This window comes from Thamnophis elegans, chromosome Z, assembly GCF_009769535.1.
Source record: "Thamnophis elegans isolate rThaEle1 chromosome Z, rThaEle1.pri, whole genome shotgun sequence".
Lineage (NCBI taxonomy): Eukaryota > Metazoa > Chordata > Lepidosauria > Squamata > Colubridae > Thamnophis > Thamnophis elegans.
The window spans coordinates 103,102,202-103,174,290 of record NC_045558.1 but is presented as its reverse complement, the minus strand read 5'-3'; the positions used below and the strand labels follow the sequence as shown (position 1 = coordinate 103,174,290).

The window sequence follows — 72,089 nt, the reverse complement described above, 5'->3', positions numbered from 1 at the left end:
TGGCCACAAAAAACACAAACTGGAGATTATTACTTTTCCATGTACAATAATGGTAGTGAATGAAATGAGTTGTAGTTCTATGTATCCAGTGAGTATCTGATTGGTAAAATATCTGGAAATAATACAAAAGGAACATTGAACATTGCACTGCTCTAAAGTATCTGGGAGGAACTCTGGATTGTACATTTACCTTTAAGAACCATTGTTTTAATAGCAGACAGAAAATACATGCTAGGAACAGAATTTTGAGGAAATAATGGGTATAAGTTGCATTGCCCAACCAAACACATTAAGAATACTCGCATTAGCCCTATATTAGTCTTAGATTAAAACATGCAAAACAAGTGGATGTGGCCCTAAATGAAGCAGCAAGACTGGTCACTGGTTGCCTAACACCAACCCCAATATAAAATGTGAATTATCTATCTGCCCAAAAAATATTTTGCTGAGAAAGTGCTCCGCAGAATGTGTGGGTTAGAGCAACATCCCCATAAACACACCTATATGACCATCAATCCTCAAAGGTCAAGGCTGAAAACAAGGAACAGTTTTCTCAAAACTTTTGTCCCTCCTAACAACCAGCCACCACAGATCATCCTAAAACTATGGCAGGTGAGTAAGGCACTACAGGGCAACTGTCTGCCCGGTATGGCTATACAACTGTCTGCCACCTGATCAAAAACGGTTCCACCACAAAACCGCGGTAGACGAAAGCGCGCTTGACGAAAGCGCGTACGTGACGTCATCACAGCGCGACGAAAACAGCACGCTGTGAGCGGTAAACTTAAAATTAACGCGTAAATCTAAACCTAACCCCCCTAAGCCTAACCCTTAACCTAACCCTAAACCTAACGCTAACCCTTAACCTAACTCTAACGCTTAACCTAACCCTAACCCTAACCCTAATCCTTACCTTTATGTGAATCGGCTTGCTTTAAAAGCGCTTTTTAAAGCGCCCTTTTTTCTCCGCGGTCGTATTTGTCGTGCTGCTGATGACGTCAGGTATGCGCTTTAATCGGGCGCGGTTTAGTGGACCGCGGTTTTGACGGGTCACGTCAAAAACAACGTTGGCCAATATGGAAATGACTAAATAGACTGCCCAGAGTAGGAAGATCAAAGAATCATCTAAGAAAATGGGGCTTCCCTGTAGAACACAGGTGTCAAACTCATGTCACGTGACATATCATGACGGTTTCCCCCTTCACAGAAATGGGGTGGGCGTGGCCTGTGGTGACGCCAGTTTGACACCTGCAGTAGAAGATACTCTCAGTGAGTATCAACTTCACACATGCTATGGTGCATACAATGTCCTTCAACATCTGGAAGATGTCATGCTGGCAAGAGAAAACACTTGTCAATGTGGTTGGATACCTAGCAAATGTCATTTAGTTTTAATCCTATTTATTTTATATGTTTTTATACGTGGTATTTCTATGACCTATTTTATTGGCTCACAGTTGAATGTTGTAAGTCTGTAATTTGTTGATGCTTCTGGCACAAATAAAGAATACAAAAAATATTCCATTTTTCCTGCTTTTCTTGCTTTCAAAGGATATTGTTTGAATTTTTCCCCCTATTTGCAGTGGATGCAGGTCACCGGGCTGTCATATTTGATCGATTCCAAGGTGTTCAAGACATAGTGGTGGGAGAAGGAACCCATTTTCTCATTCCTTGGGTTCAAAAGCCAATACTCTTTGACTGCCGTTCCCGCCCTCGCAATGTGCCTGTAATTACTGGGAGCAAAGGTAAGCTGTGAGACAAATCCTATTTTTATTAATGGAATGGAGAGCTGGAGCTAGGTGATTGAACATGTAAAGCATATAACGGCATCTGACAGATCTTCATCTCAAGCTAAGACAAATTGCACTTGATTAATACTTGAATGACAGATCAAACAGAAGTCTCAAGAAGATCAAGTAGACATCAGTGGCAAGCCACTTTTGTATCCCTGCCATGTATATTACATGGACTCAAAACTATCTTTTAATGAAAACTCATCACCAAACCATCCTGTTATATTTCTGTTATGGAAATAAGAGTTAAAAACACATCAGCTTGTTATCCTTCTTTCCCCTTCCACCTACATTTTGGGGGAGCAGGGAGGGGCAGGGATTTACAGATCATCTTATCTGGTTTTGGGATGTTTTTTCTTTCCCTCCCTGGATCTACATTCCCTAGTGAACAGGAAAATAAAAACCAGCAAAGGTGACTAGATAGGATTGGCATTGGGGGGGGGAGGAGACTATTGTGATCGCCATCTTTATCCTTACTAAAGCTTACCTAGAACTATTTAGAAGAGAAAATTGGGTTAGATTATTTGGCAGCAGATCACTCTTTATTTTGGCAATTCTATGTGCAAGGCTTATCTAAGTATATGAGTATACTGATGGAATTCTGGGAATTGTAGTCCCAATACTCCTAAAAAAACTAGGTGTGGGAAGTTTGGTATAGGCTCAGAACATGTAACTGCTACAATCTGCTTCCTATCTTCTGGGTAGATCTACAGAATGTGAATATCACACTCCGAATCTTGTTCAGGCCAGTGATGACACAACTCCCCCGGATTTTCACCACTATTGGCGAAGATTATGATGAACGAGTATTGCCCTCCATCACAACTGAGATCCTCAAATCTGTGGTGGTAAGAGAGAGTAGGATAAGACTCTCCTCTTATGATCCTAGGCATTATTTTCACAATTCTATTTGCTTCATTTAGTGGAATGCTGCAAAGGGCAGGGCCTAATTCATTTTATTCTGTGGAGCCAATTATTCCTTCTGTCTGACAAAAGACTTTCTAATTCCGTTTCCTTCCGTTTCTGTGTTTGTGGACATATTCTTGTGCAATCCATGAAAGCTCCCGGTGAATCTGTCTCCTGTCAGTTTCACATGCAAGCACTGCATTTTTCTTTCTTGGAAGGGGGAAAAGGGAAGATGCCAGTACATAGACAAAGGAGGAAGGCATCTTAGAAGGAATATTCAGGAATTATATGAATCCACTACACTCCAGAGCAAACAGTTTGCAGAAAGTGAACAATAAGTCAGAGGAAAACCAGGCATCACGTTAAAAAAATAATAACTTGGAGAGCTAGAGACATGAACCTGAACGTGTGTATATATTGTGGTGGTGAGATTTTACCACTTAGTGTCTATGCAGTAAGATCCATGTTGTATTCATGCCCATTTCTCCTCCCTTATTTAGAAACCTCTTTCTTTATTCTCCCATTTCCCATCCTAGTTATCTCATTGATAACTTCTTTTTCTTCTTTTTATTCACACTTTCTACTGAAACAAATGAATGGATTGTAGGACTGTTTCAGTGTGTGAGAAGGATTTGAAAGGGTGAAAGGGTGAAGTTGAATATGAAATGTAAGATTTATTTTATAAAATAATATAGAAATAATGTCAAGCAGTATTGTTGTTGTTGTTATTGAAAAAAATGTGGCCTTGCATGGTTTCTGACAGAGCTATATACTTACATACTGTTTGATGTAACATATTTCTATCTTTATTAGAGAAAGAAATAATGAGTTTTGTAATCCAAGACATATTGGGGATACCAGATTGGAATTCATTTCCAATGAACAGAAGAACCCAATTGGTTTAGTTTGAAATCCAATCCAGACTGACTTGCTATTTCCCATAGGAGCAGTTGATGCCTGTGGGAAAACTATCACTGAAACAGCAGGAAAATGATGCTTGTTATTAAATGTGCATAATAGTTGCTGATGGGCTAATATTGTATCTGATTTAGGATTAAACTTTAATAAATCACTAGTTAGAATTTTAGCTTTGCTGTCTGTTCTAAGTGCTGTTTTGCATATCTCATTATTCCAGGCTCGCTTTGATGCTGGGGAGCTAATCACACAAAGAGAGCTGGTTTCCAGACAAGTGAGTGAAGACCTGACAGAAAGAGCAGCAACATTTGGACTCATTTTAGATGATGTTTCCTTGGTAAGAGGCATTCTACATCTAGAAGCTGTGTAATTTATATGTGAGATACTAATTTATATGTGAGATACATATATATATGTGTGTGTGTGTGTGTGTGTGTTTATTTGTGCTGATAAATAAAGGGAGACTAGTATAGATTTATTTCAAGCTATTTAGCTCTCATCAGCTAGCCATACCCTTACTGGGATTTGAACCTGGGCATTTTACATACTAGGCAGACTTCTTAGCCATTAGGCCACAGGCTCTTATCCGTTATCAGCGAAGCCAGGGTGAAAGGTATCTATTAGATTTTTACAACCCCTGGTAAGCCCCAATTATGGGAGGAAGCTAACTGCTTCCATCATCTGTCAATCGGCTCGTCACAAGAGTCCATCACGACAGAAACCCAATGCAACAGTAAAAAACATTGGGTTTCTGTCGTGATGGACTCTTGTGACGAGCCGATTGACAGATGATGGAAGCAATTAGCTTCCTCCCATAATTGGGGCTTACCAGGGGTTGTAAAAATCTTATATATATATATTAGGGTATAGATGCTTTCTATAATCATTCATATGTGTTGGGATACCTATATACCTCTTGATATTTCTGGAATCCAGCTCCCATCATCCCTGAACAAGTCAACGAGGAGCTGAGATCTACCTAATCATCTCTGTCGATGAGAGGAAAAATCCTCATCTAGGATTCTAAAATTGCAGCTAATTTCTCTATTATTAGATTGTATAACTTTCATACAGAAGGATCCATTTCTGAATGGATGTCTATAGGTTCTTTTTCTGTTTTCCCCACTCATATTATAAAGGTAATGTTTTCCTTTTTTAAAATCTACAACATATGCATGCTTTAATAAGGAATAGTGAATATCCAGTCTGCGTCTCTATTTCACAGATCCTGAATTAGATTTTTTTAACACAATAAAAGGATACAAAATTAAAAGATTAAAAAGAAAGAAAATACAGAATTATGACTTCCATCTTTTTTTTTTATTTGGTAATTGCTATCTTATTCTGTCTCCTGGAATCTTTGACCTTTCTAAACCCCATGTCTATAAATCATTAATTCAGTCTTCTTTTAACAAAATAAAATCCAGACTTTTTAAAAAAAATCTATAATCCCCAGTCAAACCAGTTAGCTTTGCCATTTCCACAAATTTTATTAATTTTATAATCTAATCCTCTACTGTGGATATTTCATTTTTCCATCTTTGTATGTAAATAATTTTGGCGCAGTTATCAGGAAGGGAAGTTTCCTCCAAAACACTTGTCCTTATTCCATTTGTGTCTTTTCACAAGGAGGGAATTGCATGGTGTTATTAATTCTTTGAAATAAGGCTGTCTGTGCTTGTCCCATCCTCTATTCTTCTCAAAATGGAAAGATATAGTTTGGATGAAACTAGCATATAAAGTTGGGTCTGACCTATATTTTCCATGTTTTTGGAGAGAAACTGCTTCAAGGCATTTCTGGTGCCTTCAGTCATCACAATTCAGCCTTTCCCCCCCCCCCCAGGAGTGGATTATATTTGTGGAAGGAAAACAGGAATTTTGTGACGGGAATAGAACTTTGCTTTGATTTTGCTTCCCCTGTAGGAGAGGCTATAGTTATATCCAGCTTTTGGGTCAAATCTTTCCCCCTACTCATGTTTTAAGATTAAAAGCAATCTCTAACATAAGTAAATAATTATATAATCAGCAACAGACTGATTCTAAGGGTAAGTACTAGTAGACTTAGGAAGTTTGGGAGTTCACCCTGCTGGATCTTATGAGAACATTATTTACCTGATTAATTGGTGTCAGAAAAATTATAATAGAACTCATTCTATCGAATTGTGTTTTGATAAATTGATTGTTTGTCACCTTATAGATCCATAGCAGTTCATAAGCACTACCAACTACTAATTACCAAATTTTTAAAACATCTTCTAAATTGGAAGATTTACCACTTTTTTTAAGGAATTCCATTTATATAGGATAAATTAAAAATTCTCTGGGAAAATAAGAGCTTCTTGTAGAAAATGGCTTTAAATTTTACTTCACCAAATCTACTAAAAATATACTGGTAGAAATAATAAGTATTTTAGAGAGATATTTAAAGCTTGTAATATTATAAGAAACAACTAAATATAACAAGAATTAAAAACTGTAGAAACATACAAAAATATTTTAAAACATACAGAGATACATACAGAGAGCGAAAACAGATGTCTTACAACAGTGTTTTTCAACCTTTTTGTGCAAAGGCACACTTTTTTCATGAAAAAAATCACGAGGCACACCACTATTAGAAAATGTTAAAAAAATTTAACTCTGTGCCTATATTGACTATATATAAAGTAATTTTCCCACGGCACACCTTACACTATGTCACGGCACACTAGTGTGCCGCGGCACAGTGGTTGAAAAACACTGTCTTACAAGACATGTAGAAATAAAGCATAGAAGCATCTTTCCCTCTCTCGTCTCCAACTAGAAGATCCTTAATGTTTAAAAAAAATATTAAAGTAATATATATGGCTAAAGCAGATTGCTTTAGTTGAATACATTTATTTAGCTTTTGAATCAGAATTTCTTCTTTCCAAGTCCCATCCACAAAGGAAACAATAATTAATCAGTGGAACAGCTTGCCTCCAGAAGTTGTGAATGCCCCAACACTGGAAGTCTTTAAGATGTTAGATAGTCATTTGTCTGAAACAGTATAGGGTTTCCTGCCTAGGCAGGGGGTTGGACTAGAAGATCTCCAAGATCACTTCCAACTCTGCTATTGTATTGTATTGTATTGTATTGTATTGTATTGTATTGTATTGTAATAGTTGGAAAAAGAGAGATTATTATTACACTTTATTCATCAAACATGAAACTTAATCAACTGAACCTCCAAAAATGCATCACAAATATCACTGACTGTTACTAATGATTGATACGGGTTGCTGCCAGCGTCCTAGATATCAACCAAGTATCTTCTTATGTGTACGATATTCCAAGTTGCACAGTTTTTTGCAGTTCCATTGGTGTTATTGCAGGAAGCTGCAATTTCTTGAATATGGTACCAAGTGCCCAGATGACAATGGGTATCACAGTTATATGTTTCATTCATAATTGCATAGTTTCAATGGCCAGGCCATGGTATTTCATGATTTTTTCCAGTTCTTTTTTTCCCCTGACTCTGGCATCTCCTGGTACCACGGTGTCAATAAATTATACATTTCGGTTATTGACAACTGTGATAAAAGTTATTATTATTATTATTATTATTATTATTATTTCTTTTATTCATTAAACATGAAACTCAATCAAGTGACTATTTAAAGATGTGTCACAAATACCACTCACTGGTGCTAATGTTGATACAGATTGCTGCCAGCGTCCTAGGTATCAACCAAGTATCTTCTTAAAATTTGTTGTGGTTATTCCTTGTTGCTGAATTTGCTCTATCAAATAATTTGTATTGTTGGGGAACCTGAGAAAATCATGTATCTTCTAGTCTCCCATTTCAAATATCCAACATCCAAACTCAACCACAAGACTGAACTTCTATAGGAATGAAAATGGAAGCTTAGGCTCTATTGTTTCTAGCTACATTAAGGCTGTGATGAGGAAATCTCACACAAGAATTTTTCCACATCAGCACTAGGCTGATACAGCATTATAGAAAATGTTTAGAAATATATTTTACATAACACTTAAAATGAAGAAACAAAAACTGAAGATGTCTCCATTAAAAGCATAGCCAATATCCACAACAAAATAAAAAGCTGCTCTCAGGGATTCCTCTCTGGATAAGAAAGGACAAGTCTTAAATGAATGCATGAAAAAAATTCATCCATAATCAACTGAGTATGTCCCTAATAATGTCAAAAGAATCCCCCACCAAAAAACTGGCTCAATTAACTAATGGGGGAAATGTTATTCAAAACTTTACCAGATGCTGCTTTTGGAACTTTTAACTTTTGTTGGTTTCTGCACAATCTTTATTTTCATTGCACACACTTTTATCTGGCCTTGCGGCTTCTTATCTCTCTTTGTACATTCCAACACAGTGCTACTACTAATTATGCTTAGATTACTCATTTGTTTTTCCTTTTTTCCACAACCTTTTGAGACTTACTCTTTTGCAGCCTTCTCAAATTACTCTTTTTCAATATCCTACTAAAGATTTCCTATTTGTTTCAGGGCGGAAAAACACATTCTTTGCCTCTTCCATTTTCTGTTGCAGGAACTGACAGTTCACAAGCTACTTGACCCTACCATAGAACCCTGATTAATTTTCTAACAGTTTTCTGACCTCTTTTTAAACCAAAACAAGAATGTGATTGAGATAGAGGTTGTGTAGAAACCAATCTCACTTCCCCACCCTCACCCTTAAAATCAAAATAGCAAAAATATAGAATGGAAAAAAGAAGAAAAGCACTTCATATGGCCGCTAGATAGTTGTGAGAGTGACTGACACGAGGGAAGTTGTCTCCACCTCTCATGTTGCTTGTCTTGAAGATACATGTATGTTTTGTTTTGTGACTTCCCCAACTTGACACCCTTTAATATCCATGCACCATATTATCTGGATGATTATGGAAATTAAAACCATAGCTCCATGGGAGCTTGGAGTTCAAGCTGAAATTCAGTCTTCCAGTCTTTCAGTGGGGTACAAATCTATCTGGTAATATGATGTGTAGGGAGTGAGAATGGAAACAGCAATGGAAGGTCTCTGAAGTCAAACTGTTCTCATTTCTCTCTGTAGTATATGTATGCTAGGAGAATATGATTAACTGTGGAAATTATATTAATAGTTTATATCTGGGCTTCTCAAGTTTGGAAACTTGAATATATATCAACTTTAACTCCCAAAGTTCCCAGTATGCTTGCTAGGGAATTCTGGGAGTTGAAGTCCACACATCTTCAAGCTATCAAAGTTAAGAAATAATGGTTTATATTATTATAACTCACTGGTATTATTTTTCTATTTCCATCTCAGACACACCTGACATTTGGAAAAGAGTTCACAGAAGCAGTAGAAATGAAGCAAGTTGCCCAACAAGAAGCTGAAAGAGCCAGATTCATAGTGGAAAAGGTGGGAATATGTACAAGCAACCTTAACTTACTTCTTGCTGAAAAGATTTTTAATCTCCTTTTTTTAATGCTCCAATTTTCAGAATTTGTCATTTTCAGCATCTAGTGTACAACATCATTATAGCCATAAATAGAAATATGCAGAATTCATTAATTCAGGAACTAATTCTAGAAACTCCAGAATATTTTGTTTTCCCTCCAGATAATGCTGAAATATCCTGGATCATATTATCCTTGCCACAGTTTGGTGGGTTTCAAAAATAATTCCACTAAATTGGAAGTGGTTAGAGATGTCCTGGATGTGGCATTCCTAATACAAACAGCCTTGTATTGAAACTGAACTATTAGTGGGATATATCAAACTGCTTTTAGATCAAAAGATTTACTTACAGAATCACTGAACAGCCTCTAGAATAGTATGATATATGGAAAGAAATGGAACATTCCCAAATTCTCCAAAACTATCTTGATTTGATGAGTTTTGCACTAATAGTTTCCCCCATTGCACATTCTATATGTTTTTGGCTTAACAAGTTGTGTGAATCCAGTCATTTTGGTTTAAACCATGGTTAAAATAAGACATGATTATTATGATGACAGAATCCAGTCTCACCTTTATTAAGAATACTGTTATCAAAATGACAGCTACTGGTATGTTGTGTTCCATCTTTTTCCTCCACCCATCTGCTGCTGCTTTTCTTTACCTGACACTCACTATTCTTAGCAACTGAGCATAGTCATAGCACTGTTTGTTTAAACAGAGAGTTGCTTCCTTTAAAAGACTATTTTATATCTCATGGGAGCTTCTATTCTGGAGTTTGAAAAAGACCTCTAATATCAGATATACTTCCTAATCTTTTGGAATTATCCATAGATTTTTCTTCCCTGATATTAGAATTCCATATTCAGTTCAGAGAATCTAGGTTATGGCAAAAGCATAAGTCAAAATATCAAAGTCTCCACTATGCATTCAATATAGTGGGAACTTTCAAAATACCTATTTAATTGGTTTTAGGTCATACTTTGCAGCTGCTTGTCCTCGGAGAAAGTTCTGTAATGATTCAATTAAAAAGAATAGCAGGGATTGTTCTTTCTTGACATCTGCTCTCTCTCTCGTGTCCTAGGAATAGTAGCAATACCAATATTAGAACACTAACATAGCAAGCAGAATTGTTACTCTTGCTTGATCAAAATATTGAAAATACAAGTTTGATATGGTTCTTTCCAAGCATATTTATTCTCTCTGTATTATATTTGTTTTGTTAATTGCCTTAATTTGGTTACTGTCTTATAGCTACCACAATTCTTTTATTAGCTCAATAGTACATGAACACTTATCATATTTTTGGAGTATAAGATGCACCAAGATTTTGAAGAGGCAAATTTAAAAAAAAAAGGTTTGCACACTGCAGACCTCCCCCCAAAAGGCCCGTTTTTTGCAAAAATGGGGGCGGTTTATTTTTCAAAAAAATGGGCATGAATAACCTTTAGGAGGCTTGTAGAGTGCTCCTGGTGGAGGCAAAAAATGACCCATTTTTTGCAAGGGGGGGGCATTTTTGACAAAAAAGGGACATGCACAGCGTTTAGGAGGCTTATAAAGTGCTCCTCGGGCTGGGGGGGGGGGAAATTGAGCAAAAAAAGAGCCCATTTTTTGCTCATTTCTGCCCTCCTCAGCCCCCAAGAGCACTCTGCAAGGCTCCTAAAGTCTATGCACGGCCATTTTGGTGAAGGGGGCAGGGTTTCGGGAGGCAAAAAATCCTGTATTCAATGTATAAAATGCACACAGATTTTCAGCCTCTTTTTTGAGGGAAAAAGGTGTGTCTTATACTCTGAAAAATACAGTAAACCTTTTTTTCTGAAGTAATTTTTTTGCTTTCTGTGCATATCTACAGGCAGAGCAGCAGAAGAAAGCAGCTATAATTTCAGCTGAGGGAGATTCAAAAGCAGCTGAGTTAATTGCCAATTCATTGGCTACAGCAGGTGATGGCCTTATAGAATTGCGGAAGCTTGAAGCAGCCGAAGATATCGCTTATCAGCTCTCCCGGTCCCGTAACATCACCTATCTGCCATCGGGACAGTCAGTGTTGCTTCAGCTACCCCAATGAGTATCCTCCAAATTCACCCACTGTCTCCTCACCCTCTTTTCTACTCTTTCCTTGTGGGAGGGGAGACAAATGCCAAAAGTAACCCTAAGCTTTCTCAATTGGGTTGAAACTATAAGAAATTAAGTTTGATTGAAAATCCCTTCAAGTAATAAAGGCAATCATTCTTCATATTCTCCTTCTAGAGTATTCTTTTTAGCAGATCAGTATTTAGAATAAAAGCTGTAAAGGATTGCTGAATTGGCAAGATAGTGCTGAGTAATCTAAATTATACATATTCTGGAGAAAGCAAGTTCATCCCATATGTTTGTTGGCAATCTGTGGCCCATAAAACAGTTTAAAATATATTCCATCTAGAGCCTGATGTCATGATTACTTTAAAAAGATTCATTTAGCATGAAAGGTACCAACAGTGAAAATATTTTTTCTTTCATAAACCATCAAATGTTTTAGTGCTTGTATTTTAAAAAGTATGATATTAGCAACAGCTAATATCAATGTCATATTTCATAGAACAGAATTTTTAAAAAGTTTTCTAAAAACTTCACGGAGTAGATATTTATCAATATTGTACATTTAAAACAGTTGGATAAAATTGCAATAATTTGAATCATTTCAAGATAAAAGCAATAACTATGCTGACCAAGTATAAATAATTGAGAAATAAAATTAACAAGATGAAAGAGTTAATACCACACTGTAAGAATGAAATATTAGTTATAACTACAGAAATAGTATCCAGAACATTTGAAAAAACAGGAAAGTTATAGATTACTGTTGAAACGATGAGCAACCACCAAAAAGTCCTTTTTCTTAGCCATGAAAATTAAGGCTTATTTGAAGGGTCTTTGTATATGACCTTAACACAGGATGAGTACTTAACAGAGAATCACAATCCTATCAGCAATTAAGATTTCAAATTCATAAAAAGAGCTGGATCAGATTAGAAAGGCATCTCTTCCTATAGCAGTCAGCTATAGATAATATGAGAATAGCATCTTTTTTTAAAAAAAAAAAGCACACTAATGCTTGGCTGAGCAACTTGCAATCTTATCAGCGGAATACATGAACAATTCACTGCATGCTAAGAGGCCAGTATTCATCTTGGAAAAGAAAGACTACTTTTCAGGTAGAGCTTGAGACACACTATGGAGTATGCTAACAAGGATAAATGGATGATGGTGATAATAAGAGACTAAGAAACAAGGTTCTCTTACCTCAAGGAACAAAGGAATATGTTAGATGGAAGCAATAAATCACACTTTGGGAAATTGGCCTTTAGCATCCAGGTTCACCAAAATGAAGAAAGGTCTCCATGGGGCATTTCAGGACACACAATCTTCATAAATATATTACTGAATATTATAGTTAATTAGCTGTATTTCACTAGATTTCAGGGGTGGGGAAGACATCCTGTAATCATTCTGTTTTCAACAGCAGGGAACAAACAAGTAAAATGCTTCTGATTCCAAGATGACAGAGTAGTATGAATTAATTCCTTACTGACTGTGACTTAGAAGATATTGGTAGCTGTATTGGTAGATACACTGGCCAAATTAGTTTACAAGGTGAAAATCTTCACGCTACAAATGCCCCTAGTTGCTCACTTCTAGTCAATTGTTTTTTTATAGTACAGGGGAGGAGCCCATGCCAGCTATCAGTTGTCTGTAGCTGCAGGTGTTCCAGAACAGTTAAGTATCTTCCTAACTATTATAAAAAGGGGCTGCTAAATATACTTATGCGGGCCAATAATAACCTTATGTTCTGAGATTTCTAATGGATGCCATTCTGATTTTAACTTCATTATGTTCAGAAGTACCCTTCCACAGCATGTTCAATTGGGGATCTCTAATAGATGAAGTTACCATAAGATACTATTGTGGTCACTGAAAGATGGGCTCAATAGTCCAACCTTTCTAGAAGTGGGGAAAATACAGAGAGGACTTATGTAGGACTATGAGTCAAATCTCTAGTAAGGATTAGACAGATCATATGATGCCTCTTGATGGTCAGTTTAACTGAATATACCACACAAAATATATGCTGTGTAAAAATAGAGAAATTCCTCCCACTCACAAGAGAGGTTGTGGAAATCATATAAAACTGTACATGAAATTAAATATAATGAAAAATGTGTATTTCTTTACTGAGTTGGGAAGGTGGACTTTATATATCATTCAGATAGCTTATTATTATAGTATGGATAAGTAATTTGACCTAACATAACAAATTATATTCCTGAAAGTAAAGGGGAATAGATCATAGCTCTGTTTACAAAATGCATTAAGACTGGAGGTGCATCAAAGCTAGGCTCTCGAGGCCAAACCACAAGTGCCTAATAAAACACCCAGAGGGACAAGCAGGTTAATGGCAAAATGCAAGATCTCTCATCTGCATTGCTTGTTTAAAACATGTTTTATTAGGCCGTGAGGAGCTGAATAGGTATATAATTGCCAAAGTAGGGTTGGGAAGGTCAAGAGAAACATAAAAGTTATGCAGCAGGAATGGATTCCTTAAAAAGTGTAATAACTGAATGAACAGACTGACAAGAAATAGTGGCCAATAGAAAAATATGCAATTAAAGTTGTTTGGTTGTATAGAAAGAATGGCAATTGGCCTTCTCAATCACCACTATTTAGAGCCCTGTAAGATTCTAAGCAAAGATGAAACTGAATGCAAACTGGGACTCAGAAGATTCAGCACTGCTGGAAGATGCCAGTTATATCACCAAGTTGACAGTCACAACCTCCTGGGCAATAAGACAGCACTCTATAACTTCCATAGCATCTACATTTTAGGTATTACTCTTGAGTAAACTATGGTAAGACCAGTGGAAATACAGGAACCACAATGTCGGTCTTTTCTTCCTGTATATCATAAAATTGGAAATAAAAATAGTTCACTTTTTGTTCTTTTGAAAAAAGGCTGACCCAGGAGCCCTGTTCCCAGGACATTAGAGTGTTTGTGGAACCCTTGAGATTTGTGGAACATTAATTGTGGATAATAGTGCATATATGATTCATACAATATAAAAATGCCACCAAGGTGTTGGAACATTGAGATTAATCTGCAAAAATGAACCCTCCACTTCCCTTTTGTTTGGTAAACAGGTAAGGGGTCTTTCATCTTTCCTTTTTTTTGTAAGTATATTGTGTGCATGCATATGGTATGTGTGTGTTTGTAGAGAATGTTCTAATAAAGTAGTTAGAAAGTGATTGATATGACATTGCATGTATTGTAAGATCAGTGTTTCAGTTAATAGTTCCCAACATCTTTCTCATTAGACCTGGAAATAGATTGGCTTGAAACTATCTTTGATTATCAATTCTACAATTAAGGATAGAAGAGGTAGATCTTGCTCTGCCCTGACCATGGCCCTTTGCTCTATCTACTGTGTTAAGAGGCCCTGTATTCACCAATCATAATGAATTTCCTTTGTCACATCCTGCCCTGAGAGTAAGATGTAAAACAATTTAAATACTGAAATTCAGGGAAGGACAAAGAAGGAAACTCGGAAAAGGAACAAGATGTCTGAATTCTGGATTTCTCAACCTCCTGATTTTATGCAAACATGCATAAAATCTGCCTTACATATTGTTCCTTCTTATGCCACAAAACTAGCAAATGGAGCATTCTGGAAAGAAAATACTCTGTTTTGTTCCTGAATGGTATTCATATTTGTTTTTGTCCTGTACCTATGTGATACACTTCTTACTGGCCAGCATGTCCATGTTATCTCTAGATACTTGTTATGTCTAGATGTTGCCATTGCCATTTACAATATAGATAGATCTAGGATTCTTTGGTAGCATGAAAGGGAATCCTTTAAACAGACCACCCACGTGTAATGATGTCTAGGCTCCAGTCTAACCCCCTATAGTCTTTTTGTCAATAGCTCTTTAGTCCCACAAAATCATGCTGTAAACAGAAGCAAAAAGCCTGTTTGCTATTCCTGCCAGTTTCCTCTGTGGCCATCCCTCTACCTAATACCCTCTGGAACCTTTAATAGCTCTTTTAGTGAAAACTGCTTGTAAGAGCAGAAATGGTGGAAATACAGACCCAGTGGGGCAATATAGGACTCGCGGATTATCTCCTTACCCCCTTCTGTGACTGCCTTATTGTGCACTTCTATTATGTTCTCTTCTTTGTACTTGTTTGTTAGAAACTTAGTGCTAAATCTTCCTTCTTGGTCCAAATTGATCTGAGAGGAAAAGAAGCCTGTCTTCTTTATCAGAGGAAGAGTTAAAATTGAATTAGAACAGATTCCCAGTACCAGATGCAGACATTTTAGCCCTCCCTTTGGATTAAAAGAGGTGGGAACTTTTGCCCGTTGGCTCCATTTTCAGTGATCAAGAATATATAAAGGTCAATACTGTAAGTTTTTTAAGAGATTGGACAACCTGAAATGGCATAGGACTTCCTGCCTAAGCAGAGTATTGGACTTGAAAACCTTCAAGGTCCCTTTCAACTCTGTTATTCTGTTCTATTCTATATGCAAAAGTAAAGGGAAGAGTGACTGGGCTGAGATTTTGACCAAATAAAAGACAAACCTATGATCACAACTGAGCCCAAAATTTATGTTGCTAAGTGAGAAATTTGTTGAGTCTTGCTTCATTTTGTGACTTTTTGTGCCACATTTGTTAAATGAATCACTGCAGTTGTTAAATTAGTAACCTGGTTCTTAAGTGAATCGGGTTTCCCCACTGACTTTGCTTGTCAGAAATTTGCAAAAGGTGGTCACATGACCCTGGGACTCTGCAACCAACATAAATATGAGTCAGTTGTCAAACATCAAAATGTAAATCATGTGACCATGGGGATGCTGCAAAGGTCATAAGTGTGAAAAATTGTTGAAAGTCATTTTTTAGTGCTGTTGTAACTGGGGTAAGTAGAGAACTATCGACTGTAACGGTTCCACCACAAAACCGCAAAGCCCTTATCTGCGCCGACATAAGTGCGGAGGGCAAATCCGCGCAGTTCGAAGCGCTAAGGAAAAACGCGACCCTACCACGATGACATAATCGCGGAGGGCAAACCCGTGCCTTCCGAAGCACTCAGCACCCTAAAGCAAACCCTAAAGCAAACCCCTAAACCTAATCCTAACCCTTACCTTAATTTAAATCAGCTTTCTGCCGCCGCGCTGTTTTAAAGCGCCCTTCTGCCGCCGCTCTGTTGTCACGGTGGTGATGACGCGCGGTGATGACGTTGCGGCTTTAGCAACGCAGTTTTATCACCGCTATTTTGACGAGCGCGGTTTTGTCGTGCCACGGACTGTAACGGGAGCAAAGATGGTTTGCAAGGGCAGAAATATCTAGATGAGTGAAAGATATTGGTGTAAACTAGATCCAGCTAGCTTTATCTTCCTTCTTTATGTTTTTAATTTAGTTGATTTACTTTTCTCTAATTTGCATGACATTACTTATTCAAAAAACAATTAGCCTGAAAATTATAAAATAAGTGTTTGTAAGATTTTTTTCTTAATAAAATGGAGCTTATTTCCAAGAAATATCCATAGATATCAAAAGAGAAAAAAACTAAAATCATTAAGTCCAAGGCCTAAAATTGTCTATTTGTCAAACGTGTTTTAAGATAGAGAAGCCATATGTTAATTTAGATGAATTCCAGTTCTGATCTGTTACCAAGTGAAAATGTTAAGAGGAAATTAGAATCACCAACTAGAAAAGGGCCATGAGAAATAACTGAGGGCTGGAAAGCATCTCTGTGGAAAGTAGGTTAAGAATCTACAACTTCCAGAGGCAAGAAAACAGAAGGAAAATCGCAGAAATGATAATACGTGCAAAGAAATTTCTGTCATCCTTCTGTTAGCAAATAGATCATAGAGCAGATAGAGGTGTCTTTTATTACATTTCTTTTCTTTTCTGCCTAGGCAATATGTCCCTTCATGCCAAAACTGAAATCAAAGGGGAGGAAAAATTGCAGACAACCCAAATAATCTGAAAACTGGAATATTTACCCATGGGATGCTTTGCACATGGTGTTTTGACTTGATCCCTGAGGAGGGTGAATGGGTGTGACACATTTGAGAGTGCCATTTCAGTTTATTTCAGTGCAAGGGGAGACTTAAATTTTAAACAATACAATACAATAGCAGAGTTGGAATGGACCTTGGAGATCTAGTCCAACCCCCTGCCTAGGCAGGAAATCCTATTCCGTTCCAGACAAATGGCTATCCAACATCTTCTTAAAGACTTTCAGTGTTGGGGCATTCACAACTACTGGAGGCAAGCTGTTCTACTGATTAATTGTTCTGTCAGGAAATTTCTCCTCAGTTCTAAGTTGCTTCTCTCCTTGATTAGTTTCCACCCATTGCTTCTTGTTCTACCCTCAGGTGCCTTGGAGAATGACTCCCTCTTCTTTGTGGCAGCCCCTGAGATATTGGAACACTGCTATCCTGTCTCCCTTAGTCCTTCTTTTCATTAGACATACCCAGTTCCTACAACCGTTCTTCATGTTTTAGTCTCCAGTCCCCTAATCATCTTTGTTGCTCTTCTCTGCACTCTTTCTAGAGTCTCCACATCTTTTCTACATTGTGGCGACCAAAACTGAATGCAGTATTCCAAGTGTGGCCTTACAAAGGCATTATAAAGTGGTATTAACACGTCACATGATCTTGATTCTATCCCTGTTTATATAGCCTAGAACTGTATTGGCTTTTTTGGCAGCTGCTGCACACTGTTGGTTCATATTTAAATGGTTTTCCACTAGGACTCCAAGATCCCTCACACAGTTACTACTATTGAGCAAGTACCATCTATACTATACCTGTGCATTTCGTTTTTCTTGCCTAAAGGTAGATCCTTACTCTTTTCATCATTGAATTTCATTTTATTAAATAGTGCCCAATGTTCAAGTTTGTCAAGATCTTTCTGTATCTTAAGCCTATCTTCTAGAGTGTTGGCTATTCCTGCCAGCTTGGTGTCATCTGCAAATTTGATGAGTTCCCCATTTATTCCCTCATCCAAATCATTGATGAAGATGTTGACGAGTACTGGGCCTAAAACAGAGCCTTGGGGTACTCCACTCCATACTTCCCTCCATGTAGATGCAGTTCCATTGAGGACTACATGTTGAGTGTAGTTGGTCAGCCAGTTATGAATCCATCTGGTGGTGATGCTGTCTAACTCACATTCTTCTACTTTATCTAATAGTAAGTTATGGTCTACCTTATCAAATGCCTTACTGAAGTCCAAGTAAGCTATATTGACAGTATTCCATATTATGGTTGTTATTAGATCTTACATTATTATTTTTACGTGCCTTTTGCCGCAATAACAGAAAGTAGAGTTAATTTTTAAACCATTATGCCAGTTCTACCCTTTTCTAGATCAGGGGGCTCTGGTCACTCATGGCTTGACTACTGAACCACCCTCTATATGGGAATGCCCTTGAAGACCACCCAGAAACTGGTCCAGAACGCAGTAATACAAGCAGTGAAGGGCATGCCTCAATATACCCATGTACTAATACATTTGCTGTGGAAGCTGCACTTGTTCCATCTGCTTCAGGGTATTGAGAATCCACCCATCTCACATATTGCCTGGTTGATTTGATCTGACATGGTTGGCGTCTGAGTTCCTTCAGTTAAGTAATGCACTTTGCCAGGACCCTAAAAGCAGTCTCTTTAGAATAAGATTCCTACCCCCCACCCAGATCCAAGTGATCCCACTCTATAGTGTTTTGAAGAAGCTTGAAAATCTAACTATTCATCCATCTAGTGGTGAGTTGCTAACTGGTTTACTACTGGTTCACTTGTGTGCACCCGTGCACACGTGCAATGCTTCTGCTCATGCACAAAAGCATCCGTGCGGGTGGGCAGAGCCTCCCGCCACCACTACCGGTTCGGCTGAACTGGGGAAAAGCCTTTGGTGAGGATGATCTCCTTTTAAGTTTATTATTCTACAATCTTTTAACTTTTAGTTTCTTGTTTTTATTGTCTTTTCAGATTTTAAATATTCTATTAACTGCCCAGACTTAAATAAAAAATAAATAATACGAGTTTTGCCTTGTGGCTGAACTTTGGGGCATTTGAACTATTTCTAAATTCTATGTCTTTCTAGCAACAATTAGGACAGAAGTATTTGGGCTTTGTAGGCTACAGCTAGCCAATACTGCATTATATATATATATCCAGTGACAATTGTGCAATTTACTTCTATTTAAATGATGGAGTCCAAAGAAGGAAGCAAAATGCTTTTATTGATTTTAGACCTACCACTTAGATATGTTTCAGCCTTCATTACAAAATTAATATTTATTGCTGCAATAATATATTGTAGGTTTCCCTGAAATCGAGTGCCTTCTAGATAGATGTCTTTGTACAATTATTGTCAGAATTCTTAACCACATAGAAATCCCAGTCAGGTTGAAGACAATAATATCAAACACAATATATTGATGTATATTATGATGTATATTAATGTAACACAATATATCACACACTTCACAATTTTTGTCCTTCACCGAGCTGGGCAAGCTATGTTTGTTGTGGTATTACTACCTGGAATTTTTGTCTTTATTGCTAGCATTTTAATATTAGTATTTTAGCATGACATCTGTGCCCACTTTTGAAGTTTAGGAAACCACTAAATCACCTCTGATCTGTTGGATCATCATTTTAAAGGTATTTTCTTACCAAATTCCTCAATGTCTCAACAACAGCAGAGCTTCTAATGTAGGGCCTTCACAAGAAAAATTGAAATTCAGGGAAATATTCAGAGCTATATCTGCTTTGAAATTAGCCCATGTTGAACTGATAGCACAACCTCTAGGAGTTGACCCACAGCAGACGTTTTGTGATATTTTGTATTATGTCATAAAATATTTTATAACATTTGCCAAATTCAAATTTCATGTGACTCGTGATACCAGATTTTGAATACATTCAAAATTAAGTAAGTTAGCTCTTTGAGGTACCTAACTTCAAAAACTGTTACTTATGATGCTTTGTTTCACAGTTAAAGGTTACAGACACCAGTTTTAGTAATTATGATAAACCAAATTTTTCCTTTTAGCAAAAACCACTTCTTGATATGCGAAAATCAACTCTTTCAGGAACTCAGAATTAAACATTCTGAAGTCTTTAATTTAAAGAAATGTTAAAGAAATGAAAGAGGGAAGATGCAACATGTTTTAATTTCTCTTTTCCCACATCTAATCAATATCTTTGATTTGTAGCTCACTGATGCAAGACATACTGTATAAAATTTATGCATTTTCTTTCTGCAGTTTATATGAAGATTTCACCCGTTTAATAAAATGATTTTGGTTTTGTCTGAGGCTTTTGTGGTTCATGTAGGTATGGTGTGTGTGAAAAAGCCACTTTACAAAGGAATTGAGTGTTTCTCTCAAATTCAAGAACTAGGTTCTTTACAACTCCACTTCACTCTAGTACTTGAGTTTCTTAGGCAACAGTATGTTCCAGCAAATAACCTAAAATGCCATTGTAGTTGAATAATTTCTTCAAGTTACGTAGTCTTGTTTGTATTATTTTGTACAATTCATCTGCAAATCAGTCTACATGTGGTTAGTTAATTAGCTTTATGAAATTTAGAAATCACTCATCTCATTCTCAAGAGCAACTTTTCCAAGTCTATTCCCACTGCAACAATACAATGTTTTCATTCTGCTGCCATTGTATAGTATAGAAATGTGCCATTAGATTTTTCTGACTAACTCAATCTTAACATATTAAAAGATCATCATGTTTTTTGTGGACCAAACTATTATTTTTTAATTCTCCCCCCCCCCCCCGATTTTAACAATTAATATTTTTATTTCACATTAAAACTTTTAACAAGGATGCCTACTAAAATATTCCAGACAAAAAAAATTTATTCAATGGAAAGTGTGATCCAAATGATCCCACCCTATAGTATGATCCCACTCTAGCTTAATAAACCCTTCGAATAAGGCTTTGGGAATTGGGATGTATCGGATGTTATTTGCTTATGAAAAGCTTCGGCGAAAAAATGGGCTTGCTTCAGCACATATGTTCAGTCTTTTTCCAACGCGCACGCGCCTACGTACAAACACACACAGATACACACGGTGCTTTTCTGTTATGGTGGGGGAAATTTTATGCTTTGTTTCTTCTTCCCCCCCCCCCCGCCCTCTTTTTGTCTTCGATTCTCACCTGAGGCAAAGAGCATGCCTCCCCTCTCCGAAAGCGTAGACATTGATTTTTACCACGCATGCGCTGGCCAACCAACCTTTCCATTGTAACGTGAGCGCGTTCATTCGCCCGGGACGGAACGTTGGCGGGGGGGGGGGGGTGGACAGAGAAGCAATTGGCACAGTGAGCAAAATAAAGAGACGACGGTGGACTAAACTCTTTAACTGGCGCTCACGGTAGGGATTCGCGCTTATGCGCGCGCAGGAACCACGCCAAGAAAAAGGCAGAGATCGCTTAAAAAAAAAAAAGCTGAGGAAAGCCGCGCGCTCTCGCGCGACAGCTTCTACGCAGGCGCATTCGTTGTCTTCCTCAGGACCAGCCAGAGAGCGACGCTTAAGGAAAAAACGAGTCAGGAAGGGGGGGTAGGGTTGGCGTAATCGTGAGGTTGACTGACTGCCTTGGTTGGCTGCGACGAGGGCCACGTAGCGCTGCGGCGGCGGCGGCGGCGGCAGGGAGGGAGATCGAAGGATAGGCAGAACCACGGCGGAGGTAGCTGCAGAGGGGCCAAGGCCTGGTCTTAAAACCAGGCGGCGGCGGGGGCCCTAAGCAGGGGAGGGCAGGAAGGAAGGAGGGCCCTGACCGCCCTCTCCTTCCCCCTCCCCTCCCCCGCCTAAGCATGGATCGCGGCGACGGCGGCGGCGATGGAGCGATGGAGGCGACAGCAGCGGACGATCCCGGCCTGGGTGAGTTTGTGCAAGGCAAGAGGCCCAGTTGGCAGAAGGAGCAGGGCAAGTTTCCCTTGATGAGCCCCCAGACCTCATTCGTTCGATTAGTTGTTATCCCCCACTTTTCCAGGAAGTGCAGTGATGCAGGTTTCCAGCAAATAAAAGTATGATTCGTCAAATGTACATCTGAGCGCGTCCAAAGTAACTGATTACTGATATGCTTTGGTTAAAGTCATCAAGATTTAGCCCAGAGGACATAGTCATGTTTATCTTGAAACTCTTGTCTTCGGAGCAATATTTCTTACAGCCACCATTCACTCTGCAGAAGTGGAGATCGTAGAGCTAATGGAAATGATTATGAGCTTGGTTGCTTGGAAGACCTTGAGTTGAAACATAAAATTTTGAAAAGCTGAGATAGAAGTTGGCTTGAGGGATATATGTAGAAAAAATATTTACTTTGACACTTTAAAAATTATTGGACTTCATCATCTGAAATATTTATCTGAAGATTAAGAAGTAGTATCTCTATTTTGCATTCTTACATTAACAGTTCTTTTTTGTTTTCTGAATTCCACCAGAAAGCAAAGAAGTTCTTGGTGATTATAAACAAAAAATGTTATATAATATTTTTTGACATATGTATGGTTTTCCCTTTCCAATCTACAAAAATTTAGATATCTACTAAAAAGTAATCTCCACTGAATTTGCACTTGATCAGGATTTGCTGTAGTTCAAATAATGTAAATAAAAAGAAATTCGGAGTTATGTCTCATGCTCTTCCCCAATTGTGAAATACACTGAAGTTGTCCAAATAGATTAATAAATAAAATATCAATGTTTGCATGGTTATAAAATACTTGACAGCAAATAGTTTTCATAAAGCATGTCTGTGGGTAAGACTTTTGGTGATACATCAATATGAAATTCAAGTTCAGACATTCTACATGAGAATACATCTTATTCTTCAAGTGCTAATCCTCCTGTATGTTGATCAACAGTATATTTATTTTGATAAATGTTGAGAATGATATTGTGAGAGAAATTGAGAAAATTTGTTTGAAAAACCAACATTTGTGACTAAATTAACATAAATATCTGTTCTCCTTGATGTTCTGCCTGACAAAATAGTATATACCGGTAACTTATTTCAAGTGAATTGAAGAGTAGAAAGAGTACAATATGGTGAACAGTACTGCTTCCAAGAAAAATGTGCAATTAGGAAACAGACCTTCTACAAAGATGGGTTTTGCAATAGTTATACTACCTTTAAGATGCAGATGGACATGAGATTTTCCAGAGCAAGAATAAAATGGAGAGAGATGAAATGTGTTGAGTAGGAAAGATATTGTACTTAACAACACTTGAGAATATTGTATATTACTGGCATCATGTGTTGATGGTGGCTGGAGGATAGAGAAAACAAGATAGTAGCTGGTATTATAGAGGTGTTTAACAACCTGAAAACAAATTCATCTTTAGTTATTTTGTTTTCCCTATTATGTTTATGCCTGATAAATAGTTACTTGGGTAATAACTTGCCAGAATTATATTAGTTCAGATTTTGTTTCAGTGCACAGCAACTTTATGGAACAAAGTAGTTTACAGATTTATAATTTATATCCTTTAGAGAAAAGTTTGCACTTTATGTTGAGTTATGTTTATATTTCTTCTAGATGCAGTTCAAGGTGCTGGTTGTCATCTTTAAAACCTTTCAGGGCTTGGACCAGGGTATATCTGGGATTGCTTAGTTCTGATTATATCTGCCCACCCAATAACTCCTCACTGCCTTCATCCCTAGAATTGCATTCACATTCTGTTGATTTTACAGAGGTTATTAAAAACTGCTACATCATCAGGACTGGGAAATAGATATGTTATGAGTTTGTTTTACCTTGTAGTATGGTAGCAATTGTTATTGACAACTGCTTACTTGGTGAATAGAAAACACAGAGTTGATAACAATTGGAATAGCATATAAGCTTAAATAAAATAATAAATGGATAGGTGAATAAGTAAAAAATATATTCAGGTCAGTGTGTTTATGAGTAACACCACTTTTAACAAGAGAAAGTTGTCTATCTAACCCATATTTGTATTCTGTAACATTAATGCATGGTACCAATGGTACAAATGGAATTTCTATACTGATAATCTATATATTATATGATGGAGAAATAAAATACTTAAAGGAAGACATGGGGTAGTTGATTGATATCATGATTTGCATTACATGGTTAGGGAAGGCAAGAATATTTTCTAGTACCAGTAGGCTTCAATAATTTTAAAATATGGATATTAGCTAGATTCACTGCAGTTTTGAGATACTACAATCAATGGGACTGTATATTTCCCAGCAAACTGTTCCAGATAAGAAACTGGATTGATTACAGTTGATATAATAATCTGTGTTCATTTGGAGCCACATTAGTTCTTTCAGTTTAACATAATGAATGAAATGTTTTCTGAAGTGGCGGTATGATGAGGAAGGATGCTTTAACAGATTTAAAATTAATCTAAATTTGGGTGACACGTTTTCATTCTGCATTCTAGATAATTTAATTAAGAGTTGATTTAAATATTATTTATTCTTTTATTGCTTGCTTTAATACAGTGTGATGGATTGCCTGTAGTGCAAGTTAATGACAGGACAGTTTCCGGATAGTTACTGAACCTATGCCTCACTTCAAATTAAATTCCAAAAAGTGTTTGGAGTGCAAATGTAGCACCTGCTTTCTGTGGTTGCCATGTGAACCTGGCAGAAGGCCCAATTGTTTTAAAAAGTTGCATACATGTTTATGCTCCTGCATCCTCCAAAGTACTTTTTAAAGAATCAAATCAGAAATGTTACACACTGCTCTAATAATAAAAAGCCTCCTTACACTGTATTATTATGAATGCAAACAATACTTACATATATCCATAGAGTAACATATTGTTTGGTGTGCAGGCCTGAAATTATTGGGGACAAGATTCTATAGTATTTTCTTTCTATGAATGTTTTTTTGGGGTGGATGCTGATTTTATTGTTATAATGATTATGGGTTTTTTTTATTAAAATGTTACTTTAAATCTATTTTAACATTGTTTTTGTATTTTATTACAATTTATGTTTAATACAAAAGAAACGAGAAAGAATACAGTGATTTCAAGTTTTATTTGCTTGCACTGACCAGTATCAATCCTCTTTCCAATGTTATCACTCCATCTTCCCAAATTACAGTAATTGAGTAATGGAATAGATTGATTTGTTAGTGTGTCCAAACTTTTTATGTTAACAAGGACTATGACATGCCATATGAAATCAGTATATGCTGCATTATTAATTGTTCTTGTGTATGTACTGTATCCTGCATGGAGGGTAATAATTAAAGTCCCTCATAAAGGCTACTTTCAATATACATCTACCAATATTTTATTGATTTCAATTCTGAATTGTGTCATGTCCCTCAAGTATTTGGATTAAGAAACTAAATCAGCCCTTATTGGTAGATCTGCCCTTTTTTGTTCTTATTAATTGAAAATGGGATGATGTTTTAAAGACTCGGAAGTATGTTACATTATTATTACTATTTTGGATGTCTTGTTTTTACATGTCAATGCTTCACCCTGTACAGTATATTAAATTGTTGGGGGATTTTTGGTTTCTTTTGGCTTTGATCCTCTTTGTGTCATCAATCACTGCTGTAAAACTAACAGCTATTTAATATGGTTAAGTAAATGATTTTTTAAACCTCTAACTGTCCTAATGTACAGGTACATTATATCACTTCCTCTTCAATCATAGATTCCAGTTCAGCTACTCTTTTTAACAGAGAAAAGAATAAGTAACAATGATGCCTTTAATACCCTCAAACAACATCTGCCTATTTCAAGTCCTTGGGAAGAACTCGAAAGGTGGCTAAAAATGCCAAATCCAGTCTAAATATCTGGCTGACTATACAACCAACTAAAAATAATAACATAACACAGTCATCAAAATGATTAAATGGGACATCTGTAAAAATTATCATGTCCTAGTATTGAAAAATTTATAGGGATATAGAATTGAAAAAGTTATTTAAAATGAGGAGAACAAAATATTGTGGAATTCCAAATACAAACTGATAAAATCTTCGTTCATAACACACCAGATTTAACTCTGGTTGAAAAGAAGATAATTGATGTAGCAATGCCAATAAATAGTAGAATAGAAAACAAAGAGTTGGAGAAGATCACAAAGTATCAAGACCTGAAAATTAAAATGGGATTATGGTATATGCAGGCCTTGTTGGGTGCCATACCCAAAAATATTGGCTGACACTTAGAGAATCTGTGCACAAAATTTTCACCTGTCAATTCCCCACCCCTTTAAGGAGCTCTGCACATACTTGGATCCATGCTATACTATGCTGATACATTATAACATACTAAATTCTTGAGAAGAAGTCACTGCACATGAATGCCAATATTAGCCAAAGAACTGACAGTTGTGATGATGTGAATTAATCATCATCATTCAGCATTGACAAAAATCACAATCAGTTGATTTCAAAAGGCAGCTTTATTTGGAACAGTTTATAGCCTGCCATCAGGCTTCAACATGATCAAACAACATCTGCCTATTCCAGATCCCTGGAAATGACTTGAAAGGTGAATAAAAAAGCCGGATCCATTCTAAACATCTGGCTGATTGTGCAATGAACCTTTATGTGAGTCAAGCTTCATATGGATAGTTTAAATGCAGCTTTCATGGGCATTGTACTTTTATTATATTTCCGGTAATAAAAGTTGCTTTGTGGTTGAATTACATGTTTCAGTAAAGTAATTTTTGTTATCACTCATTTTCTGCTTCCCCAGCATTGTTCATTTCACATTTTTGGCACATGTATGTGGAAATGTGCAAGATTCTGTGTTTTGTTCATTTCCACCTTCCCATAAATGTACCTAAATTGTCAAATATGTCTTTTCTGTGTATTAAAGAAATTTGAAAAAATATATTGAATGTTTGTGGCCTCTTATAAATGACACAATGAAATTATGTATTATCTGTTAGAATTGACATTCTCTTGAATACATATTATTCTGGAAAGTATGATTCAGAAAATGCCACCTTCTACTAGGAAGATTCTTCTTTAAAGGGCAACTTTTATGTTTATTCTATGTCTTGCAATGACCAGAACTCAAAAGAGTTTAAATCTCAGATTATAATATGTACATTTCTTTTAATCAAACTGATGGATATTTTATTGCAATATCATTTAACTATTTTCCCTAAATAATATATTTCCATACAACTTTGGATGGAGGAAAATCTAATAAGTTCTATGGACTTTGGGGTCCCATTAAAATGGTCTTATATGGCCCTAGCTTTTATAAATGTAATTTGCTTTTCTGGTTAGCTGATACTCAGTGTATAATGCTAGTACTGGCAATTTCCAATAAAAATGAAATTGATGAAGTGATGCCGCCTGGTGGTCAGTATAATTCAGAAGAGCAGATATCTTAGATTGGATTTTAAATTACATTGTTGTATCTGTTTGATTGATTATGTACTATCATGTTGGTATCCACTTTTAGCAGTCACACTGACCGTTTTTCAACAGAGGATCTGTCCCCAACTTGGACCTTCAAGACTTCCATTGATGCACCTATTGCAACTGTACTGTCCATCCACCTTGCTGGTTGGCCATCCCTTCCTTCTGATTATGCCACATACAAATATGTAGGTTTGGATTATTTTCCTATAAATAAATGAACTTTTGATTCGTTACTTGGATTATCTTTATTTAGTTTCAGAACCTATGTGGAAAACAGATCCCATTTTGATCATATTTATGCAGAATATTGAAAATTCAATTCAAAAACTTTTAAGAACCATTATATGTTTAAAATGCATGGAACAAACAGATAGTTCTTCATGTATTATGTTAACTGTGGCTTTTTAGTAAGGGAGGGAGGGAAAGGAAGGAAAGAAAGAAAAAGAAAGAATGAATGAATTTGGAAACCTGGATCAACAACTTAGAGGTTTGTGTTGCTGTTGGTATGTAGCATATACTGTATGTATGCATATACAGGTAGTTCTTGCCAAGGTACAGATGCTTTACAGTCCATAAAGTACTTCCAGCCATTCCAAAATATCACTTCCCCACACTGGTTGCTTGGCTGCATTTGGGGAACTTGACATCTGGCTTGCCTTTACGACTGGTTGCAGTATGGTGTGGTCACCTGACTACAGTTTGCATCTTTTTTTGCGGGTGTCTGCATGATTCATTTAACCATGGTGATTTGCTTCACAACTCCTGCAAAACATGACCAAAAGATAGTTCCAATCACATGGGTGCCTCGATTTATGGCCACAACAATTTGTGACCAGATTTTTGGTTCTAATTCTGTTCATAAGTGAGGACTGTTTATATGTCCATACACTAAAAAATACACTTAACATTGAAGGTTGAAGGTTCCATATTTCTCAAATAAAAAGTTCAAATTATTTATCCAGGGTTATTCTTTTAATGGAGAATGTGCATAGCCATGATCTGCTTCTCATTCAGAGATTACCTAATCTGGCAACATTGTGCTGAAGGGGAAATAGTTCAGATACTGTAAAATATGCACAATGTTGCACATATTTTGTAGCCCTTTTTTGATTTTCTAAATTGTATATTATTAATTGTTTTAATCCTTTGGGTGGATTATGGATAGTGAGGAGATGTGGGATTTGCTGTTTGCTTTAATTTCTGTTCTATGTATGTATGTATGTATGTATGTATGTAAAAGTATGGAACATATCTGAAGATAGAAGTAGAAAATAAGCAGACATATATCCAATGATCCTATAAAGCAAATAGTTGTTGGCAGAGAAGTTTACTCTTGTTTATGAAGAAGAATTCCAGTTGTTGCATGGAAATCTTCATTGCAATAAAGCAGGACTTTGGTTTGAGGCCCACAATGTTCTGAAAAGTATATTAATGTTATTTTTAAGAAAAATATTATAATACTCTTTCTATTTTGAATTACATTCCTACATTTCAGGTGGAAAGATAACTGGACCCAGAATTAGATTTAGCAGTGATACTATGTTTTTAACAAATCAGACAATTGTGTTCAAAGGAATTGCTTTATACCACAGTTTTTTGTACAATTAAATACTCAGGGCTTATAAAAGATTGCAGATCAAAAACATTTAAAAATCTTAATTTGCTAAAATTTCCTTAATTCTAAAAATTCTCCTTATTTGCTGTTTTCAGTTAACTTACAGTAACCACATGATTCCAGGAAAATTTATTTTTTTACATAAGATACTAGTACCTGCGTTCTTTCTTTATCACCATCATACAGGTAGTTCTCAACTTACGACTGCAATTAGGACTGGGTTTTTGGTCATATGTCTTGTCTTTACAGTCATAAGTCAAGGCACAAATGATAGGACCTCATTTTATGACATTTATTGCTGTGATACTTAAGTTAATCACCATGTTTATTAAGTAAATCTACAGTCATAAGTACAAACCCACTCTTTCGAATGAATGTTTGATGCTGGAAACTGGCAAAAAACATTGCAAATCATGGTCATGTGACTGCAAGATGAAAGGTGAATTGGTCATCAAGCACTTGAAATGCGGGAGTGGCACGACATTTTACAACAACTGAAGTGCTTTATGAGCCATAAAACAACGATTCCAGGGCTGCTGTAATTTCAAATGGTTGTTAAGAACCAGTCATAAGTTGAGGACTACATGAAATTATTAGCATCCTAGATATCTATGCTAATGTTTTATCCCAATAATATAAATATAATCATTGGTCATTTTTATTGGCTTTTCCTTTTTTTTTTTGCCAAGCATATAAGACATGTTTTACTATTTTTAAAAAATTAATGACATTTTGCTTGCTTATTTAGGCTATCAATATTTTTGACAGATTTCTGATTTGGTTTAATTATAGTAGGATATTTCTCTATGTTCTGAAAAAAGCTAGGGTTCTGCAAGACTAATGAGGAGGAAAATCACAATGAAGGTAATTTTTCTAACATACAACAGAAAAATGGGGCTTCTTAAAAAAAAAAAGAACTGCGGTTCCCGCTATGTTTATCCTTTTTAGGATTGGAATTCTGTGATTTTTAAAAAAAGTTTGATTTATAAGAAAATTGCTTTCACCCTAAAAAAAATATAACTGATTATACTGCTCTGTCAGAAAAAATATTGAATCAAAATAATGAAAACAATTATTAAATGGTTACAGTTATTTTTTCTTAGAAATATGTATATTGAATTTATTTTTCCCAAACTGCATTCATAATACATACATTCATAATAATGTATATCAAGTCAAATTTATGTTTGTTTGCTTGGACTGAGAGTTGGCAACTGACTGAAAGGGATCAAGTAAGCATAAATTAAAAATTACTTGAACTGGCATACTGTAGGCATAATTTATGTACGGTACTGCAGTGGCTTTGATATACCTCACAGATACATCTTTCCGGAGAAAGTGTTATGGATGCTGGCTAGGACATTTCAAAAGAAAAAATAATGTAAATCTAACACAATTTTAAAACAGATTAATATGCAGAGAATTGGATTGCAATTTAAAGAAATAAAGTTGATAAAACCAAGCACAGTTTAAAGATTGTTAGAGATAGAATAGAGAACTTCATATAGTTTGAATAAGTCTATTTATATCTGGAAAAATGCAGTCAAATGCAAATGTGAAATTTATAGCTTGAAAGTAAAATAGTTTATAATTAGGAAATTGATTTTATTTGTATTTATCTGTATATTATATCTTTCCTTAAGTAGCTTAATATTGTATGCATATCACTTTATCCTTCAATTTCCCACTCCACAAATTCTGTGAAGAAGATAGGGCTCAGAGAAAGTGACTGGCTTAAAGTTACCCAGTAAACAGGATTGAATTTAAGTCCAATTCCTAATCTCTCACTGTATACTGACATCTTAACATCTTAAACTACATTTAATTGTATTCTGTATAAAGAAGCAAATAAAGCATCCGTAATATGAATCCAAGCAAATTTGCTTCTAACATACTTTAAGCAGTACAATCTCTGTATTCACACAAATTATATGTCAATATATAAAATTCCCTGAAAATCTATACCCTCACACTTACATAATCATTGATACTTAGCAGAAAAATGTTTAGATAGATTTTGAATTATTTAAATTATGTTTTATAATAACATTTTGGACTTCTGATTCTAAAAATACTATATTAACATTTTATAACATGTTATAGGGTTCTCGGAGGCTGAAAAAGGATTTGGAGACATCAAAGTTTCCAGTTCAGAGATAACAATTTTAAGTGATTTAATAGTTGTCCTTCTCAAGATCCTTGTGATTGGACGCCAATGCTGCTTTTATGGTAATGGTAATGGTAAATTTATTTATAGGCCGCCCTTTTCCCTGAGGGGACTCAGGGCGGCTTACAACAGATAGGGCGGGAAGACACACAATGACATATATAAATAACATATAATTAAAATAAAAGCAACATTCATTCATCATTCGGGTGGGGGACAGACTATAATCTTTAACCCCAGGCCTGACAGGATAGCCAGATCTTAAGGGCTGTGCGGAAGGTCTGGAGGGTGGTGAGGGTACGAATCTCCACGGGGAGGTCGTTCCAAAGGGTCGGAGCTACTACTGAAAAGGCTCTCCTCCGTGTAGTTGCCAGTCGGCACTGACTGGCAGATGGAACTCGGAGGAGGCCCAATCAGTGTGACCTAATAGGTCGCAGGGAGGTGATTGGCAGGAGGCGGTCTCTCAAGTACCCAGATCCACTACCATGGAGGGCTTTAAAGGTGGTAAGTAGCACCTTGAAGCGCATCCGGAGATCAACAGGTAGCCAGCGCAGCTCGCGGAGGATAGGTGTTATGTGGACGAACCGAGGTGCACCCACAATCGCTCGCGCGGCCGCATTCTGGACTAGCTGAAGTCGCCGTATGCTCTTCAAGGGCAGCCCCATGTAGAGCACGTTGCAGTATTCCAGCCTAGAGGTCACAAGGGCACGAGTGACTGTTGTGAGAGCCTCCCGGTTCAGGTAGGGTCGCAACTGGCGCACCAGGCGAACCTGGGCAAATGCCCCCCTGGTCACAGCCGACAGATGGTGATCGAAGGTCAGCTGTGGGTCCAGGAGGACTCCCAAGTTGCGAACCCTATCTGAGGGGTGTAATGTTTGACCCCCCAGCCTGAGTGATGGAACACTAGCCAAATTATTGGGAGGGAAACACAACAGCCACTCGGTCTTTTCCGGGTTGAGTACAAGTTTGTTAGCCCTCATCCAGTCCCTAACAGCCTCAAGACCCCGGTTCATCACGTCCACCGCTTCATTGAGTTGGCACAGGGCGGACAGATACAGCTGTGTATCGTCCGCGTATTGGTGGTATCTTATCCCGTGCCTCCGAATGATCTCGCCCAGCGGTTTCATGTAGATGTTAAATAGTAGGGGGGATAAGACCGACCCCTGCGGCACCCCATATGTTAGGGGCCTAGGCGTCGATCTCTGCCCCCCAACCAACACTGACTGCGACCTGTCCAAGAGGTAGGCGGAGAACCACTGTAAAACAGTGCCTCCCACCCCCACCTCCCGCAGTCGTCGCAGAAGGATACCATGGTCGATGGTATCGAAAGCCGCCAAGAGGTCAAGGAGAACCAAGATGGAGGCATGGCCTCCATCCCTGGCTCTCCAGAGATCATCGGTCAATGCGACCAAAGCGGTTTCTATGCTGTAACCGGGCCTGAAGCCGGACTGGAATGGGTCCAGGTAACTGGCTTCCTCCAAGGACCGCTTAAGCTGGGAGGCCACCACCTTCTCAACAACCTTCCCAACAAAGGGGAGGTTGGAGACTGGACGATAATTGTTAAGAACGTCTGGATCCAAAGATGGCTTCTTCAGGAGGGGTGAACTCATTGAATATGGCTTGTGTATGGAATTAAAATATTGTCAAGGATTTCTTTGAATTTCATTGCATGGATTATATTTGTAGAAAATTGCAGGCATCATGCATTGCCTTCTTTACAGATTCTTCTTTAACCTTGTCCTTATCCTTAAGAGTTTATTACCCATTAGTAATAATGCCTCTCTATGAATTAAATGTTGATGTACTCCTCCCCTAAGTCCTTGAAACTTACTTCCCCTATTTTCCTGGCCAAATTGTTTATTTCTGCAATGATGTTCTTGTGCTGTTCATCTGAAATGATTTGTAACATTTTTGGACTTATCATACACAACATCACGCTTAACGTTCTTCCAGCAAGCGTTTATTGGAACGGAACTTGACTGAGTGATCCATTTGACTTTTGTTCAATGAATTAAAATATTCCAAAACATAAACCAACATATTTAAGAAGGTTTCTTGACTCTTCTCTGAAGATTTGGATATACAGGGAGGAAAATTAGTTATATCTCCCTCTTGTTAATAGCAGTTATGGGTTACGATTCATCTTCAAAATAATTTATAAGAGTTACTTGTGTGCAATCCCTTTTTAGATTAAGGAATTGTTTTATAAATAATCAAATAATGCCAGAATATTTTAAAGCAAAAATGGCATATATGAATTTTTACAAGTAAATACATTTTTGATTAAAAATATAATCTGTATGACAACTGCATTGCAATTGCTAAAAGCCTTTGAAAATCTTATGTCAGAATCTTCTTAGTCTTCTAATATGTTACATTTATGACATAATATCTCTTGACACAGATATTGGGTTGAACACTTCACATTACAGTCAATAACAGCAAACAACAGAGAAAATTACTTAAGCTATTCAGTTGAGTCTGATTCTTGGAGACTACCTGGACAAATCCTTGCTATTTTCTTAGCAAAGTTTTTCAGAAATGGCTTATCATAGCCCGCTTCCTAGGGCAAAGACAATGTGACCAGCCCAAAGTCACCTAGCTGCTTTCTGCCTAAGGCAAGACTAGAACTCGTGGTTTCTAGCCTGATGCCTTATCCATTACATCAGATTGGTCCTTGGGTTACTGGGAATAGCCCATGTAAATTATAAAAGTGTAGCGAAGTGAAGGGCACCTATATTCGTGCATGGCCATCCTGTGTTCAGAGTTCTGGTCAGAAGCAATTAAAAATGTTAATACTATATAGATAAAGGAAAATTTACCTTCAGTCCCAATATATGCTTGCTGCCTTTATTTAGTGAGGCATCTCAAAGAACAACAACAAAGATCATGGTAACTAAGTAAGGTTGGCCATAGCATAATACATAATACTGCCATGAGAATTAATTTGATGCAGTAGCTAAAGGCACTGACATACAAACCAGGAGACAATAATATCTAATACTGCCTTAGGCACAAAGCCAGCTAGGTGACTTTGGGTTAGTCTCTTTCAGAACCGGAAGGCCATATAGCAAATCACTTGGGTAAAAAAAAAATTGCACATTAAACTTGGTGGACAGGAACCAAAATTGACTCAGAGATTCCCCCTGCCCTCCCATCTTTGCATGAAAAGCACAGAAGTGGAAATGTTGGTGCGACCTATACACCGAATGCGGCCATTTTTAGCATTTTGAAATACCCGACCCACGTGTCCCATATTTTTGCAAAAATGGGTCATGCAGAGAGTTTAGGAGGCCTGCAGAGTGCTTGTGGGGGCCAGGTAGGGCAAAAACCGGATGTGTGCAGGCTAAACACTATTTGTTTCTTGTTTTCCTCTTCAAAATCTTGCTGTGTCTTATACGCAAAAAATACGGTAATTGGGAATAGTTGTCCTGTAAGAATGGTTACTGTTACTATTTATGGTACATTTCATAATTGGTGAAATATTTACAAATTATAATTCATAACTAGATCTCATTTGAATAATGATTTCTTCATGCTTTCTTCAACGTGTATTTGCTTAGTGTGGGAAAATATATAAAATCTTTGAATGTTCTTTTTTTTCTTTTGAAAAACATATTTTTAAATTATTACCTTTTTATCTTTCCCATGTACTATATCAATAATTTTTTAATTTGTATATCTGTGATGTATGGCTTGAAACCAATTTATATATAGATCCATTGTGTTTCTTCACCATCATCAAATGAAAATTGTGAATGTCTTATTCTTGCTGTGCTGTTCTGTGTATACTTGGAATTCCTACATACTTGAAGCTAACTCTTAATTAGCTGTCTTAATAAACTTCTGTGTGGCCAAATTACATGCAAGACAGGAAATGAGTGATTGAATAAAAATAGACTGGTCTTAATGAAATGCCCTTTCATATTCAGTGTAGTTTAGTTGAAAAATAGATTTAGTCTGTCCATAATTTAAAATGTGCAGAACATGAGCATCTACAAGCCCCAAATTTGGAATGAGAATAAAAGTGAGAATAAAAATGATTTCAAATACATTTATATAAATATCATTCTTAACCTATTTATTTTGTCAAGATGAATCCCATATTTCATTATAAGAACATCTATGTTTGTTGCCAATCCGCTCATAAGCAGCAGGTGCAATTAGATCTTCAATACATTAATGAAGGGATCATACAATTTACAATCAGAATAGAGCTGGATGGGATCTTGAAGGATTTTTAGTCCAACCCGCTGCTCAATTTATTGCAATAGTAAGAACATGGAGAATACATTTATATCTAGCTGTTAAATTCCATGCATTAAGTATATAAATCAAGAACATATTCTTAAAAAATCAGTTTTTGCCACAGTCACATTTATGTAATCCAGTATTTACACTCAAAACTACATGTGCTTCAAAGGAGCTTTGTCCTTATTACTTCACTAACAAAATGGTGTCTTAGACAATCCTTTTCTATACAGATATGATGAGTAAGTAACTTGTAAATATTTTGTTCACACTCTTGCTATAGAAGTTGAAACATTTTCCCCTTGATTAGGTAATATAGGAACCTCTCACTCTAATTCTCTTGTTCTCTATCTCTCTCTCTCACTCACTCCTTTCCTCTCCCACCCTCCCTCTCTTACACACCCAATATTTTTATTACATAATTATATATCAAATTATAACTCTTCTGTTTTAATAACATACTATATTTTGTGTTTTTCATTTTTTACTTCTTAGGCATTTTGAAAGGTATGGATCTTTGTGGGGAGTTGTTTATTGATTCTGTTACTATTTTAAATACAACAAAATAAATTAAAATAAATTACAACAAAAATAAACTATAAAAAAAGTTGGCTCTGCTTGCACTTGCACAACTAATACTTGTAGAGAACATTATTTTTTAGTTCTAATCATACTAACTGAGTTTTAAATTTTTCTTCCTCTTGGTGATAGTCTCTCAAATATTAGAAGACTGCTATCATGTCGCTCCTAGTCCTTCTCTTTGTTAGACTACGTATTCCTGGTTCCCACAAATGTTCATTGTACAGTTTAGCCAATCTCCTAATCATTTTTGTTACTCTTCTCTGCATTCTTCCTAGAATTTCAACATCTTTTTTGTATTGTTGTGACCAAAACTGGATGCAGTATTAGAAGTATGGCCGTACCAGTGCAGCATAAAGCATTACTAATACTTCATGTGATCTTAATATTATCCCTGTATTGATGCAGAGTTCACCTTTCCCCAAAGGGTAAGGTTTAATCGTTCTCAATTATCAATATCTGAAGAAAATTCTATCCATATTTTATTCATATTACATATTAGTAACTGGGTTATATTCTTTGGAATATAATGTATTTGGTACAAGTACCAAATTGATATATCTTAAATGGATAGGTAACTCAATATTCACCTATTGATATCAATTCTGATTTGAACCAGTTAATAGTGCATCCTGTTTTATTAAAAGCAGCTACTTTTGTATAAACACTGGGATAGTGATATAACAGTAGAAAAAAGAAAAGACTGTCATATGCAAACAAATTAATTTGTATTAATTGTTAATTAATTAAGTTAATTACTATTCCATAGATCTCTATATTTTCTAACAGCTCAAACAAATATTAAAATGGATATTAAAATACATGGATGAAAGTGGACATCCTTGTCTACTTCTTCTGAATACTAGAAAAATAGAGATAGCATGCCATCAGTCTTTAGATGTGGGTGATTCATATGATACCTTAATCCATTTTACAAATTTCTAAGAAAGTCTCAATCTAGTATAACATTATTTATATTACTATATATTCTCACTTAGTTAATAGTGTTCCGTGTGCCTGTGGCATTTAGTCATGCCAGCCATATGATCACAGAGAAGTCTTTGGACAGCATTGGCTCTTTGGCTTTGAAACAGAGGTGAGCACCGCCCCCCTAGAGTCGGGAACGACTAGCACATATGTGCGAGGGAAACCTTTACATTTTTACCTTATATAATTCTGAATAAAATTTTACAAATTGACAATTTATATCCATTGTAGTTTTATAGATTTCCTATTGGAATGATTGTTATAGCTTTCTTTATTTTAAATGATTAGCCTATATATTGCTGGACATTTTGCCATTCTCCCAATATCTGTCATAGATATGTAAACATAAATTCTGTCAGCTGTGATATTATAGTTGTTAATACATATTTCTTTTTCAATATTTGTCTGTATAAAACTGTAGACGGTTATCTAGCCATAAATGTTTTCATTTATTTTTCAAATATTTTCCCTTTCATTTTTAATTTCAATTTTATTTTTATATTATGTATAACTATTAATTCTATCACAAATGTGTATTCTATATGCTTCCCATTCAAAATTTGGGCACTTGGTATTTCTGAATTCAAATCAAAACATTGTGGGATCTCTACCTGCATTTTTTTTCTCTGCTATACTTTTTTCCCTTTTTTATTACACCTTTTTTATTTATTTTTTCTTTCTTTGTTTATATATATTTATATATATATATATATATATATATATATATATATATATATATATATATATATATATATATATATATATATATATATTTTATATTCACTATTTATATATATTATATATATTCACTATTACCTTGTATTTTGCTCTTTTTTCTTTTGGTTATTAATTAAGAAGCAATAACAAATTTTAAGTCATCTTTTTGTCAAAATTTCTGTCAATTGAATGGGAGGAAATATTTTTGAATGGACTACAGTACAATATCTGCGATTCCAGGATAAAAACCAAGAGACTTGCTTTATGCTCCTATTATTCAGTATGACAGAAGTTGGAAATATTTTTAATTTTATTCCATTGAAACAGAGCCAATTTTAAATGTTCCTGTCAAGCCTTTCAAATTTGAAACAGAACTTTTATTTGTCAACTTAATATGTCTTTCAGTCAAAGAGTCTAGGAGACTTACCCAATAGGGTTAAATTATATGTTCACTCTGTAAACTTTATCTTGCTCATTTCCTGGTCTTCTCACTATAAAAATGGAGGCGGGGATTATTGGAAAGGAATAACAGCAAAAATCATGAAACAATTAATAGAAAAATACACGATCTGCATGGATAGCTGACCCAAATATGTTACCTACTCCAAAAAATATATAAAATATCGAGCAGATCACTCTACCTTGCCCCATTTATGCCTCTTTGGAAGTTCAGCATGGTTGGATTATATATTATTCTTTTACTCAGGAACAGCCTATCTCCTGAGGTAAAGATTGCTTCTATTGTCATGGCCTTTTGGGAGTTGGTAAAATGTGTATTTTCCAAAATTTTGTGGATTAACAAAAAGAAGGAAGAAATGAAATTATGTATGTTATGCACATGCATTTATTCATCTGTGTCTTTATCAAAATGAGAAAGCCGGATACATCTTGCCCTTAAAACCCCACCCCTATTTCACCACCAGAATCTACTGATCCATGTTTCACTAATGAAAAAGAAAAGATTGTCATTTATTGGTGAAGTGCATGTTTTGCTACTAGAAATTCCTGGATCAGTTCTTGATACCTCTTGTGAAAAGAATTAGGTAGCAAATGATGAGAAAGACATGAGAAACTGATACTCAGATGATACTAGGTTTATGAACAACACAGTATTTCACAGATTCCTGTTTCATTAGGTGCAGTCATAATATTTCAAGGTTATCTTTATAGTTGCATAACTAGAATTTTCTGAAAATTGAAATTATAAATGTTCATTATTTGCAAACCTCAGAGCTTTATAACTTCAAACATTTAATTGCATCAATAATCTTACATAACTGCAAGAGTTACCTAGTAAGAGAATAGTAAAAGAAACTATTATGCACCACCTCTTAAATATATAAAACCATTTCTTTTTAACTATATTTAGCACTTTCTGTTGCTCTAAAATTCAGATAATAGTACATATTTGTTGGCAATGCAGTAAAAACATTTCCCCATTTTTCTCTTGTAGACAATAAAATGATTAGCTTGTTATTAATATAAATGGTTAACAACTGTTGGAACAAATCCTATACCTCGTTTATATTAAGCAACAGATTTTTCCAAGGATAACTTATTCCTGCTATGCTTAAGCCACTAACTTAATTTTCTCTTTTTTTTCTAGACAATTTTTTCATCTGTTGAATGACGGCTTTCTTCCTGTGAACTGTTGTCGATGTCTTCGTGCTATAAAACCAGAGTTCCATGACCTACACGTGCTTTCTTGCTCTGCTCCCCAAAAACAGTCATGACTTAGTTATTTCCAGATATTCATCTTGTTCCACAGGAGTTACTTCACTGATATTCTGGAATACAAGGTGCTCAATGAATCGAGAGCCCCCATGAATGATACAGCCAGCTCTTGCCAGCAGATGGCTAAAAATTGCACCACACATGTAGCAGGGATGGCACAGGAGGACAGGGGTCAAGTACCACCCACTTTCTATCATGATGCCAGCCAGGAACTTGATTTGTCCACCAAGATATACAAAAGGGAATCTGGGAGTCCTTATTCTGTACTGGTGGACCCAAAAGCAAATAAGCCACATCTTCATGACAGAGAGGAGCAGCCATATTTCAGGGAGGACAGAACAGTAGGAGAGGCCCGAGCCGTGAAAGAAGACAGGGAGAACTCTGACGACTTGCAGGAGGAGGACGAGGAAGAAGATGAAGTGACTTACAAAAGGGAGCAGATAATAGTAGAGGTAAACCTTAACAACCAAACATTAAATGTTTCAAAAGGGGAGAAAGGGGTCCCTTCCCAATCCAAAGAAACTGCTGTTCTTAAGACCAGTAGTGAGGAAGAGGAGGGTGACAGTGGGGAGGAAGAGGCCACTGAAGACAGTAATGATGAGGAGGAAAATGAGAGGCAGAAGAAAAAAGAGCAAAGAGAGGAAAATGATAGTGTTGCACAAAGGAGGACAAGGAGAGCTGCATCTACTGCAGCCGCCACATCTTCCCCTACTTCCAGAACTACAAGGGGCCGTAGAAAGAGCATTGAGCCTCCCAAGCGTAAGAAGAAAGCTGCAAAGGAGCCCAAGGCACCTGTGCAGAAATCAAAGTGTGAAGAAAAGGAGACTTTGACTTGTGAGAAGTGCCCCAGAGTGTTTAACACACGCTGGTATCTGGAGAAGCACATGAACGTCACTCATAGGCGCATGCAGATCTGCGACAAGTGTGGGAAGAAATTTGTTCTAGAAAGTGAGCTCTCCCTTCACCAGCAAACAGACTGTGAAAAAAACATTCAGGTAGGTTTTCTCACTGGTTTGCCAGATTTCCCTACCTTCTGCTGTCCCCTGGACACTTTGCAAGGGGGGGAAATCCTTTGAGGAGGGCAAGTTCCCAAACTTTTCTACTTTGATCAATATTTCCTCTTGCACAGTTAAGGCAATTGACTTGCATGGATGTGGGGAGTAGAGGGAATAATGTCTGGCTGTAAGAGTTCTCTACACAATCTTACAGAAGAAATTGAACATCGGGTTCCAAACCTACACACATATTGTACATTGGTTAGTATTAAATGGAAGATAAAGACACATTATTTTAAAAAATAACTATTATGCAAGATATATGAACTTGCATATGTAGTTGAGATATGACAGCATGCAAGATTAATTTGTAATAATGAAATTGTCTAAATCTTATTTAGCTATAAATTGTTTAGGGAATATATGACAATGAGACACTCATGTAAACTAAACAGCCTGTTATACTTTTCAGTAAATGTAAGAAATATATTTGATCTGTAAGTGTGTCAAATATCCATTTGCTATTTAACATGCTATGGATTGTTGTTAGATTTGAAATAATTATTTAGAAATAAGTAATCTATGTTTGGGGACTGAGCGGTATATTAATTCCTCAGAATCCTTTTGGAACTGCCTCAATGGGTAGAGCTGGATGAAGAGGAAATAAAGCATTCGACCAGGATAAATCAACTCAAAACTATTCACATTCTCACAATTTAAGAAGCAGTATTTTAACCTTCCTATTTGTCCATCTTATAAGATTGTTATTGTTCCTATTACCAGTCTGTGATCTTCACAGGGATTGTTAACAGAAAATGTTTCCTCCAGCTGTCTGAAATAGATGGGGGGAGGGAGGTTAACTTACCATTATTATCATGATGAAGGCAAAATATGGACTTCATGATCGCTAATGGGAGATGGGAAACAAGTTATTAGTAGATCAATCGGACAAGAAAAAAGTGAGTGTGGGTTCCATGATTCCATAAAAGATAGTTGTGAATTATACACAGGTAATTCTGAATATTGGGAAACTAATAAATAAAATACACTGCATATTTGCATGTAATTTATTCAGGTTAGTTCTTGAATGAAACTGAATGCAGTATAATTAGATAAATACCTAACAAACTAGGTATTGTATACAGAGACCATAAAGGAACTAATAGAGCAAAGTGATACGAAGCAGTTTCCCTAAGAAAAGTTCCCTTTTTTAAAAAGCATATTTTTAGTTACTTCCCCATAGAACTCGAGGTGGAATTCAGGTTAGTGGGTTAACTAGTAGCAATATGATCCTATAGCTTATTCCTTTTATGATTCTTGGTCTTGGAAATGATGCAGAATGAGCAAATCAAGAATCTTTGGACAAATACAAATGAAAAATCCTTATACATATGGTCAGCATTTGTGTGTTTAATAAATGGATCAGCAAGATGTTTATTTTCAACTTTGCACACTTTACCTGACTATATCAATATTTAATCTGGTAGCATTTATACCTTTTATTCTAATCAATTTTGATTTTTTTTAAAAATAATAAATATTTTAAATAAACATGACATAAAACATAGAGTAACCTTCAAATACTCCTTCTGGGGGCCTGATATTTATCTTTCACTTATTAGCTATGAAATGCCCAGCCTGAATTAAAGGATAAGTGGTCCTTAGCTATGTGATAGGTTTGCATTTGCTTCCTTGCTCATTGTAATTGCTGGGATTAAGCATTTTGGTTTAGTATTCTATTATCCCAGGTTCTGATTTTGTGTCTCTTCTGTACACTGGATGTGATATTTCTGATATATGTATGAACCCAGAGGAGTAAGACACAGATGATCCTCCTGCTACTGCTCTGTCCACTCTGTTACTCAACAGTTCCACTTCGTTGTTATTCCTTGTGCCAGCTTCAGCAATCTTCTGGTCCAGAATTCTTATGCTGTTATGCCCTAGGAACTGGAATCCACTTACTTCTGTCTTCCAATTTGAATGGAAAATAAGAACGAGTTTCAAGTCAGTTAATTCTAATCTGCATTTTGTAGGTCTATTGTATTTTTAAAGTGCTTTGGACTAACTTAAAAAATCTCCATGGATCTTATATTTTTCTGACTAAATGTGTTGTTTAAAATTATATTTTGCTAACTTACTCCTATATGTTTCACACAATCTAAATAATTGATAATGTTCTGGTTTCTTGGCACAGAATTAAAATTTGGGGACAGAGAGAGCATTACTGGTTTGCTAGGGTTATGGTAAGATGTATTAATGATACTTGCACTGAATAATGATACAAATTACATATATATTTATTTTGCTTTGCATTAATAACTTATCTTACACAAGATAAAAATTAATTAAAAAGTATCCTCTCAAATCAACTAAATCAATCGTTAATACAAAATTACATTACTTTGTTAAAATATGATCTATCATGATTTTGGCTAGAGGGAAATGTATTATTTCATTCCCTCTTATTTCCTATCCATAGTTTAACTTGCTGTACTCCAAATGAGAAAAATAATTCTTTTGAGTAATCCCACAATCCACAGCAATATACTTCCCAGATTATGCTTAAATACAAATAAGCTATTTTTGATATCAAACATCATTTTCAAGCTGGTAGGCTAGCTCACTGAATATAGTCAATATTCTTCCGCATCACTGCTCATTCCATCACTGTATTTTCTTTCTGTGTGAAAGGCTAGTAGAAGCCTTGATGTTGCTGCTGATCTGCTCTTGAGGAAGCAGCAGATGGCGATGTAAGCATACGAATACTTAAATCTTGTTTTCTGTGGTTTCAGTGACAGAATGAACTGAGTGGCATTTTAATACTTGTCACAAACAGCGTACATACAACTGCAGCTTTTTCCTTGTGTATGTTCATTTCATTTGGTTACAGCTTCCTGGTACCATCTGAAGTGAACTTTGTTTAAATTATTCTTCTTTGTCCTATCCACCCATTCAGTGTGTTTCCTGTAATAAGTCATTCAAGAAGCTTTGGTCCCTCCATGAACATATCAAGATTGTCCATGGATATGCAGAGAAAAAATTCTCCTGTGAAATATGTGAAAAGAAGTTCTACACTATGGCTCACGTGCGAAAGCACATGGTTGGTAAGTTTTTGCTGTTTGTTTTGCATAGCATAGTGCTTCCTTCAGATTTATGATTCTGATGTTCAGTCAACTGTCCATGTAGTGTTTAGGTAGCTCCTTGTTTACAAATAGATTAGTCATTTTAAAAACTGTTAACTATAACTCTATTGCTATGCCCTTGTTCATCTCCATTAGCCATTACTAGAAAGGATAGAGAACACCATAGAAAGCCTTTCAAGTAAAAGGGGAGAAGCTTTTGGCATTTCAGTCTGCTCTATGTAAGACTATCTGGGATTATAATGTGGGGAATCTGATGCAATTGGAGAGAGAAATGTTATTTTAGTTTATTTGCAATGCAGAGATTTGGTGTTTTAGTTAAGCCACATTTATTACTAGTTTTATAATAAAACTTCTGAACTTTGATGTGCATCTTCCTGAATGCAAACACTGAAGTTAGGGAGTTTATACATTTCCTCTTGCCTTTAAAACCAAAATCTACATTTGAAAGAATTGAAGCATATAACATTGGTAAAATGTGTGTTATCTTCACTATAAAATACCCATCCATAGATTTAAATTATACAGGAAGAACATTTCCATGACAAGTTGAACTTCTTTTAAGGGTGAACTGTTCCAATGATTTCTGTTAAGAAATTATTCTTACTTGGCTGGAATAATTTTGACTTGGTAAGATAGCTAAGAACTTACCTTTGAGCTTAACTGGGATGGTGAGAAAGAGAGTTAAAGAAATAGGACACTTTAGTCTTATGATTACACAAAGTCTAATTATGTAGTTCTCTGTGTACGTGCCTACCATAATTTATAGTCAAATTAGCGTACTTTGTTTTTAATCTGTACTAAGCTAATTTCTATATTATAAGGCACAGTAAATAACATTTTTATTTCCTGAGTGTTAATTGTTACTTGAAGTTATTTGTTTACCGTATTTTTCGGAGTATAAGGCTCTCACACACACCCCAAATGGGTAAAAATGTCTGTGCATCTTATACAGCAAATGTTACTGAACTCCCGCTGGCCCGCACCCTTCGGCTGTTTTCGGCCTCTGCGTGACACGTTTTTGGCCTCCACTCATTCTAGTTTAGATTCATTCGAGGCTGTGGGGATCGCCACAACACATTGCCGCCGATCGCCACCTCGGCACATCTCATTTTCAGCCTCCGCGCATCGCGGTTTTGGCCTCCACAAGTCACGTTTTCAACCTCTGTGCATTGTGTTGCATTTTGCAACGTGTGGAGGCCAAAAATGGGGCATGCATAGGCCAAAAATGCAACACACGGAGGCTGAAAATACGACTTGCGGAGGCAGTGATTGGCAGCGATGTGCTGTGGTGATCCCCGCAGCCTAGAACAGCTTATTGGTGGTATTCCGGGAGGCCAATCCAACCGCCAATCAGTTGTTCCTGCTGAATCAGGCTGTGATAACATGTTGAAGTTGACCAGGCTGTTTGCTGCAAGGACATCAGCCAGATGAATTCTGATAGATGCTGATAGGCAGAGGCAGAATTTTTTTTTCTTGTTTTCCTCACCAAAAACTAATGTGCGACTTATACTATAGAACATCTTATACTTCAAAAAATACGGTATATTATAATTTAACTACAGGCCACAAGAACCATTCTAATTGAATGACACCCTCATAAATACTTAAATAAAATAAAAATTCAACTGGATCCAATCTTATTTATGCTCAGAGATTTAAGCTAGTTATGACTGACTGACTTAATTGACTGATGTTTCAGCACATACTAAGGACATGCCATTTACATGTGAAACCTGTGGAAAATCTTTCAAACGCAGTATGTCGTTAAAGGTTCATTCACTACAGCATTCAGGAGAGAAGCCTTTCCGATGTGAGGTATGAATTCTGATCAATTGTAATTTGTCTAATTGTAAAAAAAGCATATAATTATAAAGTAATGTTAAAATTGAATAAACATGAACAATAAAACCTGTTCTACAGATCAAAGTTATCTCTTATCTAACATTCTATTTCTACAGTGACCACCATACAGATAAGGATAGTGATATTCTCACAATCCACTGCAATTTTTGTTTTGGTCTTATGATACCTTCTTAACTCTATGGCAGAAATGGATTATATCTCAGGATCAAAATTATAACATTTATCAATGCTTGATAAGAAATCAAAGATATTGTTGTGCTGCAATGCAGCCAAATGAAGAAACATTGGGTAGGGGAAGATAATGGCAGAAAACAGTTTAGATCACTGTCAGATCTATTAAATAAACCAGGTTAGGGAACTGACTCCACTAAACTATATTTATTGAGATAGGTTATAATAACAGAACTTTACAAGTTTGAGTGGACCTTAGTAATCTCTGAACATACTTGTTTTCTTGCAGACATTTCATTACCCAAACTAGGTAACATTATCAATGCTAGTAAAAAGTGCAATTTTCTGTCAGTTTATATTCTAGTAGCTTGCCCTGTCAATATTGGTGGGGGTGATCTTTGGTTGGGTTCAACCAAGGAATTTCTAAGGCCACTTCAACCAATACTGACAGGGCGAGCCACTAGAATATAAATAACAAGCAAGCTCATAGAGCACAAGGACTCCTCATTTCAGCCCTGAGCTAGTCTTTATTTATCTTACAAGTCTGACTGTGTTTTTACTTCATCTTATCCTCTGCAAATCAGGAGAGCCATATTAGTCTCTAATATTCCTAGTGTCACTGTTCCGATTTTCCAAAAACCAAGAAACAGAAATAAAAGGTTCGATTAATTGCTTTTAATTCTGGCAGACCTGGAAACATCAGCACATAGCAACCAAAACAAAGGCAGCAATAATTATTGCTGCTTTCCTACCTATTTAACTACGCCCCTACCCACATGGCTGTTGTACTTCTAGAGAGGCCTGGAATCATTCTGTTGGGCCTAGTTCTTCTATTGCCAGCCTGCTCTCTAGATGATTGTCGGCCGGCTGCTTCTTCATTGTCAACTTCCCATGCTGTGAGTCTACTGTTTTTTATTATCCCTGTAAGCCTTCCCCCACACCCCACCCCGCCTCCGAATGGCAACCCTGAGATGGTCTGCCAGAGGCTCGCCGTTTCAAGGGTTGATACCTAGGCTCTCTGGGTTCATCATTTACTTCTGCATGTACTGTCCTCTTAATGGCTTTGGATGATTTCTGCAGCATCCTCTCCATGCTCCTTATAGCTACTTCCAGGGATGAGAGCCTTGATATTTGGTACCAAACTTGATAGACTCTTGTACTATACCACAATATTTAGTAATGAAGGCTCAAATGCCCTGGTTTCTAACTGTTGCTACTTAGTGGATAACACTAGTGTATAATAAAGCTCTCCTCCTCCATAGCTTAATTGTGGATGAAAGGGCTGGATTTATTTTATTTTTTGAATTACCAAAACCTAGCTGGCTATCAAGGGTAGCCCAGGGTTAAGGTGGGTGTAGCCATTTTCATCTGAAAAGTCTGGTGGCTTTCAAGTGCACTGCTCTGCAGTATCCAGTTGCAAATTCCTGCTTGTGAAGTTGGGCAGTAGGGATCAGAGGAAATTGTGCTTGTGTTCCTCTTGGAATTTATAGCTGGTTTGGCAATAGAGTTCCATGGGCTTATCGTATGGCAGATTTTAATCTGCTGATTTCAGATGCAGGCTTGGAGGGTACTCAGGTGGGAACAAACACCTCTATGCCAAAACACAGACCAAAAAGTGTCACATATTGAACCTTATCTTGGGACAGTTGCAATATAAACTGGACTTGGAAAGTATTACCATGAATCCCTTGCCATGGACAGATTATTCCCACTTTGATTTTTTTTATTTTTCTGGGGCTGTATTTTTCTCTGTTCCACAACAGAGAGGTAGGAATAGGCTGACCGGGTTTCAGAAGAGGGATAGAGTTATTCATGGAACTCTTGTACATGGTTAAGTCATCATTTGCAATATGGGAGCAAGTGTGTCCTTAAATCAGATCACACCTCCGCTGGCTCTCTAGTCTATACCATAGACAGTTGCCTAGTTTTCAAAGGAATCCAGATGTAATGCAGTGACATTTAACATTGATGGAAAAAAACAAAGAATACAGGTAATCCTTTATTGTTGTTTTTGTGTTAGGAAGCAACGGTAAGGCTAGGTAAAATTTCATCTAGAACAATGAACACAGGTTCCCCTCAAGCTATATGCTCTCTCCATTGTTCTTTTCTCACTATACCAATGACAGCATCTCAAGGGAACCCTTTGTTCTGAAATTTGCAGACTATTCAACAGTCGTTGGCTTCATTCTAGACAGTGATGAGTCAGCATATAGACTGGAGGTTGAACAATCGTCCCTATGGTGAGCCGTAACAATCTGGAGCTGAATACATTTAAAATTGTAGAGATGAGAGTGGATTTTCAGAGGAGCCCTTCTGTTTTACTACCTCACCATATTGGATAGTACAGTATCAGCAGTCCTTCATATTTGGAGGTTTTATAATCTCCCATGGCTTGAAATGGACACTTAAAATGAAAACCATCATTATAAAGACACAGTGAAGAATGTTCTTCCTGCGTCAAGTCAGGAAGTTCAGACTGCCCCAGGAGCTGTCGATACCATTTTACAGATAAATTATTAAGTCTCTTGTAGGTACTTCTATATCTGGTTTGGTATAGATTCCAATGGTTACCGTATTTTTCGGAATATAAGATGCACTTTTCCCACCCAAAAAAGGATGAAAATCTGGGTGTCTTATACTCCAAGGGTAGGCCCGCCACCCTCTGGCCCCTACCCGCAAGGAGCCCAGGGGAGCATGGAGGTCAGGACTCGGTTGGCAAAGCGGGCGCTGTGCAGGAGGCAAGGCAAGATGGCTAGCAGCTTTGCCTGCCCCTTCTCCAGATGACCCAAGCGAGGGCAGTTGACTTCTGCTCCTGACCCAGAAGGAACGAGGTGAGTCTGCGGAGAAGGAGGAGGAAGGTGCACGGCTCTGTGATGTGCAATGGGGAATCGGGGAGGAAAACATTTTCAGGTGGCAGTGCTAGCTGCAGGCCCCATTTTTGGATTCGGGGATGGGATCAGAGTGCTGCAGCCTGAAAACACTTTCCTCCCCGATTTGGGTGGAGGCTAAAAAAGTGGCTAACTACCCGAAAAACACCATCCCAGATGACGGTGATTGCCAAAAACAAGCATCGCTTTGGACATTGGCAGTGGCAGTGGTTAGGGTGCCGCTTGGAATCTGCCAAAAACCACCCCACGTTTTCATGAGGGTAAGCAGCTCTGCGAATTGCATCAGGGAACCGGGCCAACGGGTGGCAGTTGCGGGAAAGGAAGGGCGTTTCGCTTTCGGGACTCCCACTCAGCTCGGCTCCCAGGCGCGGAGAAGTCTTAGGCGCTGGCGGCAGCTCCTCATATTGCTGGGAAGTGAAGTCATTTTGGCCATTGTCTCTCTTGAGCTGCCTGCTGAGCAGCCAGAGGGGGGACCAGCTGTGAACCGCCCTCCCCCTCCAAAACAGGTTCATTCCTCAGGCTATGCCCTGACCCTCCCCCCAGAACATGCAAGGGGTCTCTTTAGGGAAAGCAAGTAGTCCCTGCAAATCACAGAAGCACCTTGATAAGTTTTCCAAGAAAGAACTTCTCAGTAATCAACAAGCTCTTTCTCAGCCGAGTGTCTGAGGCACCTCTCGTTTGCAGGAGGAAGAGGAGGGCGGTGTAAGGCAGCAGCACCTTAAACCAAAACCTCTGAGTAACTGGGAAAGAAAGTCACACTTTTCAGGCGGTGGTTTTCGGCAGGTACCAAGTGGCACCCTAACGGCTGCCGCCACCAATCTCCCAGCATGCGGAGACTTGAAAAAGTGATGCTCATTTTTGGCACTTTACTCCCCAGCAATGTGAGGCAATGGCGGCAACACCTAAGCTCTCTCTGTGCCTGGGAGCCGGGATTTTTGGCAATTCCCGTCACTTGAAACAAGTGTTTTTCAGGCAATTAGCCACTTTTTTGGCCTCCGCCCAAATCGGGGAGAAAAGCGTTTTCGGGTGGATTCCCCTCCTGAATCCAAAAACAGGGACTGCAGCCAGTGCTGCCACCTGAAAATGTTTTCCTCCCCAGTTTCCCGTTGCACATTGCAGAGCTGTATACTCTCCTTCTCTGCAGACTCAGAGTCGGGAGCAGAAGCCCTCCACCCTCTGCCTGGGTCATATGGAGAAGGGGTAGGCAGAACTGCTAGCCTGCTTGCCTTACACTTCTTTCACCAACCAAGTCCTGACTTCCATTGTGGAATCAGGCTCCAACCAAGGCAGCAAAGGCACAGAGGGCTTGTTGGGAAGCCCAGCACTGTGTTTACAAGATGGCAGCATCCAGGAGGACTGAAGTGCTGCATCTCTATCAGGCCTAGCTGCAAGAAAGCCAAGCTTTCAATGCCTACGGCTATAGGTAGGAAGAAGGGGGGTCTCGGGAGCGGAGCCTTCAATGCCAAGTCCCTCTTCTGCCCCCATGAAAATAATCCCCCACTCCACTCACTCCAGTTAAATGTGCGTAGGGTGCTAGGGTTTGTTTTAATTGGATAAAAAGATCTGTGCTGCTCGTTACCAAAATCCGAGTGGAAATAAGGACACCGCTGTTACTGATGCTGGTAGGCAGAGGCAGAATTCTTTTTTTCTTGTGTTTCTCCTCCTCTCCCCCCCTCCAAATTAAGGTGCGTCTTATATTCAGTGTGCCTTATACTCCGAAAAATACTGTAGTTAAGACTATAGAAAGTATAACTGAAACTAGCCCACCTAACCTGTGTATTGTATGGATCAGAAGAAGGGCCCCAGACCCCCTCACGTCCTGGATATAAACTCTTTAAATTCCTCCCCTCCGGACAGCCTACAGGGCATTCATTACATGTCAAAAGAACTAGACCCAGGGACAGTTTTTCCCTCATGTCATCTCTCTGCTGAACACCTAATTCTCACAGTGCTGTCTAATGTCTATGTATATTTTATCTATGTAATACAGATGTAGCATTAATATTTATCCTTCTTATTAGCCTTCGAAGTCCCTCCTTTGATCATGATCATGATTCTGCTGCTTTGCATGTACACTGAGAGCTTCTGCACCCGAAACAAATTCCTTGTATATCTACTCACACTTAACCAAATAAAGTATTCAATTTTAGTTGACCTCAAAATTTCCATTGTTAAGCAAGACAGTTGTTAAGTGAGTTTTGCCCCATTTTACAACCTTTTTACCACAATTGGTAAGTGAATCACTGCATTTGTTAAGTTAGTAGCATGGTTGTTAAGTGAGTCTGGCTTCCCCATTGATTCGCTTGTCAGAAGATCACAGAAGGTGATCACATGACCCCCTAGGACACTACAACTGCCATAAATACATGTCAGTTGCCAAGGGTTTGAATTTTGATCATGTGACCATGGGACCATGCTGCAAGAATCATAAAGTGTGAAGAATAATCATAAGTCACTTTTTTCAGTGCGGTTGTAACTTCAGACTGTCATCAAATAAATGGTTGTACATCAAGGACTACTTATAAATCTGACCAAAAATGGCTAAGAGCCTTTTTTTGAGGATTATCTTGTAATGATAAGGATGTGATATTTTCTGCCCTTATTTCAGGCATGGGATCAGAGAAATATTTGCAGAAAGGTATCCAGGAAACACTTTTTTCATTTCTTAATTGAATTAACTGTAATGCAATCTACATATGAAGTGGTCCTAGAAAAACATTTAGAAGCTGCAGCTGATTTAGAATGCAGAAGCATAGACAGTTTTGGATGTTTATGATACACCTGTTTTGTAAACTGCACTGGCTGTTCTGGCTCCCTATGGCATATGATAAAGATTAGTTGTGGAATGACGCTTCTGATTATTTTTGCTTGCCTGTAGAGGTATTCAGAGATAAATTTGAAAGAGATGTTCAATAACCATTAAATAAACACACACACCCCTTAGCTGTGAAAAAGAGGAGGAAGTATGAAGAAACTCAAGATTGTGATACCTTGATCCTCTTGATATAAGCCAAGGGAGGGAGAGAATCTTCGTTAGGCTTTCAAGATTCTGTTATTATACTTTGTAACAATAAAATTACAACAGTCCTTTTGGAGTCTTATTTCCTGACCTGGCCTACATAGAAGGACTTACATCAGTCTTGAAAGCCTCACTGCTTTCTAATTATGAAGTCATTAATCTTTCTTTTGATTATGGAAATTGCATCAAATCTTCAGGCACCCTGTTGTTCATAGACAAGCTTGCTCAAGCATGATAGAACAATAACAGCAAGTGGAAATACAAATAACAAACTGCACATTATCATAGTACAGTTAATGCAGCAGTTCATACAAGATTTGTCTCATGGGGCAGTTTCAACAATCTGCATCCCAGCCAGTATTTCTTTGCTCCTAAAGGAATTTCTGGAGAGGTTTGGAAGAGACCAAGATCAGTTTTTTACTTTTATGACTCAATTTGAGTTGTTTATGAAATGTCAACCAACAGCATTTCTTACAAATTGTTCCAATGTTTGTTCTGAATCTTTTGAAAGATGGAACAGCCAATTGCCTCCCTCATCGAAGGCAATGTTCATATTGCTGCATAGTTACCAGAACATCGTAAAAAGTTAAAGTTGGCATTTGATTATTCAAGTAAGGTAGCACTAACAAATTGAGAGCTCTGCAATCTAAAATAAAATAATGAGAAAGTTCATAAATACATATAGATTTTCAGTTATTTGCCAGAGATGTGAGTAAAATAATATTTCTTTGATGGACTAATTTTTGGCTTCCTACTAATGAACTGAGAAAGAATTTTAGTGCTACATGGCATACCAGAGAATTTGAAAGAACAGTTCCAATACTGAATATTAATAGAAGGTAATTGGAAGACTTGAGGCATGGAGGAAATAGCAAGATTTTTCACCTCTGCTTATCCCGATGACTTTCTCAGATACTGGTGTTACAGAAACCAAATAGAAGTAATAAAGAGATGCATGTCCTCAATAGAGAAGGAGAGATTGAAGTTTATGCTTCTACTGTGTAGCCCTAGAATACAAAGCCTAGACTTGCATCACAAAAATAGGTACTTCTGTCAATTTCTCGCCTATGGAATTGCAGCCCACATTATAAACAAGTGCCCCACCTGTTCAAAAGACTTATCTTTGGGGAAAGATAGACTCCCCTCTCAGGAATCCACCAGGACAGCCTTTTAGCTATTAAGAAGAGCCCAGGCAGCCGACAGAAAGACTTACCATTTTATGTCAGAGAAGAAAAAATTATTGAGGGATATTCATTGCTATAGATTCCATGTGTCCAAAAGCTCCTGGGTGTGACCGTTAGTGGTCCCTACCCACTACCTCTTATTTTAGATTTACTGGATAGCCTTCAAAAGACACATTTTCCCAAAATTGGATTTGATAGATGAATACAATTTAATCAGAATAAAAGATGGACATGAAAATTTGCTGAGATACCAGGTACGGCAATCTGAATACATAGGAATGTTGTTAGATTAGTTAATTGCAGTGTGACCATCTCCACATTCATGAGTGAAATATTGTCTAATGTCTATTGTCTAATATCTTGGATATGGGACATGGGAAGTCGGATGTCAAACTCACATCACAGTGGTGTTACATGACATATTGTGCCTTTCCCCACTTTTCTAAAACAGGTGGGCATGGCCAGTGCATGACGTATCTGGGCCACGGGTCGTGAATTTGACATCCCTGGTGTAGAGGAATGTAAAGATGGCCTTAATACTCAGCAGTTGTAAGCTTAGCCTCAAAATCGAAGTGGCAGTGAGCAAGAAACTCAGGATTGTCCTACCTGGATTGTCTTGGGGTAAAAGAGAGAAACACTATTTTTCAAGGTCCTTTTATTAGATAGTAAAATAGAGCTAAAATGCCCTTCTAGAGTCTGTTTCTTGAGGTGGTCTATCTTCAGATAGTCAGAACCAGTCGGGGTCTGACTTTTTATTAGGAAATATTATCTTCTCTTTTGCCACACTTTGCCCATGGAGTACGTTTCCCCACTAGATCCAGAAAGCTTCAATTCAATTGGCCTTTAATAAGGCATTAAAGATCTGGATGTTTCCTCTGGCATTTGGGGCAGGAAGTTAAATCAGTTCTGTTGATGAATTTGTCTGGTTTGATTTATGCTGATTGAAAATAGTATCGTGTAGACCCCAGGTATAAGTATGTTATTTTTGATTAGTACTTGGAAAGTTTATTTTGTATATTACATTACTAGTTTGTGTTTAATCTTCTATATGCTTCTTAGAATCATTGCTGTATGATGGGCAGTTTTATGAATTGTTTAAATAAATGAGACATTATTGTTGATTGATTATAGTCATTGCGGTTATATTGTGAATCCATGAGAAGCTGTTGTACAATAAATTTTAACTATCAATATTACGCAGGGAGCCTTTAGACAGGCTGAATATACAGTTTCAGATATAAAGGCGTAAGTATAGATTTAGAGAATGGAATAGTCAATACTGGTATGCATATATTTTTTAAAAACCGTTTCAAGCTGTAAATAGAACAGTTCAATTCAAAATGTATCCTTGGAACATTCTACGTGTTTTCTGTTTCAATATAAAAATTATAATATTTTGACTATACAACATAAAGAAACAATGGGAACTCTTAAATTTAATTATATATTATCCCTGTAACGTAAAATTGGTAGGGAGAAAGTCAGTGCTATTTCCCTTCCAACTTTCAGGAGATTTGTCCAATGGGATGATAATAAGTAATGATAAATACATTTTTTGAAAAGTTATAGAAACAATATAAAATACAGTACATATTCAGAGTATGTGGCTATGACTACCAGTCTGAAGGGGGGAGGGGAAATAGCCCAAAACAAAGGGAAAAGAATGATGAATTACTGTATAACTATTGACCTTCTTGAGGTGCAATACCTGGTCCCATAGGGCAGAAAGCTCTCCTTTCCCAGACATGCTTTGTATCTTTGCATCTTCTACATCTCTACATCTCTTATTGTATGATTGCAGTTTAGCAGGTTCTGCTGCTAAGAGCAAGTTTAGTATTGTGGTTAAAATAATAGGGTAAAAATCAGGAGACTGAGTTCAAACCCCAGCTTAGTCACAAAGTTAGCTGGATGAGAAAGCCAGACACTCTATTTAAACTCTAGAAAGAAGGAAATGGCAAATACTTCCAGAATCTTGCAAAGAACCCTACAGGGTCTATTAAAAAAAAAAAAAATCTGCTGCTACAAATTGTCTTCCAATTCACAACTTTTCCTTAATAACTGTAAATTCTCACAACTTTTCTTTCCTTTTTTAACAATGAAAAGAAGCGATGAATGGGAACTGACATAGAATAATGTACATACTACTTGCCCATGTCCTTCAAAGGCGTGTGGCCTTTCCTTCTCATTCTTGAGAAAAGCCAACATCACTAGGAATAAAAAGAAACAAACTTCATCAGACAGGAAGAAATTATAGAAGTCCTAAAAAATATTTAAAAATATGCAGTATACCAGGCAAACTGTGAGATTGCAATGAACTGCCTCAATTAATGCATTCTTGCTCTGACCTAGAGATGTTGTGATTTATGTTTATAATTTACTTCAGAATTAAAATTATTTCTAACAGCTTAAATCTTGGTTATCCAGTCAGTCAAAGAAGTGGAACAAAATACTCTCTATTCAAGCCAGTTTACGTTTTGTCTTTTATCTTTTCCTTCCATACAGACATATTCATTTGCTTCTAACATAGTAATGCAATGAAACACTCCTAAAGCTTTTGTGTCTGTAACCTTTAATTTGGCAAAACAGTGCATCATAGTGTAAACTCTTTTAGACCAGACATCTCAAATGGATTATCTTATAAAATCTGTCCAAAATCCAGAAGCCATGTTTCCCTGATTCCCATAGAATAGAATTTTGGCAAATTTTATAAAATATTCTGACATTAAAATTACCTAGTCAGCTCCTGATGTTTGGCAGTCTCTACAGTTCATCATGGACTATTTTTAAGGCACATGCATCTCCGAATATCTCCCTAAATGTTCAAGAACTTTTCAAGTCTGCCACTGTTGAAGGCATTGAGGAAACTGTAAAAAGGTATCTCTGAAACAATGATCCAACAAGTCATAATTGTCTAGTATTTACCTAAAATAATTGTTTCACTTTGAAACTATTTTCTTATCAGAACCAACTCATCCTGAATAGGATTCCATTGCATTTTTAAAATTCTAATTGTTAGATGTATTGATATGATGTAATTTTAGTGTTAAAATTTTTGATGGTAAAATAAAATGTCAAATACATTCATATAAACTTAGCTCTGTTCTGTTTGATATACTGCTATTGTATCATAACTTTCTTGCCTGAAGTAGGAGACTGATTACCCATTATGTGTTGCAGAATTGTGATGAAAGGTTCCAGTACAAGTATCAACTTCGTTCCCACATGAGCATCCATATTGGACACAAACAGTTTATGTGCCAGTGGTGTGGTAAAGATTTTAATATGAAACAGTACTTTGATGAGCACATGAAAACGCACACTGGTAAGGCTACATTTTGATTTTTATCTTTATAAAAGACTACTGATGTAATAATTCTTAGGACAGTTAATAGATTAAGTTTATCAGCACATAAGCTTTTTCCTTCCATTAAAATCTAAATATAATGCTGTTTTCATTGTAATTAAACAAGGATATTCTTATATTATCTGAATTTCAACAGTAGAAAGCAAAAAAAAAGGGAGAATGAATTTCAGGAAATAAAATTGCACAATCTCTTTGGAAGTAGAAAGCTCTTGACACAATGCATGACAAACTCTTAGGCCAGAAGAACAATATATGTGTATATTAAAAAAGAACATAAAATATAAAAGGGATTGTATTAGATCCAGAAAGCAGTAGAAAGGCACTGGGAAAATTTAAGAAGAGGTGTTGATAGAGATGTGAGTGTGATGTGAAAGAATCAAATGCAAATGAAGTAAAAAAAGGAATGGGAGATTAAGAAAATGAAACATTGGAGCTAGAAATGACAAAGCATAAAAGCATGCACTGTATCAACTTCCTGCAGATCTGGTGAAATCTGTGAGGAAACCTGAATAAACTACAGTGAGGCAAGATATCTGATAAATTATGAGGAAGGTAACTTTGAATATAGAGAACCAAAATCTGGTTACAGGAGATTGTGAGCAGAAGAATTAATTGTGACTAAAGGATTATAGTCTAAGAATTCAAAACAAGATATAAAAAGATAATGTGGTTGAATAGTTGGATAAATAGTCATAGAATAAATAATAATAGGATGGTTATTAATGCTGACATTTCAAGTGAGATTGGAAATTGGAAAATGATTTAAAAGTATATAAAAAGAAGTATGGATTGGAAGAAATTGTAGATAAATCTATATATGTTAAAGGTGAGGAAGTGAATGATATAACGCCGGAATGACGGTGGCCCGCAGAGCCATATCTGAGGGCACGCGAGGCGTTGCTTTATGTCAGCACCAGCACGCATGCGTTCACTGACCAACTGATTTTCAGCCTTCCAGAGGGTGTGGAGAGGGTGAAAAAATGGCCCAACGCCCACCGGAAATTCAGAAATGAACTTCCCCTGGGCCCGTTAGGCCATTTTTCACCCTCCCCAGGCTTGAGGAAAACCGCCTGAAGCCTGGGGAGGGCAAAAAATGGACCTAGCGGGCCCACTGGAAGTCAGAAAATGGGCCATTTCAGCTTCCAGAGGGCCTCCATGAGGGCATTTTCACCCTCCCCAGGCTGCAGGAAAGGCTCGAGCTGTGGAGGGCGAAAAACAGGCCCACCAGAAGTCAGGAAATGTGCTGCTTCCTCCTCCCCCTGGGTCGGGAGGAAACCATGCACGCATTCGTGGGGGGCAGCGGAGGGAGTCTCGTGCAGGTGGGCACAACGCAAGGGAGGCATTTAATTACAGGTGTGGGCACATCCCCCGCGCGCGATAGCACACGCAGACACACTTTTGGCACCGAAGGGAAAAAAGGTTCGCCATCACTGGTATAACCTGTAGAACCAGAAGTTTGGAAGGACTGAGAATTCTTGGGTATAAATAAAGATAATGCATTGAGAGTTCTAACTTGACAAATCTGAGTTGAATTATGAACCCCAGCCAGAATAACCAACTATGGATGGTTTTAAAAATTGTATATCAGTAGTATAGATGAATCTTTGATAATTTCTTTGATTTAGGATTTGCTTTCAATTTTTTTTAATGAAAATTGAATTTGATTAAAGGTGCCATTTTATAACTTTTAACAGGAGAGAAGCCTTTTATTTGTGAAATCTGTGGCAAAAGTTTCACCAGTCGCCCAAACATGAAGAGACATCGCAGAACTCACACAGGGGAGAAGCCGTATCCGTGTGATGTGTGTGGCCAGCGATTCCGTTTCTCCAATATGCTTAAGGCACACAAGGAAAAGTGCTTCCGTGTTACCAGTCCTGTTAATGTGCCACCCTCTGCCCAGATCTCACTTGCCACAACGTCATCTGCCACCACTGTATCTTCTGTTGCAAACACACCAAATCCACTTGCTCCCACTTCAGCAATCAATATGAATCCAGCGAGCACGCTTCCTCCTCGCCCAATTGGCCATCCATATTCTCATCTGCATCTTCATTCACATCATCAACATCATCTTCCAGTCCCCGTCCCTCCAGTCCCTCATTTGCCTCCACCTCCTGCTCTATTTAAGAGTGAGCCTTTAAATCATAGGGGCCAAGGTGAGGACAGTTTTCTGCGACACCTAGCAGAAAAAAACAGTTCAGTGCAGCACCACTAACTGCTTGTCTTCTGCCTGCTATTCTCATGATTTTAAAAATCTGGAATTGTGCTCTTCCCTAAGAAAAGGTACCATTTTGACCCCAAGTAAATTTGCATTACTTTTGGTGATCATCCAACTTAGGGGAGCCAATAGGACAGATGCCCAATTTGGCTTGCACGTTTTACTGTTGACTTTTATAAATTTCAAAAGGACAGAGAATTGTGGATTTTTTTATAATTTCATATCAGCTAATGAGGTATGCTTGCTTTTGTATTCTGGATTTTCTCCTCAAATTGGGGATGAATCTGGTTTCCTTTGTACTAATCAGAAAGACTGTGAGACTAAATCCCAGAGCATTAATGATCACTGTGTATTGTTAATTTCTTTTCTGCTCTGTATGTGTGTGTGAGAGAGAGTTTGTGTGGGTGTGGGTGTGCTGGTTATGGAGTGAACCAGCCACACGATTGCAGAATATGAAGCATAGGAAAAACAACAACAATAGTAAACAGATTTTAATCTCATTTGAATAGTTCTCCTAACACACTCTTTATTTTATTATAAAAATTATTTTAGAGTTTTTGTATAGACCTATTTAGTAGCCTGTTTCTAAAATGAAATGTATTTCGAATAAGCGATGTAATTTTTTTCAGTGTAGCTGGACCTATGTTGTTACAATAGATAATTTTTATAATCATTCAAATGTGATTCTTTTAAGAAAAAAGATGCAAATAGCTTCTATAGTAAAAATTATTCTTACATCTGTACTGCTCTAAAAAGGTGCTTTGGCGTATAAAGGAAGAAGCCCAAGAAGTCTCTTGTAAAGCTGCCTCAGAAGTGGAGATAATTTGAGAACTTTATATAACTTATTTGTAAGGGGAGGGGAATTTTTACTGTGAGACATATCTTCTTTCCATGTCACTTGAGGGCGATTAGATAAGGACCTTGAACTACTGTATGCCCCAAAATTTCACTTCTGTTATACTGAATCATGAAACATTTCAGAAAGGATTTCTCTTAGATAGAGTGAAAATTGCACATGAGGAACAGTCTCAACCAAATATGGTTTCAAACATAGTATGCTATCTTATCACGGGCATACCTTAGAACCTAGTTCATTATAGAGACATGTGTTTAAGGTATGAGTTAAATTGGGACCGATTTGATGCTGCTTGTTTTTTCTTAAGTTTGTTAGGCGATAAGCAAGGGAACTGCAAACTAAATGCAATTTAGTTGGATCTGTAAAAATTAAACCTGAATTAGGCAAACGTGTGTGAAAACCATTGTCAAAATGGCTGAAAAAATGAATATCATGGAATATGTGCATACGCTAAAGTTGTGTAAAGGATAGATAGTACTGATTATAGGGGATAATGTCTTTCAGGTTTGACCATGTTCCACAGATAAATGGAAAGAAATGTTGAATGTTAAGCAAGTTGGTAATTGTATTTTTCTCAGTCTGCAACGGCTCTAAGTTGTGACAAATAAAATCATAGTAATTAACTTTGGATAAAGTACAGCACCATTTAAGGATCTACTTAGTACCTTGAGGAGAAGGCATAGAAATTCCTTTATACTTAGAATCTAAATTTTTCTAAGTTTAATTTTCATGCTCAAAGACCATCATGCTGATTCCTAGGATATTATTCTGCCTTGAAAATTAGACTTTAAGTTTAATTTAGAAAGGAATATTACCTTGGATGAAACGGAAAGCCCTTGTTATTCATTCCCTTAGGCTGCTGGTTGTGTTTCCGCCTTTTATTAACTTTGCATTAAAAATAAAATAGCTGACTTTTCGGTATCTATTCATATTTGACTGAAAACTTCTTAACTCCTTTTTCTGAAAAAAAAAAAGTATTTTTAAAATGTTGTGGTAACATTTATTTGTTCCTTCTCCTTTTTTAGGCAGTAAAGCTAACTATAAAAATGATAATATTTAACAGTTCACTATCATCTACTATCTTGATTGGTTTTATACATTCCATGTCATCTTGTAAAATTGCAGTTCTGTATAGAATGCCACAGGCCAACAATGTGGCCTGTAAAATCCACTGTTCCAAATTTAAAGGAAAAAGTCACACCTGATAAATCAATTGTAATCCAATTTGCAAAAAGAATTTTTTCAATAAATTTACAGTATTTGGCTGCTATTTATGAATCCTACTACTTGAGAGGAGTGTATTTCTGTGCTCTCTGTTCTAAAAGTTAACATCATTCATTTCAGAGCTGTGAACGAGTAAAGGGAACTAGAAAAATGAGTCAAGTACCATTGAAGTTTCTTCATTCTTGTGTGGATGAATTTGCATCTATCCTATTGCAATATTTAAGACTTCTTTTTAGAAATAATTTGGTTCATTGCAATGTCATCCCTGTAATCACAATCATTAATGAGTATGAACTGATAGAGGTCTGCACTTTTGTCTTTATACAATGTTATAGAATACTTTTCATTTTCATTTTAAAAATATTTTCAAAACACAAACAACATAAATGTGTAGCCATTCAGAATCCATTTCAAATATGTGGTACGTAAATGTGTCATTCTTAGCATTAGTTTTGACTGAACTTGTCAAGCACTTCACAAAATTGCAATGCATATTGAAGTTAAATATGACATTGTGTAGCTCTTCAGAGACACATACAATTTCAACATATTACAGTTGTGAATTTCTATTCATTTGCTAGTCAGTGACTGTAATAAAAAGGCCTATTTATTCTATTAGTTTGTTTTTATACTTGCATTTTAGTAATTAATCCCAAAGGAGGATCTAAAAATCAAGCAAGAACGTTGATTTTTTTTCAAGGGCTAATGAATTGTTTTTAAACTGCTGTAAGATGATTGATTTTGATACTAGAATACAGCATATGTGACTCCCTCTCCAGAAAAATGATACTTAAACCAACCCCCTGAAAGACTAAAAAAGGCAATTGTACAAAGTTGTAAGAACTATTGTTCAGTTCAATTCATAACAGCAAAAGAACATCAACTTATTTTCTTCCCATTACTGTATAGATAGTCCTCAAAACAATTTAGTGACCATTCAAAATTACAGTGGTGCTGAAAAATGTGATTTACAAACCAGTTCTTATACTTATGGCTGTTGTAGCCGTTGCAGCATCCTTTTGGTCATGTGATCAAAATTTGGACACTAGGCAACCAATATATATTTATGATGGTTGCAGCCTCCCAGAGTCAGGTAATCCCTATTTCCAGCTTTCCTACCCAGTTGAGACCAAAGTCAGTGGGCAAAGCTGGACTTAATCATATGATTCACTTAATCACAGTAATTTACTTAAAGATCACAGCATAAAATTGGATGCAACACTTAAAAAACCACTTCACATAGTGACAGAAATTCCAGTACCAATTGTTATTGCTAATCAAGGATTACCTGATATTAAAATATGCTTGATTTGGAAATAAATCTTTACTCTGGCAATACAAGTATTGCCTTGTTATATATCTTGTATGATTTGAAGATTTGATGGTTGGATTTAATTTTAATTTCGCAATGAGTGAAACAGTAAGGAATATTCCTTTGCTGATTTGCCTTAGTGGAATATTTAACATTCTCCAAAAACTAAAGCAATGGAAACAAGAACAACAAAAGAAATCAAACTGTGGAAACTTTTCTCTCACATTCTTCCTTTACCATGAGTTGTCTGTAAAGTTGATGTTTTTCTACTTACCAATCAACTTAGATTCTTGAATGAGAATGAATGAATGAATGCTCTTAACAGTTTGATTTTCAAGGTGGCAACAGATGGCATTTTAATAAGGTTGAAGAACAGATTGGAGAGGTGAGTTAACAATGACATGTTACAATTTTGTCAGTGTATTGTAGCATAAATAGATCATGTGCATGCTTAAAAGGAGAATTGTACAGTGTTCTGAGGTAGGTGGGTTTTTGCATAAATAATGATGGGTAAGAACTTTAGCACAAATGTCAACATACATGTTGGCTGCGACTGCAAACAAATTTGCAAAAATTAGAAACTCTTTGCTATGCTGTTTTCTGACACGAAGTCTGTTTGCTTTGGCAGGTCTGCTATGTAGTGCTGAATGCATTCCCTGTTCTTTCTAATAATTCATATATCTCCCTAAACAAATAAAGTGTAAACATTCTTCTACAAACTTAGAAAAATGTTTTTCTCATTCACTATAGTTTTATATTTTTCCAGATGAAAGAATTTCTTTGAATTAATTATTTGCATACTAACAACCTTTCTGTAGTGACCTTCTTAATTAAATATGTATCCCTCTATAACATATCTTAAGTGAAATGGAATAAGTTAAATTCACAGTCATAGTCTGTTGGACATATGTAATATTTCTTTTTGCTCAGTTAATATAAATTATTTCTGCTAATGTTATTTTCTGTTCTGACAGGCTGAATTAGATGCTAAACTACTCTTTACCACTGCTACCCTGCATGCAAATGAAAATCTAATGACCATTTAGCCACCTAAAATCAAAACTGATTCAAAGGCAAAAACAAAAACTAGGTAGCAAATGAGCATGAGTTGCTTGAGTATTTTTGTTCTTTTCCATTTTTGTTGTATTAACTTTGCTGTACTTCCTTGAATCATCTGACTCTTGATGACTGCATGAATATATCTGTATAGGTTTTGTTTGACAATGAATTCTGAAATGACTTGCTTTTTGTCTTTTCATTGTGCTAATTTACACTTTGTAGAGATTTGCAATATTGCTATAATGTTGTTAGGAGAACAAAATATTTCAGAAAGTAGAGGTAGTCACTGGGAAGGCACATCGTTGAAGTCTCATAAAGTGGCAGCGGCTCAGTGAGGAGACCTGAAGTTTCATCAGTCTTCCCTGATGAAATATGTGGGTGGGACAGATATCTTAGGAAATAGGCAGTTCCATTAATAATCTGAAATTGGGTGTTGAACAGCACCTTTAATTGCATCTGAAAGCCTATGGGGAATAGGTGCAGCTTGTAAAATGGATATATCATGTGGCCATAACAGGAAATACCCATAATTAGCTATACAACCACATACTGGATTATCTTCTAAAGTAGTTTAATTGGGGGTGGAGGGGTGGACTAGATAGATTTTTTTTTGTAAGATGGACAAGAGTATATGGAACACTAGTGCAGTGCTTTTTCCCTGAAAAGGAAGCTTTTCTGTTGTTGACTGGAATGTGTTATACATATACACTGTATTGTTTTATAAAAAAGTTTGTCTTCTGCTTGGCACTGTTAAAACCTGGAGCAGAGAGGCCATCTTAATCCCTACTGAGAAAGAATACTTAAGAACTTACATGCAAATTTAATTGGATTTAAAACAATAAGAAAAAAGATGCATTTATGAAGCAGTTTTTGAAATGAAAAGAAACAGGACCATCTTATATGTGAAAACTAAAATGTAATTTAAATATGGTTTTCTATGACTGCATACTGTACCTCTCTCTTCTGTCCACCTATTCTATATGTCCCTTTCTGTTTCCCAGTTTCCCTGTGAATTTTTTCCCATCAGTGTTCTTGCTGAAATATTTCAAATGCTGTGAAAATTAAAAATTGGATATTATTTTTGTTGAATTACATAGTCACAACTATTTTATAATGTATGCAACCTTTAGTATAATTGATAGAAATATTATTTCAGCTTAACTGAGATATTTTCCTTGGCCTGTAGAATCCTGTATATAACTGAGAATGACTTCAAAAGAAATTGCTGGTTTGTGCAATTTGTTCTTTTATTCTTTGTATGCTTAATAGATATATAGACAAATGCACACTGACGGACCAAGCAATTCTGCTACTGTGATACTAAACAAATTCTAGTTAGATAGACATTTAGGCAGATATTCCAACAGCATTTCTTGATTATTTTTGAACTTCCATCTAACAAAACAGTTGCAAGTTAATGTATCATTTTCCCCTCTATGCTGGGAGCAGCTTACTTTTTATACAAAAGGTTCTTTTTGTCTTTTGTGTAACTGAAAGCTTCCTGGGAGAGAAATATGGTAATCTACTGTTTGAATATTCTACTGCAAGAAATGCAAGAGTAGGGAATGGCAACTAGGCAGAAGAGATAAATATCTGCTTTGTTACTACAGTGCCAGCTTTCTTTCATCATTTTTATATAAATTTAAATTCTAAATTCCATGACAATATGTTTTTCTATCCATAAGAGCACATGCCCATAAAAGAGAACTGTCATTATTTTTTTTTCAAAAAAGCTAGTTGTTATTTTTCCTCCTAAAAATTAAATTAGCATTTATTTGCATACTTTCTCTTTTTTCAGAAGTGCATATGCATATATGTGTTTATGTGTTAACAATATTTTTTTTATTTTAAATCTTCATTTGGATAAAAATAACATGATCATAGGCATTGTGGCTCCTGACTTACTGTGCTTTGACATGTTGAAATCTAGAAGGTTTGCTTTTATTTTTCAGTTATATCATCGACCACAACTGGATGTCTTAGCAGTTAAGCTACATTTGACTTTGCCTTGAACAGATAAAAATGTAACAGGAGTTTTCTGTAATTCACACCAGAAAAACATTTAGCATTCTGTTTCCCTAATGGCCGTCCACTTGGGGGAATCCATGTGCAAATCACTAAAGATTAGTTCTGTGGTTCTTCTGTTGTATTCAAAGGCGTATTGGTTCCACAAATTAAGTGTAACTCCGGACAAGTTAAACAAATCACTGAAGGAAAAAGCAATTGCTGTAAGAATCTCACTTTTTAGTAAAAACTTCAAAAAGGAACCCTAGTTAATTTGTAGATATATATGAAGAATATCTGTTGGATAACAAGAAAGACTAGAGTGTAAAAATGAAGCTTTTGTATATCTATTTGTGATGCGGATGTTTTCAAAATTGCCTGTGTTTGCTTTCACTTTTTAATACAAATTTATTTATCAAAATTGTGCAAGAGAAAATAGTTATGAAGAATGCAATTCAATGTTCCACACATTTTTGAATCAGTGATACTGTTATAAGAGCAATTTAAAAATAGATTGCAAAAACAAAGTTTTTGTATTCAATATCAAATCCTCTTCATGCAAAATCAAAGTATAAAGTTACGTCCTTGCACTGCATTATTAAATTTGCCCATTTTTGTTTTGTAACATTTCATACCTAATATTAATCAACAATTGTGCAATCCTTTTATAATATTTTAATATTTATCTTCTGAAGGGGGAAAAGATGCTTCTTGTATATATCCTGAAATCTATTAAATAGTGGGATTGCTTTTATTTAAAATACCAAACTGTTCCTTGTTTTAAATTGTAATTCGATTCAGAATACTGAAAGCCAGCTGTGTGACTTTGGACTAGATACTCTCTCACCACACAATCCACCTCACAGGGGTGTTGTGGTGGTGAAAATAGGAAGAGTAAGCGTGTTGGATATGTTCACTGCCCTGAGTTATTTGTAAAAATAACAAAGGTGGGATATAAATAAATAAAACAAATAAAAAATTAATCTTTTGAACTGCAGCTATCCAAAATGAAAATTACATGGAGAATCTCAAGAAAATTACATTCCAGTTTGTCCAATGCTTCATCTATCAGATTAATAGCAATAAGAGTATTATCTACCAACAAAAAGCTAAACAAAAACCTAATAGCATATTGAATTTTTTAAAATCTACTTTGTAGATTTGTTCCTTGAGTTTTTACACTGAATGAGGTCTCAAGTCAAATCTTCTTCACAGTGCACAAATTCAAATTAAAAGTTCCCTGTAGGTGACTGGTACCCTCTGCTTGAATACATCAAGTTCATTAGTGAGTTCGTTAATTCTGAAGACTTTTTAAAAACAATACTCATTGAATTCAGCCTTGCAATCAATATAAAATCATTAATTCATATTTTCCATTCTGAAGTAGCAGAGTTGAACACTGCTATCATACCCTTTGTTACATTTGCCCAAGGCTAAACATACCAAATTCGTTAAACCCAGGTGCCAAAGACTCAACATCACTACTCATTCTTGAACTATTTCTAATTTCTCTAGTTGTTTCTTAATTTATAGTTTTCAACACTGAATCAACAGCCTTACATTTGTCTCCATTATTTTTTTCTATGTTAGCTTGTTTTTCTATCCTGTCATTATTTTGGAAGATATTTTTGTCATTTCAGGTTTCAGATATAATCCCATCTGGTTAATGATATCTGCAAGTGGGAAAAGTGTTCCATCCACCTCCTTAAGTAATTTATAAATGAAATCCTTTATTACAGTTGATAACCAAGATGTAGGTACAACTCAGTAGAAGTATTATAGAGGGAAGGGGATAAAAGTAGCCAATTTACACAAAAAGAAACAAAAAAGAAGAAAAAAGAAAGGCAAAAGCAGCATGAAAGAACAGGAGTACCAGATCATACTTAAAATATGTAAGACAAAAAAAATGGGAGGAAATGCTTAACTGAAGTATTTACACATCCATACTGTTGTGTGACAGTCTAGTAGAGTAGTAATTAATACAAACGTTTAAACATAGAAAACGAAAGATTGAACTAGTAGCCCCTTGCTCAGTACCTCAGTCTAGTTTGATCAGAAAACAATAAAACCAGCTGTGTTTTCACTTAATTATATGCATCACCCCTCGTTTAAATAGCTTCCTAATAAAATACCAAATGCTTTAATGAAATCAGAGGGAACATCAGAGTTCACCAATGTGGTTACAACTCACTTCAAAGTCATAATCGTAAGCTAGCCGCCAAATACTCTTATTGTAATGATATGACCATGTGACAGCAGGAACTCCCAGGAGCTATAATACATTCCTTTCATTCAGCATTTTAGTAATTTCAAGTGATTGCAGAGTAAATGGTTGCAACATGGGGACTGACTATAGTTAAAATGAGATAAAGTTAATCTAGCAAAATTTATTGCTGACAAATTCATGTTGAGTTCTAGAATTCACTACATTGTTTTCTGCATATCTATTTTTCCTAGATATTTAAAAAATAAGCTCAGTGTTTTCAAGGCAGGTTATTCTTTCAGAAAGTAGCTTTGCTGCATAATTGCTGCAGATGGAATTTGCACCTCACCAAAGTAAAATGGCTTGCTTGTTTTCATGGTACCAAATATACCTGCAGATAAACTGAATATTGTACATGTTAGAATACACCTTAAAAATTGGGTTCAGTTTATCCAGAGATGGGTTTATCTGCAATTGTATTGACAATGCTTTTTAAAACTACACATATATCTAATTAATATCTGTCTGAATAATCTGACTTTATTAATTAAGCCAATTGACCATTTCAAATAAAAAAAACTAATACAAAAATACAAAGAAAATAATACAACATGTTTATAATAAGTCATCACCCCTACAGATAATCCCAATCTGATTTGTCATCTTCAAAATGGCCTTTGAAATTAAGAGTGAACTTTTATTAGTAATTTGCAGGTTCATTCCCTCCAAAAAGTAAGGGTTTCTCCCAGTGCTCCAATATTATTTAGTTTTTAAGTAAGATTCTAAGTAAGCAGCCCTTTCTGAAGAGTGCAGTTTGCAACTCACAAGAATGTATCCAATGTCTTCTGTGGCTGGTGCTGCAAATGCAGTCTTCATGCTCCCATGTCTTACCATCGAGTTCAGATGTTTGAAGTGAGCTTTACAAAAAGCTCTTCCAAGATGGTGAGGCATGTAGATCATTAAAAAAAAATTTCTAACTGGGAGACTGATTTGTCATGACCCAGCCACTTCTAAGACTGTATATAAAGTGCTGCAATATCATATTGGACAACCACATTAATAATTCTTTGTTTGAAAGCTTCCTTGGCCTTTAAGAAGAGTCTATATTGAGAGGTGGCATTTGAAAGTTGGATGCCCTAAGTGTGAGGTTGCATATTGTGCAACTGTTCTTCAAAACAGTTTGGGTAGTCTATCTGGGTTCCCTGCATAGGATCTTCAGCCAGTAATTAAATAGCTGAATTATTAAATGGCTTTGTACAAAGGGTATGTCCCTTACTGGAGGGACTGGTGTAAACTAATTCACCCCCAAGAAATAGTTCATAAAAGTAGATTGTATCTTTTCCCCACAATTCTGCACCATGTGTAAGCATAGTAAGTACTTGCATGTGTAAGTATTTTGGTGTTTTATATCTTTATGACGAATTCAAGAACTCCGATAGCTGTTGAGCTGTCTTGTGGCATTGAAACAGACTGCAGCCCTTAAAAAACTCTTCTTAAAATGTGGGAGCAGAAGCCTGTCTCTATGAAAACAATTCTAAGTATAGATAGGATCTATGTTTCCAAATACAGGCGATGATAATAACTGGTACGCTTTCTCCCGAAAACAGCTACCTTAATTTTGGATTTATTCATAAAAGAAATAAAGAGTTGAGAAACACCTTAGAGGTCTTCTAATCCAACCTGTTACTCAGGCAGGAAACCCTGTACCCATGATGGTGAACCTATGGCATGTATGACAGAGGTGGCACACAGAGCCCTTTGTGGGCATACACACCGTTGCCAGCTGCTCTTCTGGTGCTGGTGCTCGTGCACTGGAACAGCTGGCCGTTGTGCATATGCACAACGGAACCTGGAGATGCAGCTGGCCGCCGGCGCATGCACACCAGCCAGCTGCTGTCTTCCGGACTCCTGTGCGCACTCCAGTTTAGGTACTCAGTGCCAAAAAGATTAATCATCACTGCCCTATACCATTTCAGACAAATGGTTGTCCTGTTTCTTCTTTAAAACCTCCAGTGTTCTGGAGCCAAGTTGTTCTACCGGTTAATTGTTCTCACTGTCAGGAAATTTCACCTTCATTCTAGGTTGGTTCTCTCCTTGATTAGTTTCCACCCATTGCTTCTTGTTCTACCCTCAGGCACCTTGGAGAATAGTTTGGCTCCCTCTTCTTTGTGGCAACCCCTGAGATATCGGAACACTGCTATCATGTCTCTGCTAGTCCTTCTTTTCATTAAACTAGACATACCCAATTCCTACAATCATTCTTCATATGTTTTAGCCTCCAATCTCTTAATCATCTTTGTTTGCTCTTCTCTGAATCTGGATTCAGTATTCCAAATGTGCTCCTGCCAGTATCCTTAGGCATAAGTTTAATATTTTGATTAAGAAGAGCCTGGAGTCCCATTTTCAAGTCCAGAGCAGGTCCCTGAATCAAATGCTGTACTGAGGCCTAAAAAAGATGTATCCTTTTAACTATATTTTTCTGTTAGATGGCATAAAATGATGTTTTCAGTAGTGAAACCATCGAACGCAAAATCGGTTTGCTCCTTGGGAAGCAAACCTTTTTCAGTTATCCTGTCCTGAACCTTATATAAAAGATATTTAGTCTTCAGTTTTGCTATTATGTCAGTTAGGCTAATTGTCTTTAATTTGAAGAATCAGCCTTTTTTGTCAATGAGGACCACAATAGAGAGCTCCCAACCAATTGGAATTTAACAGGAATTATTTATGTAGCTAAATAAACCTGCAAGTAACAGAGCCTAGTAGTCAATGTAACATTTAAATAATTAAGGCTAGAGGATCATATATAGGAACATTATTGGACTTCAGTGTCTGGATGAATGCTAGTATCCCATTCAGTCACCAAATGCCATGGTGGAGTGGAGCTACAGGCTTCCTGTTGATCATTTTGTAGGGTCCTCCATTCCAGCGGTTCCCAACCTCTCTGGCACCAGCAACCAGTTTCATGGAAAACTATTATTTCATGGACTGGGTAGGGGATGGTTTTGCACACAACCTAGATCCCATTCATGTGCAGATGAAACTTTACTCAGCAACCTCTTGCGTGGACCAAATCCTAACAGGCCATGGACCATGCTGATCCCCGGCTCCTGCTGTAGTCCACTGCAACTTGGAACAATGAATTATTAACTCTAATATTCCTCACACGCGGTGGCAGTTATACGGGTGACCAAGGAGAACCCATATTCCTGCAATAGTCCTGCAACTGAATGCCATAAAAAGACTGGGGTATAATGAGGCATCTTGCACTTGATAGTTTTCCTGTACTCTTGTCTAAATGCTAATATGACAGCATTATTTTTATTAGATGCATGGTTCCATATTGAAAGCATAGCTCGCCTTAATCTTTTTCTCAGGGAGCAACATTTTTATTTGGGGTCTTCTAGGAAGGCACTTTCAGTTAGGAGTTTTCTTAACCCTACATTTAAAGTTTCATAGGCTATAAGCAGAGAGTTGACATCTGTGCAAGGTGAGGTAATTTTTTTACCAGAGTCAGGGCTTACTTAGATTTCATATAATCAGTTCAAGCTCTCATATTCCACACTGTTCCATTTTATCCTTCTGTCCTGGGAAATCAATTGTAATGTAGGGTCTGAGGTCTGAATGCTCATAGAAATTAACAGCAACAGATTGGTAGTCAATATCCTCTCTTACATAAACCTGGAAATCTGAGGAAAAGGGTCACATTACTGTTGGAGACACATACCTAGTATAAAGTATTACATGATTTATCTCAGTGATAAGTAAAGGGATATACAAAACTTTGGTCTTTGCGCCCTAGAATTTGCAAGTTATATTTGCATACTGGGTTTAACAGCTAGTATGCAGCAGTATTTCTTTTCCATAAACATAATGCAGAGTTAAATTATTTGAGGATTTTCAGATTATTAATATCTTGCATAGAAGGCTCCAACCTCACATAAAAATCTCCCAAACAATTGTAACTGTGTCATGAGTTTCGAGATATAGGTCTATCAGAGTTGGCTCTGAATTCACCCATATGTCAGGGAAGTAAATGTAAACGTTTGTAGGGATATATACACATTTAACATCACAATCACAGAGGCCATATATTGGAATTTAATAGCTAAGCAAACAGGTGAGGCATCTGTGGCCTTTTCTGTGTCCTTCCCTCCCTGTTCTGTTGTCAGTATGGCCTGACCTGAAAGTAAAAGCTCTTTTACTTTCCATGCCAGGATGACCCAGGACTTCGAACCAGATATTGAGATTCATTCATCTGCAAATGTTGTCCATGTCTGTGATCAGGCTAAAATTGGACAGAAATTCAGATAGATCACAGTTTGTCCTTCCATCCTGCTAGATTCCATGTTAATATACAAATTGTATCATAAATCAGCTGTAGGAGAACAGGAAGATGACCTAATAGGGGTGGATTGTTTCATGGCCGAGGCAGAATGTAAACTCGTGGTCTCATGAGCCTTAATCACTAGACCAAACTAACTCTTAGTAAATCAGAGGTTTTGTAGATTGGTATAAATGTTCTTGCAGCCCTTTTGAGAGGATATTATCACTAATCCAGTCCTAGGTTCTGCTGTTATCATGTTAATAGGGTTTGTTGTTCATTCCTTTTCTTAGTATTTCATCTTGCTCACTATTAGCAGTGTTCAAAATAAATGAATCAGCTGTGCTTCTAGAGTTTCATCAAAAACCTTCTCTCGTGACTTTGGGGGATTATCTGAGTTGCTTCTTGTCAATCCCAACTGGCTGACAAGGCTACTTGTGACGGGCAGCTTATAGTTCCTAGAATCTAGAGGGTGATCTTCAGCTTGCTTAGAAGAGTGGAAAAAATATTTTATTACCCTGAAACACACATATTAGGAATATTTGAAATTTGCCAAGAAATGGTTTCATTATAAACACAATGCTACGTATTGTAGAGAATTTGAATGTCAGCAGAATTCTTGGTTTCCCTTTTTAGAAGATAAAAAGACCTTCTACTGAAAGTCTTTAAGATGAAGTTGACAGCAGAGGAATCAGTTGATTTAAGAATAAAACAATAGCTCTTTTGTAT

The 72,089-nt window shown here is 36.7% G+C and overlaps 2 protein-coding genes across 4 annotated transcripts in view; both read left to right on the top strand.

Annotated features, from left to right (window-relative positions):
- Window positions 1-11,286, top strand: part of PHB (prohibitin) — a 14,571-nt gene extending 3,285 nt beyond the window's left edge. The window contains exons 3-7 of the mRNA XM_032237364.1: window positions 1,584-1,745; window positions 2,499-2,641; window positions 3,835-3,951; window positions 8,917-9,012; window positions 10,904-11,286. Of these exons, the coding sequence (XP_032093255.1) occupies window positions 1,584-1,745; window positions 2,499-2,641; window positions 3,835-3,951; window positions 8,917-9,012; window positions 10,904-11,116 (731 nt within the window). The 3' untranslated portion in view covers window positions 11,117-11,286. The remainder of the gene's footprint in view (window positions 1-1,583; window positions 1,746-2,498; window positions 2,642-3,834; window positions 3,952-8,916; window positions 9,013-10,903) is intronic.
- A 10,094-nt stretch (window positions 11,287-21,380) lies between these two features.
- On the top strand, window positions 21,381-64,226 carry ZNF652 (zinc finger protein 652). 3 transcript variants are annotated; one of them, XM_032234791.1, is made up of 7 exons: window positions 21,974-21,988; window positions 36,377-36,526; window positions 39,409-40,531; window positions 43,488-43,635; window positions 45,374-45,489; window positions 55,977-56,121; window positions 57,858-64,226. In XM_032234791.1, the coding sequence occupies exons 3-7, from the start codon at window positions 39,626-39,628 to the stop codon at window positions 58,376-58,378; spliced, it is 1,836 nt and encodes a 611-aa protein (XP_032090682.1). In that variant the 5' UTR covers window positions 21,974-21,988; window positions 36,377-36,526; window positions 39,409-39,625; the 3' UTR covers window positions 58,379-64,226. The 3 variants fall into 3 exon arrangements, with proteins under 3 accessions (XP_032090683.1, XP_032090682.1, XP_032090681.1); XM_032234792.1 differs by lacking the exon at window positions 36,377-36,526 and having other exon boundaries at window positions 21,381-21,988; XM_032234790.1 differs by lacking the exons at window positions 21,974-21,988; window positions 36,377-36,526 and adding an exon at window positions 22,734-27,671.
- Window positions 64,227-72,089: the final 7,863 nt, after the last annotated feature.

Coding starts and splice junctions, on each gene's coding strand:
- ZNF652 (XM_032234792.1), top strand. CDS start 39,626: ATGAATGATACAGCCAGCTCTTGCCAGCAGATGGCTAAAAATTGCACC. Junction 43,636..45,373: donor CGTGCGAAAGCACATGGTTG/GTAAGTTTTTGC, acceptor CTGATGTTTCAG/CACATACTAAGGACATGCCA. Junction 56,122..57,857: donor GCACATGAAAACGCACACTG/GTAAGGCTACAT, acceptor AACTTTTAACAG/GAGAGAAGCCTTTTATTTGT.